We start from the raw sequence: 58,225 nt of genomic DNA, 5'->3' as shown, positions 1-58,225 counted from the left end.
TGAATGTGTAGCTGCAGTCATGTTTTAGATCCATAATTGAAACAAAATAATGTACATGTCTGCAGTGAGGATATCCATGTCAAAATTGAAATGCGGGGAAATTCCCTTTTTTTTACAGATATGTATGTACTGTATGTGTATGTCTACACATACCCTCGTTACCAAATCATACGGATGTTGGGGTAGTTTCTAATTAATTGGCATTACTTAATTATGTACCCTTGCAGGGAAATCATCTCTAAATGGGAAATAATTTACTTATCAAGCTATGAGATGATTGATGAGTCCACATGGCGCCTCCATGCTGTTGCCAACCACTCAGACTTTAATACACTTACTCAATGGAAAACACTGGCGTACGCTAGCCTGCATTTACACATGAATGGGAAATCACAACCCTCCCTATTCATTTGGGAGTAGGTACAACACGTACCAAACGTGCTTCAGGGAAGCTTATAAAGGTCTCTGAGGAAGGCAACACATACACACCACCCCCTCTGAAGCATCAACCACATATTTTACCTGTTAAGTTTCCCGAGGTGTGAAAGTTTTGTGACGCAATAATTTGTTCATCTCTTCCACACTCACTTTACATAATCCAAAATGTGTGTGCCATGTGTCCTTGCTATGGGGGCATAATGCTGCTGTCATAAGGTTGGGCCATTTGTGCATGCCTTTGACCTTCAATTCCAGACTACGGACTGTCACACGAGCAAGCTTGACGTTATCCCAGTGTCATACACACAGAGTAGAGGACTGAAGGCGTATTGATCTGCAGCTGCTACATGTGGACTGCTGGCAGAGAGTTGTGGTTATGTGCCTGTGTAGGAATGGCCTATCTGAAGGTAAAGAGTAGTTGAACAGTATATTTTGCTCTCACTGTCTTCACAAATTTAAAACTCCAATTAAAATAATAAGTTACAACAAAATCGCATCTTATTGCATGCAAACCCTCATTATGAATATAAGAACATAGTCAGTCAGTATAACCTGTAGCCATTCATCCTCCCTGTGTTCCAGTTGCAGTAGAAATGATTCAGTATTGATAGGGCTTTGCTGTTGGTAAACGGTGTATGCAATCACATTCACACACAGAGAGACGGTCTCCCAGTAGGGATCTGTATTTACACCAGTAAACATGGCCCCCGCCCACGTAGTGCCCTCCTTCAGCGTGTAGGCCTGCGGGTACATCTAGCTAGCGTTGTCTGTCTCCCTCCACAGCACTGCCTGCTCTGCCAGTACAGGATCCACAGACCTCCCTTCCGTTCTCTCTGCAGGCTACCCGTCTCTGTGGATGCTGCAGGTTGCATATACTCCACTATCTCCCCACAGACTATCCTCTCTATTATCTCTCTCTCTTCCAGCACTCACTTCATTCAGCTTTCGATCCACCTCCCACTCTCCATATATTTTCCTCTTTCCCTTGTCTTCCATATTTCCCATTTTCTCTCATATCACCTCTCTCTCCTAGACTCTATGGAGGCTACAGGGTACACCCACTCTTCACTCCCTCTCTCCCCCTCCCCCCTCACAGACCACAGGGTCTCCAGCATCAGCTCAGGCCAGTGTGAGTGACCACCTCCATGTCCGGGCCCAGGGGCACAGGAGGCTCTGGAGCCCTCTTTCACACATCACCACCATGTGACACACACACACACACACACACACCCTCCACTGGCACGTTTGTCACCATGACTCTGCACACCATTCTCCATGGTGACGTCATGCAGTATTCTGCAGCAGAGGTGCAGTAGAGAAACTCACAGATGTGTGAACTGGGAGCATTTGAGAGTCAAGGAGTTATAGAAATGCATTTAATCATAAGTCATCATTCATCACCAGGTCCAGAGCACCTACAAGGGGAGGTTTGTGGTTGAGCAGACACAAATGTGTTCAGTATAATATGAGTTCATGCATGAGGCAGGGGACAACGGCAATTCACAGGTGTGGGATACTGCACCTCTCTGCTCCAAACATTTGAATGGTTGTCTTGGCATACATGTGTTTCTGTGACCTGATAATGACCTTCTTTCTCATAGTGAGAATCATCTCCTCCCACACTGCCTGATGTGGCAGTGTTTGGACTATCACATAAACACTAGTGGATAACAGCATTCACCCAGCTCCCCAGTCCTGTGAGTGTGTTGCTGTGTGCCGCTGCAGGTCGGCGTGGTCCGCAGAGCGTGAGAGAGCAGCAGGATTTCTCAGCCCAAGTCACAGCTACAGTGAGGCCGCAAAAGTGGTTTACCACCCCAGCACAGCAGCACCGTCCCTAGGGTAGACATACAGATGAGCACAGCAGCACCGTCCCTAGGGTAGACATACAGATGAGCACAGCAGCACCGTCCCTAGGGTAGACATACAGATGAGCACAGCAGCACCGTCCCTAGGGTAGACATACAGATGATCACAGCAGCACCGTCCCTAAGGTAGACATACAGATGATCACAGCAGCATCGTCCCTAGAGTAGACATACAGATGATCACAGCAGCACCGTCCCTAGGGTAGACATACAGATGATCACAGCAGCACCGTCCCTAGGGTAGACATACAGATGATCACAGCAGCATCGTCCCTAGAGTAGACATACAGATGATCACAGCAGCACCGTCCCTAAGGTAGACATACAGATGATCACCGCAGCACCGTCCCTAAGGTAGACATACAGATGATCACAGCAGTCTCACTGTTTTGGCTAACGTGCGCAAGCACACATGGGAACATACAATTTCCAGTGCATCTTACTATAAAAGCTGCACTTATCTGTGATTTACAGGGGCATCTGGGTCTAATCCACCATCATTCATACCCACCACTTTTGATGTCTGGTTAGCAGAATTTCCATTTAGGCTATTTCTGATGTTTTTTTGTGCACTATGTCTATCTGTCTCATACAGTCCCATGAGTTTTCTCAGTTTATTACACACTCCTCTCACACCAGTCTCTCTCTGTCTCTCATTTTTTTTCTCTCAGTCTTTTGTATTTGGTGTGGGAGGATGTTTGTGAGTGAGTGTACTTAAAGTTGCTCAAGGCCAGTAGATAGACTATTACAAAATAATGAGTGGGTGGGCATGAACATACTGCAAGCATCTGTATGTGCTTGTTGACTGAATTGATTAGAAACCTTCACTCAAGTTGAAATGTGCTTGTATGCCCATAATTATTAGCACCCTTGATAAAGATGTGCAAAAAGGATTGTATAAAATAAAATTATACAAATACTGAGCTGTATTGTATGCCCCCCAAAATTGAAAGTGTTATTTTATAATAATGCAGAGAAAGAGATGTAGGGTAAGGATAAGGTTCAAAATTATTGGCACCTGTTTTCAGTACTCCAGCATCCTACCCTTGCGAGGATAAACACACCGAGCCCTTTTAAATGTTTTATGTAATTGGAGAACACATTGGGAGGGATCATAGACCATTCCTCCATACAGAATCTTTCAAGATCCTTGATATTCTTTGTCTGTGCTTATGGACTGCCCACTTCAATTTAAACCACAGGTTGTAAATGAGTTTCAAGTCCAGAGACTGAGATGGCCATTTCCAGTGTCAGCCTCCTGGCAGAGGCAACCAGGTTTTTGGCTAAAATGTCATGGTACTTGATAAAGTTTATGATACCACTGAAATTAAAAAGGGTCACAGGACCAGTGGAAGCAAAATAGCCCCATCAAAGATGCATCACCATATTTTAATGTAGTTGAGGTACTGTCTTGCATACGCTTCCGTTCTTCGACGCCAAACCTTCCACTGGTGTGCGTGGCCAAAGAGCTATTTTTGCAACTCCGTGAAGTTTATTCATGGATGCCAAGAGAAGCCAGGCTTCTCCCAAAAATGGATAATAAGAACATAAAAAGAAAATGTATACTTCATGTTTGTGTTTCATAAATTCCTTTCAATTTGCACAAGGATGAATGTACTGTATCTGATGCTGTATGGTCATAAAGAGTATGATATTGTTGCTGCCCGTAGTATTGAATGCAAGGGAAGCCAGCAAGCATTTGGCCTCCCTTGATGAAAAAAGAATAGCTAAACTGAGTGAGCTCAGCTGTGAATGGTCCTGGCACACCAAAAAAAGTGTCAAGGATGCCAGTTTGGATTTGGCTTCAGTCCAATCATATCACAAGCCAAACGTCATTATTGACAGAAAAAAACTTGAATTGTTGCATCTCGTTGTGTTGTTGTCCTCCAGTGGCTAGCTAGCTAAAATGAGCCCTTTCCTAAATTAGCCATGGATGGAAATAAGGGTTTGGACTTGTGATTTTACTTAATTATCTGTACTGGCCAATGATTATAATGGTGATTCTGATCCAACCATAAATTCATACATTGCCCCTGGCCTAAGAGAATGGAAGTTTAACATGTACAGTGAGGGGAAAAAAGTATTTGATCCCCTGCTGATTTTGTACGTTTGCCTACTGACAAAGAAATGATCAGTCTATAATTTTAATGGTAGGTTTATTTGAACAGTGAGAGACAGAATAACAAAAAAAACAAGAAAAACGCATGACAAAAATGTTATAAATTTATTTGCATTTTAATGAGGGAAATAAGTATTTGACCCCTCTGCAAAACATGACTTAGTACTTGGTGGCAAAGCCCTTGTTGGCAATCACCGATGTCAGATATTTCTTGTAGTTGGCCATCAGGTTTGCACACATCTCAGGAGGGATTTTGTCCCACTCCTCTTTGCAGATCTTCTCCAAGTCATTAAGGTTTCGAGGCTGACGTTTGGCAACTCTAACCTTCAGCTCCCTCCACAGATTTTCTATGGGATTAAGGTCTGGAGACTGACTAGGCCACTCCAGGACCTTAATGTGCTTTCTTCTTGAGCCACTCCTTTGTTGCCTTGGCCGTGTGTTTTGGGTCATTGTCATGCTGGAATACCCATCCACAACCCATTTTCAATGCCCTGGCTGAGGGAAGGAGGTTCTCACCCAAGATTTGACGGTACATGGCCCCGTCCATTGTCCCTTTGATGCGGTGAAGTTGTCTCCCCTTAGCAGAAAAACACCCCCAAAGCATAATGTTTCCACCTCCATGTTTGACGGTGGGGATGGTGTTCTTGGAGGTCATAGGCAGCATTCCTCCTCCTCCACACATGGCGAGTTGAGTTGAAGCCAAAGAGCTTCATTTTAGTCTCATCTGACCACAAAACTTTCACTCAGTTTTCCTCTGAATCATTAAGATGTTCATTGGCAAACTTCAGACGGGCATGTACAGTGGGGAGAACAAGTATTTGATACACTGCCGATTTTGCAGGTTTTCCTACTTACAAAGCATGTAGAGGTCTGTAATTTTTAGCATAGGTACACTTCAACTGTGAGAGACGGAATCGCAGCATCGCTGCCCATGAAAGGAAGATATGCTAGCGAGAAAGTATTTTAGTCATGCAGCCAAGGACAACAAAAACTAAGTGTGTACTGTATGACAGAGTCATAGACTGTTTAGGCAACATAAAAGAGGAGCGTTTCTCTACAAATAGGGTGAGGCAACATTTTTTTTGCACACACACATCACACACACAAATCAGTACCGTCTTGTTTTGCACACTTTGTATAAAATAATAAAATGCAGTACTACAGGATATTTCTTAACGTAGCTCTTTATTAGCTAGTTATAACTGGCATGTTCACATATCGCCAACCAGGATCAAACTGCCCATGACCTAACCATTTGGATGGTCTTAACCAATCATAGCACAGTATGATATGACGGTAAAATGCATCCAATTACAATTCAGTATGTTTACACATATGAATATTACATCCCCCTTCTTTTAAAACAAAATAAAAATGTTTACCTATTCTAAGGGTTTCTTTTCAATACATGCTCTGTAGTTTGAACTCAAGGTAAGTAACCATTTATATTGCATACTACACCAACTGAATCAACAGACTCTGAAACAATGATCCAACATACTGATACTTTTCAGACAAGGGATTCTCAGCAACTCAGCTTTCACTGCAGAAATAACATCTTAACATTTCAAACAAATACAATACCAAAGCATTTCAAGTGAACTTTCAATAACAAGTTTACAGTCTGGAACTCTTTTAGGGCAGCGATCCGTCTACACCCTTTGACATTTCACAGGACTAGGACAGCTCTGGGATTGACCTCTCTTCCTGACCTTGTGTGATATGATGCGGAGCATGCTTCTGTGTCAGTCAACAGTTCTTGTGGTGTTGCAGGTAAGTATGGTGTATGTTGTCCTGTGTGTTTAGTCCATCACGTTCTCTTACAGGGGAACAGTTCATCTCATCAGTGTGTTGTTTTTTTGTGTTCAGTAGGTGACGACAATTACGGCGGTACACCGCTCCTTCTGTGGTGCGGACGTGATATGAACGTTCAGTGTCGGCTGGATGACGACTGTTGTCTTCCAGAGGCCATGCTCCTGGATTCTAACTGACTCTCCGTCGATCAGTGGTGGAAGTGGTCTAGCTGACCTGTCTTAGTATCGCTTTTGTTGTTGTTGTTGTCTCTGTGCATGTTTTTCATGCACTTCCTTGTAGCTGACTACCTCAGGTTGCAGCTGCTGGTTGGTGCTGGGAAGGATTGAGCGAAGTCTGCGGTTCATCAATAGCTGGGCTGGTGATTTGATGTTGTCAACTGTAGTGTTGCGGTATTCAAGGAGACTGAGGTAGGGGTCTCTCTTGTCTGCTTTTGCTTTGTCCATGAGTGATTAAGCAATCTGCACAGATTTTTCAGCAAGGCCATTACTTTGAGGGTAATATGGGCTTGTGGTGACATGTGTAAACTCCCATGCTTTTGTGAAGGATTCAAACTCATTTGATTTGTAACAGGGCCCATTGTCAGATATTAAAGTCTCTACAATGCCATGCCTGGAAAAGGTTGCTTTCAACTCGTGTATCACAGCTGCAGATGTGGTGCTGTGAAGCTTGTCGAGTTCGAAGTATCTGCTGTAGTAGTCCACTGTTACGATGTAGTCCTCGTTGTTCCAGATGAACAGATCGGTTGCCACGACCTGCCAGGGTCGGTCTGGGATACAGCGAGGTAACATTGGCTCTTTGGTGTTTGAGGGGCGTCGTTCAAGACATATGGCGCATTTACCAACAATGTCCTTTATTTGTTTGCACATTCCGGGCCAAAACAAAATGTCCCGTGCTCTCTGTTTGCACTTTTCCATGCCCATGTGTCCAGCATGGATTTTTGTCAAAATCTCTTCTCTGAGACTGGTAGGAATAATGATTTTCTCTCCTTTGAAAATTATTCTGTTCTGTGATAGTTCGTCACGATGGTTCCAGAATTCTGAGACGCTCTGAGGGCATTTTCTCCTCTCCTCAGGCCATCCATCCTGTATGACTTTCCTCAGCTGTGTGAGTTGCGAGTCCTTATCTGTTTCTGCTTGGATCGCCTTCAGTTTTGTGTCACTAACTGGTAAGTTGCTGTACACAGTGTGCACTTGCATGTCCATGCCTTCACTGAGGCTGCTGTCCTTATAGGTAAGAAACTTCCTGGAGAGTGTGTCTGCGACAGGGATGTCTTTGCTTGGACGGTGAGGGATTGTGAAGTCGTATTTTTGTAGTTGAAGGATCATTCTTTGTAGCCTTGGCGGGGCTGTGGCTAGTGGTTTCCTCATAATTGACTCAAGGGGCTTGTGGTCGGATTCCACAATGACCTGTTGTCGATATATGTACTGATGGAAAGGTTTACATCCGAACAGAATGGCGTAGAGATCCTTTTCAATTTGAGCGTAGTTGATTTCACAGTCTGTGAGAAATTTGGAAGCGTAGCCGATGGGCTTTCCTTCTTGCAGTAGCACTGCACCTAGTCCATACTTCGACGCGTCCACTTGGAGTCTGAGCTCTTTGTTGGGGTCGTAGTAGGCAAGGATTGGTCCCGGTTCTCTTGTGATCAAGTCTTTCACATTCTGGAAAGCAATGTTGTGTTGCTTGTCCCAGAGAAACTCACTGGACTGCTTTAGCAGTTGACGCAGGGGTGCATTAACATTGGAGAGGCTGGGTGCGAACTTGGCTAAGTAGTTGACCATGCCAAGCACTGTTTCCAGCTCTGCACGGTTCTTTGGTGGCTCCATTTCTTTTCTTGATTCCAGTCGCTGTGAGAAGATGTCCGAAGTAGCTAACCTCTGTAGCGCTGACTGTGCTCTTCTCGGGGTTGAGCCGGACTCCTCTCTCGAGGGACCTTTGCAGCATCGCGCGGAGGTTTCGGTCGTGCTCCTCTTTGGTTCGATCATAGACAAGGATGTCCACAACTCCGTAGAGGCCATCGTACACTTCGTCAATCTTTCGCTGAAACTTGTCTTGGGCTGAGAGAATCCCAAAAGGCAGGCGACGGAACCTGTAGCGTCCAAACGGTGTGTTGAATGTTGTGAGTTTAGATTACTCTTCTGTGAGCTTGATAGCCCAGTAGCCTGATCTAGCGTCCATGACACTGATATAGTGTGCTCCCGCTAGCTTGTGTGTGATGCTATCTAGCGTCGGTAAAGGGTAATGGGGGCGTTTGATGGCCTTGTTCAAGTCTCTTGGGTCGAGACATACTCAGAGCTTGCCTGTGCGTGGTTTCTCCACCACCACTAACGCGTTTACCCAGTCAGTCGGTTCTGTAACCTTGGTGACTATGTCAGATTGCTCCATGCTCGCCAACTCTTTCTTCAGACGGGCACAGAGTGCAAGGGGAATCTTTCTCGGTGGGTAGACCACAGGGGTTGCGTCTGGGTCAAGGTGAATGGTACATTCTCCTGGGAATAATCCTATTCCTGTAAAAACATCAGCAAACTCCTCCAGTACATTGTCTGTCTCTACTGGTGCTGTCACTGGTAAAACTAGCTTGATGAGGTCCATGTCTAAACATGCTTTAATACCAAGCACTGCAGGTGCTCTAGTGTCAACAACATAAAAGTCCAACATCATGTCACTTTCCTTGTATTTGCATTTGAAAGTGCATGTGCCTTTTACTGGGAGCTGTTCACCACCATAACTAGTCAGTCTGCACGTGGTGGGCTGTAGCTCGCACTCAGATGTCAAGCTGTGGTACTTATTCAGAGGAATAATGTTTACTTGTGCACCAGTTTCTAGTTTGAACTTTAGCTCTGTGCCTTGTGTTCCTATCTCAATGTCAGCAAAGGCTTGCTCTGTCTCTGATATTTGACTTTTCTGTGTCACTGAATCAATAAACAGTTCATCAGCGTTTGACTCTTTGATTTGACATTTCATCTTCACTCATTGTGTGTACAGTTTTTCCACGGTAAGCTCTGCACACTTTTGCAAAGTGATTCCATTTTCCACATTTTGTACACGGTTTGCCTTTAGCTGGGCAATTTCCTTGTTCGCCATGCACTTTGTATCCACAATATCCACATGTTTTGAGGCAGTGTCGCTCTGTTTTGGAGTTGTGTCCAGCGTTACCTCAGACCCAACATTCAAAAGTTTCTCTCTCACTCGCGGTGAGTGTATTCCAACTACATTACGGTCCCTGACCATCTCATCCTTGAGATAATCAAAAGGGGGGTGAGTGTAATGGATGTGAAACGCTAGCTTAGTTAGCGGTGGTGCGCGCTATATAGTGTTTCAATCGGTGACGTCACTTGCTCTGAGACCTTGAAGTAGTGGTTCCCCTTGCTCTGCAAGGGCCGCGGCTTTTGTGGAGCGATGGGTAACGATGCTTCGTGGGTGACTGTTGTTGATGTGTGCAGAGGGTCCCTGGTTCGCGCCCGGGTATGGGCGAGGGGATGGTCTAAAGTTATACTGTTACACGTGGACATGGGAGGAGATTTTTATTTATTTATTTATTTTGAATTTTACCCCTTTTTCTCCCCAATTTCGTAGTATCCAATTGTTGTAGTAGTTACTATCTTGTCTCATCGCTACAACTCCCGTACGGGCTCGGGAGAGACGAAGGTTGAAAGTCATGCGTCCTCCGATACACAACCAACCAAGCCGCTGCTTCTTTAACACAGCGCACATCCAACCCGGAAGCCAGCCGCACCAATGCGCCGGAGGAAACACCGTGCACCTGGCCACCTTGGCTAGCGTACACTGCGCCCAGCCCGTCACAGGAGTCGCTGGTGCGCGATGAGACAAGGACACCCCTACCGACCAAGGAGACGCTAGGCCAATTGTGCGTCGCCCCACGGACCTCCCGGTTACGACAGAGCCTGGGCGCGAACCCAGGACTCTGATGGCACAGCTGGCGCTGCAGTACAGCGCCCTTAACCACTGCGCCACCCGGGAGGCCCTGGGAGGAGATTTGACGGAAAGGGTCCCTGGGCACAGGCTGGGGAATATCGCTGCCCCAAGGCAGAGCTGGAGACAGTGAAAGCTGAGCGGCGGCGATATGAGGAGGCTGCACGAGAAGCAGCCCCCCAATTTTTTGGGGGGGAGGCACACGGGGATTGTGGCAGAGTCAGGTTGGAGACCTGAGCCCACTCCTTGTGCTTACCGAAAGAAGCGCAGTACTGGTCAGGCACCGTGTTATGCGGTCAAGCGCACGGTGTCGCCAGTATGCGCTCACAGCCCGATGGGCTATAGGCCAACCACCCGCAGGTGCCAAGCGAGAGTAGGCATCCAGCCAGGGTGTGTTGTGCCAGCCCAGCGTGTTTGGTCTCCAGTACGCCGTTCGGCCCATGGTATCCTGCGCTGGCGCTGCGTGCTGTGTCTCCGGGGCGCTGGGAGGGTGCAGTACGTCCTATGCCTGCGCTCCACCCGTGCCGGGCGAATGTGGAGCCTAAGGGAGAGGTGTGAGTGGTATGCACCAGATCTCCAGTGCTCACCCACAGCCCGGTTCAACCTGTGCCTGCACTCTGGATGGTCCGGGCTAAAGTGGTCATCCAGCCTGGAGGAGTGGTGCCAAGGCTGCGCACCAGGGTACCAGTGCTCCCCCACGGCCCGGTCCATCCGGTGCCTCCTCCAAGCACCAGGCCTCCTGTAGGTCTCCCCAGCCTGGTGGGTCCTGTGGCAGCCCCACGCACCAGGCTGTCTCTCCGTTTCTTCCCTCCAGGTCCGCCCGTCTGTCCAGAGCGGCCAGAGCCGCCCGTCTGTCCAGAGCGGCCAGAGCCGCCCGTCTGTCAGGAGCTGCCAGAGCCGCCCGTCTGTCAGGAGCTGCCAGAGCCGTCCGTCAGTCAGGAGCTGCCGGAGCCGTCCGTCTGTCAGGAGCTGCCGGAGTCGTCCTTCACTCCGGTTCTGACGGAGGGGGGGGGGGGGGGGGGGGTGGGTACTGTCACGTTCTGACCCTAGTTCCTTTATTTTGTCTTTATGTTAGTATGGTCAGTGCGTGAGTTGGGGTGGGCAGTCTATGTTCATTTTTCTAGGTTGTGTTTGTGTTTGGCCTGGTATGGTTCTCAATCAGAGGCAGGTGTCGTTCGTTGTCTCTGATTGAGTATCATACTTAGGTAGCCTTTTCCCACCTGTGTTTTGTGGGTGAATATTTTCCGTTTTAGTGTTTGCACCATTCGGGACTGTTTCGTTTTTCGTTTTGATTCTCTTGTTCTTTTTGTATTTTGTATTCATTCTCATTAAAATACATTATGGATACGTACCACGCTGCGCATTGGTCCGATCTCTCCTACTCCTCCTCAGAAGAGGAAGAGGAAATCCGTTACACAACTAAAGTTTATTTAGTACTTTATCCGTGTACCCGGAAAGTAGAGGATTGCAGTAGACTAACCTAGAAGTAACAAAAGCATGGATTAATTTTTCTGCATCATTTTTGGACAGAAAGTTTCTGATTTTTGCAATGTTACATAGATGGTCCTTGAAACAGTCTTGATATGTTCGTCAAAAGAGAGATCGGGGTCCAGAGTAACGCCGAGGTCCTTCACAGTTTTATTTGAGACGGCTGTACAACCTTTAAGATTAATTGTCAGATTCAACAGAAGATCTCTTTGTTTCTTGGGACCTAGAACAAGCATCTCTGTTTTGTCCGAGTTTAAAAGTAGAACGTTTGCAGCCATCCACTTCCTTATGTCTGAAACACAGGCTTCTAGCGAGGGCAATTTTGGGGCTTCACCATGTTTCATTGAAATGTACAGCTCTGTGTGTCATCCGCATAGCAGTGAAAGTTAACATTATGTTTTCGAATGACATCCCCAAGAGGTATAATATATAGTGATAACAATAGTGTTCCTAAAACGGAACCTTGAGGAACACCGAAATTTACAGTTGATTTGTCAGAGGACAAACCATTCACAGAGACAAACTGATATATTTCCGACAGAAACTGGCCTGGTTACAGCTTGAGGACAGGAGACATGGTTTGTCGAGGAGTCCCCTGACTAAAAGACAGGCTGATACAGCTGGAGGACAGGAGAGATGGTTTGTCGAGGAGTCCCCTGACTAAAAGACAGGCTGATACAGCTGGAGGACAGGAGAGATGGTTTGTCGAGGAGTCCACTGACTAAAAGACAGGCTGATACAGCTGGAGGACAGGAGAGATGGTTTGTCGAGGAGTCCCCTGACTAAAAGACAGGCTGATACAGATGTCTGAACTGAGAGAGACCTTGCACTCAGCTTTAAAATGATACAAGACACATCTATTACTTTTCATAGTCTTTTGTTATTATTGAATGGTAGGGGGGCGGGGACTGTCTTACATGGGACACCATATGAAGGGATGACGACTAACATGTACCCTCAGACAAAATGCTGATAGCTACAGTATCTATATCAGATTTGAATGCCAATAGAAGATGAGAGACAAGTGTAGCCTATTTACAGTAGAAGATGTTTTGTCTTTGTAACACAAACACACCCATGGAATTTTGTTGTTGTTGATAAATGTATCTACACATGACCCTGATAAGTCAGAATTGTAATAATTATTTTGCGCAAAATGAGTGTACTGGGCCTTTTATTAGTTCTGTATGAGCGGACAGAAATAGCCGTCAGCAGCATGGGGAGAAAATGTTCTCTCATACCCCATTCATTGTAGTCCTTGTGATCTGTAGAGTTGCTATTTTCTTGATTTTTTTTCGTGTCAATTATCTCGTGACATTCCTGGATTACTCATCATATTACTAGTCAGATTTAATCAACAAATATGATAGTAAGTAGAAAAAGGGTTAAGGGTACAAGACTGTCCAAATCTGGATGTGTTGGCAAAATCACTACATACAGTATCCCATCAAGCCAAGCGGGGAAAGGCACATTGTCACAGTTCCAAGACCAGTCAGAAACGCCCAGCTAACCCTACGTCAAGGATGCCGGTGGATCTGAAAACTGAACTTAGATCTGCGTAAGCAATGATATCCTTCACCACCGTCATCTTCCGACAGATATTTCAAACCTATTCAACAAAACAATACATCATTTGGAAGTTTCTTTACAGCGAATTCCTTAGTTACGTGATTGTATTATTTGCAAAGGAGTTTTGAAGGTGCAGTATTTATGAAGTTTGACAATGAGGACGAAAACTAGCATAGTTCAGCTAGTTTAGCCATGGAAAACCGTGGAAAAGTTTGATTGAAAAATTCAGAGACTGAAACATATAAATCAGATGATTTATATTTAAGGACAGAAAATTAATATACAATCCTGAAATCAGCAGTACTGCCAATAGTAAAACAAAGCTTAAAATGATGTTTGAGTGAACCCTGAATATAGAACATTCGCTTCCAGACACGGTAGACACCTCACCACTTTATTGAGAAGCGTGTACATGAAGAGGAAAGGCCCAACCCCCCACTTGTACCATGTCATGAGGATACCTGGACCTCCTATTGAGATGTACCTTTTAAGTAAATCAGGTGAAAAAAGTAGAGTGTGAAATTTAAACTCTGTTAGGGATCAGTTGTAAATCCTCAGTCCATAAAACAGCAGAACAATATAGGAGATTTTAACAGATAAAAATATGATAATATTATAATGTAGGCTGAAATATGATTATGAACATGTATGTGGGCAACTACATTCCAATACTTTAAGTAGGAGTGGTGCTAGTACAGAAAAACAATATCACCCCTTCCATATTATCACTGGGTGGTTCCTTACATAATATAAATGTGTTCGCATTTGCTACATTTTGCATAGAGATTCTCCATCAGTGCACACTAAGTGCTGTCTCTAAGTGACAATAAAGGGAAAGTAAGTCAGCCAGCAGTAGAGGATGAAATTGGGTACAGTCTGTGTTCACCTGAATATGACACTCCTGCAATGCCTCAGGCTCAAATTTACTCTGTGATTAAACAGCATGGCTTAAGTATAAAATATCTGTGTGAAATGCCTGAAGGTAAAGCAAAAGTTATCTCCTCATTCTCAGCTTCAGAGCTTACTGGGGGGGGGGGGGGGGGGACGACGACTTACTGGGGGGGGGGGGACTTTTGAGATGATCCCTAAGCAGTTTATTGACCATCAGAGTAAGTTGTGAAGCTAAACAGTCAGTGAAGTGGAGCGGCAGCAACAGTGCATAATGAGTTCCACTGAACAGCAGCAGCCGTAGCGGCAGTATCTCTCCCCTTACACACACATTTACTCGCAGGGCTATCTCTCTCCCTTACACACACATTTATTCGCAGGGCTATCTCTCTCCCTTACACACACATTTACTCGCAGGGCTATCTCTCCCTTACACGCATGCTCCCGTAGTGAAAGAGCACACCGCCACCAGTCCAGGCTTTCACTGTGGCATCCTCCCCTAGACACAAAGCCCCGTGCCTACTGGGATCCAGGTTCTGGGTCTGGAACACAAAGAACAGAGAGAGTAGAGAGACTTCAGTTGCCTTTTTATCTGCAGAGGAAGAGGGAGTTAGTAGATGCTCTATAGATAGGGAGGTAGCGCGGGGGAGAGGGGGAACAAAGCGATTTGCAGTCAGGCTCAGCGGCTGATGCTACAAGCTGGAGGCTCACTGACTGCTATAGAAAGCTGGAGGCTCACTGACTGCTATAGAAAGCTGGAGGCTCACTGACTGCTATAGAAAGCTGGAGGCTCACTGACTGCTATAGAAAGCTGGAGGCTCATTGACTGCTATAGGAAGCTGGAGGCTCACTGACTGCTATAGGAAGCTGGAGTAACAACATCACAGTACAGCACACACTCTCCGGACGGACAGACCACGGAACCAGAGACGCACAGACACATACACGCTGAGTGAGGAACAGGTTTGCGAATGTGGATGGACCAGTCAAGTTCCAGTCCTGGGTAAGCCAACTTCCTCTGATACACAAGCTCCACACACAGGCATGCACCCAGTATAGACACCGAACAGAGAGAACTAAGAATGGATACTCCGACACTGACACCCACCTGTAATTAACTGAAGGCATACAAACATTATTTAATTAGGTTCTCAAACCACAGATTAGGTCATAGATACGTGAATGGATACTGTCTCTTCATCCTGTTTTGACTCCCTGCCTTGTGGACTTTTGTGTGGTTTCCTATCACATCAGTGTCATCCCAACCCTTCGGTTATTTCTCTGAGGCTCTGTTTGTTGTTTCTACATCAGCCTCAGGTCAAATTAGGTTTGGGGGTTATGGAGTCATAACAGATAATCAAATCCAATTTTATTGGTCACATACACATATTTAGCAGATGTTATTGCGGGTGTAGCGAAATGCTTGTGTTCCTAGCTCCAGCAGTGGAGTAGTATCTAACAATTAACAACAATACACACAAATCTAAAAGAATGGAATTAAGAAATACAGTGCGGCAAAGTATTTAGTCAGCCACCAATTGTGCAAGTTCTTCCACTTAAAACGATGAGAGAGGCCTTTAATTTTCATCATAGGTACACTTCAACTATGACAGACAAAATGAGAGAAAAAAATCCAGAAAATCACATTGTAGGGTTTTTAATGAATTTATTTGCAAATTATGGTGGAAAATAAGTATTTGGTCACCTACAAACAAGCAAGATTTCTGGCTCTCACAGACCTGTAACTTCTTCTTTAAGAGGCTCCTCTGTCCTCCACTCGTTACCTGTATTAATGGCACCTGTTTGAACTTGTTATCAGTATAAAAGACATCTGTCCACAACCTCAAACAGTCACACTCCAAACTCCACTATGGCCAAGACCAAAGAGCTGTCAAAGGACACCAGAAACAAAATTGTAGACCTGCACCAGGCTGGGAAGACTGAATCTGCAATAGGTAAGCAGCTTGGTTTGAAGAAATCAACTGTGGGAGCAATTATTAGGAAATGGAAGACATACAAGACCACTGATAATCTCCCTCGATCTGGGGCTCCACGCAAGATCTCACCCCGTGGTGTCAAAATGATCACAAGAACGGTGAGCAAAAATCCCAGAACCCCATGGGGGGACCTAGTGAATGACCTGCAGAGAGCTGGGACCAAAGTAACAAAGCCTACCATCAGTAACACACTACGCCGCCAGGGACTCAAATCCTGCAGTGCCAGACGTGTCCCCCTGCTTAAGCCAGTACATGTCCAGGCCCGTCTGAGTTTGCTAGAGAGCATTTGGATGATCCAGAAGAAGATTGGGAGAATGTCATATGGTCAGTTGAAACTAAAATATAACTTTTTGTTAAACTCAACTCGTCGTGTTTGGAGGACAAAGAATGCTGAGTTGCATCCAAAGAACACCATACCTACTGTGAAGCATCATGCTTTGGGGCTGTTTTTCTGCAAAGGGACCAGGACGACTGATCCGTGTAAAGGAAAGAATGAATAGGGCCATGTATCGTGAGATTTTGAGTGAAAACCTCCTTCCATCAGCAAGGGCATTGAAGATGAAACGTGGCTGGGTCTTTCAGCATGACAATGATCCCAAACACACCGCCCGGGCAACGAAGGAGTTGCTTGGTAAGAAGCATTTCAAGGTCCTGGAGTGGCCTAGCCAGTCTCCAGATCTCAACCCCATAGAAAATCTTTGGAGGGAGTTGAAAGTCCGTGTTGCCCAGCAACAGCCCCAAAACATCACTGCTCTAGAGGAGATCTGCATGGAGGAATGGGCCAAAATACCAGCAACAGTGTGTGAAAACCTTGTGAAGACTTACAGAAAACATTTGACCTCTGTCATTGCCAACATAGGGTAAATAACAAAGTATTGAGATAAACTTTTGTTATTGACCAAATACATATTTTCCACCATCATTTGCAAATAAATTCATTTAAAATCCTACAATGTGATTTTCTGGATTTTTTTTCTCTCATTTTGTCTGTCATAGTTGAAGTGTACCTATGATGAAAATTACAGGCCTCTCTCATCTTTTTAAGTGGGAGAACTTGCACAATTGGTGGCTGACTAAATACTTTTTTGCCCCACTGTACATAAATATTAGATCTAGCAATGTTGGAGCGGCATTGACTAAAATACAGTAGAATAGAATACAGTATATAGATATGAGATGAGAAAAGCAGTATGTCAACATTATGAAAGGGACTAGTGTTCCATTATTAAAGTGGCTAGTGATTCCAAGTCTATGTGTATAGGGCAGCAGCCTCTAAGGTGCAAGGTTGAGTAACCGGTTGGAAGCCGGCTAGTGATAGCAATAGATTGTCTAGCTCCTTTGAAAACAGACATCTGATCTTGTTATCTCTGTAGGTGGGTATTCTCTCCTTGTCCCTAAAACGTGTCTTCTCTATTTGCTTCCTCTGTGCCGCCCTGCTCGGCCTGTGTCTTTGCTCATCCTCACACAATTAGATCTTAATTACCAGGACATGGGCCTGAGAGAAGGTTGCACCCCAGGATCGATCCTGCAGGCGTATCACGGTGAGGGGGACGTGTTGTCTGACTGACTGTGGCTGCCACAGTCAGTCTAACTGGCTTAGTGGGACTGACTGACTGTGGAGCTCCTCTAGGGCTTCCAGCCTCCCTAGACACGCAGACCGAGAGAGAGAGAGAGACAGGCAGGCAGACAGACAGACAAGCGAAACAATAACTGCTGGTGGAATGCAGTTCAGTTCTCCTATCCAATTCACCTGCCTATATGCCTGGAGTTATTTCTGATGATGCCTGTCCTTATTGGTTTTCCTGATGTTTGTTACGTGAGAGATAAGATGAGATGCGATTATACTTGGTCTATTATGGGATATTGGATGGGATATTGGTTCTTCAGAAACAGAAGGGCACCAGTAGCTATTGGACTTATACAGCTCAGTCAATTGTGTTTAACAGCATCTAGCCACAGTATAACCCTGTCCATCCATAACGAAATGTCCTAATGAATGTTTATGGCATCCAGAATGCATCAGAGTGCAATGTATCCATTATGCCTGCGGTCCTTTGCCATCTCCTGCTGTTGCATATAAAGATGTAATGTCACATTTGAGCACAGTGGACATCTCCTCAGTACTGGCAGTGCCGAGCTTCATTGTGTTCCATCATGGCTTTACGAGGCCAGTAAAACCCATGCATCCCCTGTCATCAGGCTTAATGCACTGCTACTATCACAGTCTGCAGTAGAGAATGAGGGAACAAGTAGAGGTGTGGTGGAGGACAACCCAGGGGCTACTAGTGGCATGTCAGTGGCCACAGTGAAAATGTCCAGCTGGACAGTTCACTCTTGAAATATACCTCCCACTCACTCAGTTGCATAATGAAAGTTCAGAATGACCTGTCCTTGCCAAACTGCAGCGCTGTCCCTTGGCAACATCAATCGTACCTTAAGAACATCAAACCTGGATCACAGCTTATGAAAGTAATTGAAGAGACAGATTGACAACATTGAAAAGAGCCTGTCTTACACGTTTGTGCGAGGGCTTTCATTTACTACATTGCCTTGTTATGAAGGTGTACTATGTACAAGAGAGGTGTAGTGATTGGAATTAGCACCATTATGTAACTTGATTCAGTATTGTACTATGATGTCTACCTGCTGGTGACCAAAGCTAATAAGTAACATTATTCTGCAACAATAGGGAATATTCCTCAGTTCGATCAGAGGTGGACCTATCATCAATCTTATCATCATATCGCACCTATCCAATTGTCACCTCCACGAACCCTAATGCATTTCCTCTGTTTCCCCGGTCCCCTTGTTGAGCGGAGCCCTTGAACCCGCCGTGTAGTTACATTTGGCATCTGAGCTAATGAGTTTGCCTGTATCCCCTTTGTAGCACCCAGAGCATCTGCCAGCGCAGATACTAAAATAGCAGGGCAGAACAGAGGAGAGGCGGAAACAGGGATTTGTATTACTTTGTATGTCTTTTGGGTTTCGGCATGAAAGAGAGTGAACAAGTCATGTCTATACAAGGGTGCTGAGAGAAAACACTCATTAGTAGCGGTATACTGTACGTGCTGTAGCTGGTTATTATTTCTATATGCTATTTCTGTAGCATGGTCAATGTGATCTGCTACAGCCTGGAATATATATTGAGGAGTGAACAAGTCATTTTGTTCAGGTTTTTAGTTGTTGGTTTCCCATCACATTTCATATAAATTATTGAGCAACAATATATTTGTTATCGTTTTTCTAAAATGCACTCAGAAACACTTAGATCCTGTTATTTTCAGAAGGTCAACAAAATGGCAGAAGATAGAGATATGGTAGTGTAAGAGGCTAGCAGTTAAAAACATGAACCTTTAGGTGTAACTGAGTGTGGCCGCAGAGCCGCTAAATCACCTAGTGGGCAGTTTTACGAGGGGGGGGCTGTGAGTTTATATACTTGTCAGTCTCCACCTCATTTGATTTGATGTATTTTCTGGGCCTGGCAGCTCCACTTGAAATAGTGTGACTTTCTGGCCATAAAACAGATCTCTCTCCGGTATGGTACATGAGTGGGTTGTGGGGGCAGCAGGGTGAGTTCTACAGGCTCTATACTACAGTAGCTGTATCACTCATAGGCCATAGCGTCTCTGGCATTCCTGTTTTATCCCACCTATTTGCTTGGGCCTTTGGGGACGATGGTTCAGGTTCTCTCTCTCTGTGTGGACCTATTGTTTGGGTCAGCTCTTTAATTATGTAATTAGCTTAATAATCATCTAGTCATCGCACAAGCCACAAGCTGGTTGTACCAATGTGCCATAATGTGATTGATGTGAGTCCACAGGGTGTTTGATTACCCGGCCCAGGGTCTGCCCACCACTTGCCAGCAGGTGGCTTTAATTTGATTGATTTATAAGTGTTTGCCCAAAATAGCTGTTATATTGTATAACTGTTCCCACACACAGCCCCGGCCCAGGCTATAAGTCATAATAGAACCCTATTTATTGTGTAACCAGCCTTAAACAGATTGCTGCTCTGTGCAAATGGGAGTATTTAACGTTAGATGGATCCATCCGTTTTCACATGGAGCATTTAACGCACGTTAGTTAATAGTTTACAGGGCCGACTGAGCTTGGAACTGGCAACGTTCAGCAGGGGAGTGAGTGACAGGTGAAGATGGGTGATCAGTCACATTGTGCTGGAGCTCAGTCATCCACCCGCGCTTTCCTCAATCAGCCTCTCTGTCTATTGCAGGGGATCATGGTATCCGTTCAGAAGCATGCTACATTTTAGCTGTTCAGCATTAAATAATAATGTGTCAGTTCATCAAATCATGTTATGAGGAGGCAGAGGATACAGCAGCAGAAGGAGAGCAGAGCAGAGCAGACACTGCTATCCAGCAGCAGGGAGTCGAGTAAATTATATTTTATTTCTGAGAGCTGTGGCAAAGTGTGGCAGCGAGGGGAGCTAATGATGAAAACTGTAAACCCAGTTGTTTCCTTCATTATGCAGGGTTAATGTGTATGTGATGTGAAGAGCCGACGGCAAGAGGAAGAGAAGAAAGGCCTCCTCCTCCTCCTCTCCAAAAGCATCCCAGGAGTTGGAGTGTATTTTTAGGTCATTTGCTACTTTTTATTTTTTATTTTTTACATTTGCAGGGGAAGGGACCTATTCCATTTCTATCTGGATGTTTGGAACCAAGATATTGAATTTCTGTACATGTTGGTGACAGTTGATGGTGAGATCTTTCAGCTTCACTGCCAGAGCAAGTTTGATCAGAAATACAGTGCTGAGAATCCAGGCTTTGAACTACATGAAAGACATGGATAGGACTTTTCATTGTATTGAGGCCTGCACTGGAATCTATGATATGCTGTGCACACACTGCATATTTCTGTCAACTCACATGAGAATTTGACTTCACTGGCTGCTTATACATTAGCTTTATTGTCATTTAGTACACTCTTATCCAGAGCAACTTATAGGAGCAAATAGTTTTAAGTGCCTTGCTCAAGGGCACATGGGCATATTCTTCACCTAACCAGCTCGGGATATTCAAACCAGCAACCTTTTAATCCCTGGCCCAACACCCTTAACTGCTAGTTTAACTGCCGTATACAGACAGAGTGAGGGGAATACTTTGTTGGTGAGTATGTGTGTGTATGTGTCGCCTCTCTCAGAGCCTTGACGAGCAGGGCTGAGGAACATTTGGTATGCATTGTGGGTGTGTTTCTGGATGGCATTCACTATTCTCTCTATTTGACAGGTATACTCATCTCTCTGCACCGGATTGCCACACTCTTAAGGTTAAGAGGACGGAGCGCCTTTGGTTCATGAATTCATCATGGGAGTTGAAATGGATGCAGCGGCATCTATGCCTCTCTCCACTCCAGCATGCATCTGGCTGAAATGAATTATGCAGCTTTCTTAGAAATAAATACACAACCATCACAGATTCACAGATTGGCCAGTTGTATGGCAGTAAACTGTCAGAACCTATCTCCCTCTCCAATCCTCTATCTAGCATGTCTTTCCTGCCCCTCTCCCTGTCTCATCGCTCGTTCTCATCTCAGACCAATCAATCTCTCGTACTTCAGATGAGGAGCGGCCTTTCTTCGTTCATGGTGTGGTGAAGGCTGATTGGTGGATGTGTCTGGGTTAACATTGTCTAAGGGGCCTATTATCTGTGTGTCGGGAGTTTGTTGTTTGTGTGCTTGGCTGTGCTGTTTCTTTGAGACTAACTGCCTGCATGCGTTTATACAGCATGCTGTTTTATCCCAGCTCCAGTGAAGCCAGTGAATTCCTGTGTGGTGTCAGAAGAGATCTGTGTTTGATGTGCAGCACCCAATTACCCAGGGACCTCATTGTACAGAGCAGACCATGGCATGCTGCCTACCCAAGCCTTTGGGAAGCTATGAGGTGAATATGGGACCTCTATGTTAGCATCTGCCCAAATCCAGGGTCAGTAAAATTACAATTAATTCTGATTTCAATTGACAGATTTAGTGTGACTCAATTTTGTTGGTTATCATTACGCTAGACATGCTACAGACTGTCGCCATTGTAATTTGAGACTCTATTGTTGGCCTTTTGGTGGCATTTTCTATAAGGCAAATAATCAATAATTCATGATCTATATTGTAGATTCAAATGACATGTGATTGTAAAAACGTATGATACATCTCACTTAGTACTATTCCTGTTGGGAGGCCGGCCCAGCTTGCAGGGGTAGGAATCACATACTGGGATAGAGAGCAAGCAGCTGAGTCCTCCTTCCCCTCCTCTTAAGTCCCTCTTCATCCCTCTCTCCTTCCCTTTCTCCCATAAGCTCTAAAAAAAGAGCAGCTGAGTCCCCTGCTATCTTTCCCTCCTCTCCAATCCTTCCACATTCCTCCCCTCTCTTTTTTCATTCTAAGCTTTCATCAGGGAGAACTCAGAACCTCTGTCGTTTGCACGGTTCAGTGTGAACTCTCCCTGGAGCATTAGGCAGACTTTAGCAAGGCCACTGCACAGTGGGGTAGTATTTCTCTAACGCTGAGATTTACACCGGAGAGACAGGAGAGAGCACCTGTCAAATACCCATCCAATCACACACGTCTGCACTCTCCGCAGCGCCTCAACTTCGGCAAAACCCTTTTTTCTACTCTCTCTTCTTCCCTGGTTCTGTCAAATTGTATAATCCCTCATCACCTTCCCTTAAACCCTCTTTCTCCTTTACTCTGTTTCTTGTGATTAGTTTTTTTTTCAAATTCTTTCCTTCTTCAGGAAATGTTTTTTTTTTGTTCGCTTCCTCTCCATCAATTTGTAATTTCTGCCATATCATCCTGCAGACTTCTCTTTTTCCTTAACTGTAATTTAAATTATTCTCCCCTCCTTTTGACTTTCCTTCAACTGTTTACTCGTCATGGTCACTCGGTCTCTCCACACCTCTATTTTCTTCCCTCTCTCTCCCTCTGTAACAAGGGGCTAAATCAAATCGTTTTAGATTGATTTCTCTGTAGACGTGGCTCTGTAGTTTGTCCTGAAAAAAGTTTCTCCCAAGTGTTTGTGACACCTACTCAACTTGTCTGCTACACTGACTCTGAAGTTATGGCTAGCCCCAAGTCGTTATATTTTTTTATTGTGCGTTATGCCATTTGCCTCATGACTCCTGCATGCTTTGTTTACTATGAACTTGCTTGTTTACCCAACTGTGGGACAGACTATGTTCGTTCCCACAGTTGGGATGCTGACTCTCTATTGGTTAGATGGACTCCTGGCCTCCCATCCTATTCTAACCACCTCTCGCTGGTTTTGTATTCATGTTACCTGATGAAATCGCTGTACAATATGATCTTATTGCCATCTAATGCACATTCAAATGAGGACAGCTCTCCCTGTCCTCTGCCATGCCCTGATTGTATTACTGCTGCTGATATCTAGAAATGTGCATGTACACCCTGGCCCATCTACTGTTGCTGTTGCAGACTCTGATATCTGCTTCACTGATTTCTGCTCTTGTAAAAGCCTGGGTTTTCTGCACGTTAACACTAGAAGCTTATTACCTAAAATGGATCAATTGAAAGTGTGGGTTCACAGCTCCAATCCAGATGTGTTGGTCATTACTGAGACGTGGTTAAGAAAGAGTGTTTTGAACACTGATGTTAACCTTTCTGGCTAGAACCTTTTTTGTCAAGACAGATCTTCCAAAGGTGGTGGAGTGGCAATCTTTACCAAGGAACACCTTCCGTGCTTGGTTGCTAGGTGACCTAAACTGGGACATGCTTAAACCACCTGACCATGTCCTAAAGCAATGGGACTCCCTAAATCTTTCTCAGATTACTACCAATCCCACAAGGTATGACTCCAAACAACCAGAAAAGGCTGCTCTCCTTAATGTTATCCTCGCAAACATTCCTGATAGATATTAGTCAGGTGTTTTCTGTAATGATCTTAGGCTGTAAAACAGTGATCCCTATGTCTGTAATGGCTGCTCAGTGAAACAACCTGTCCTGATTCATAGACGCTTGCTAAAACACTTGAATGAGCAAGGCTTCCTTCATGAACTGGCCTCTGTAAACGGGTATAGAAGCAGCTTTATCCCCTCTGTCAATATTTTCAGTGGTTTTGTTAACAAACACGCCCCCATAAAGAAAATGAGAATTAAAAACAGGTTCAGCCCCTGGTTCGACCCTGATCTGACAGTTACTCCACCTCAAGAATTCCATTTGGCAAAAGGCTCGGCATACTCAGCCTGACTGGCTCTCGTTCAGGAAAATGAGAAATAAGTGTACTCCGGCTATGCGGAAGGTCAAAGTTAGTTACTTTAAGGAGCAGTTCTCTCTCTGGGTCTAATCCCAATAAGTTCTGGAAAATGGTTAAATACCTGGAGAATAAACCCTCCTCCTCACAACTGCCCATGTCCTTTAATGTTGATGATGTGGTTGTTATTGACAAGGAGCACATGGCTGAGCTCTTTAATCACCACTTCATTAAGTCAGAATTTCTATTTGACTCAGCCATCCCTCCTTGTCCGTCCAACATTTCCTTATCTCCCACCCCTTCTAATACGACTAGCCCCGATGCTCCTCCCTCTTTTTCCCCCGCCCCGCTACAAAGTATCTCCATGCAGGCGGTCACTTAGTCAGAGGTGCTAAAGGAGCTCTTTAAATTTGACCACAAAAACAATCTGGGCCAGAAGGTTTAGAACCTTTCTTCTTTAAGGTTGATGCCCCCTATCATCGCCAAGCCTGTCTCTGACCTTTTTAACCTGTCTCTCTTCTCTGGGGAGGTTCTCATTGCTTGGAAGGCAGTCCCGGTGCATCCTTTATTTAAAGCTAATTCTAACTGTTAAAGGTCCATTTCTATTTTGCCCTGTTTATCAAAAGTGTTGGAAAAACATGTCAATAATCGGCTTCACATGCCTCTCCCTAATGTCAATATGCCTTGTCTATTGCTGTTTTGGTTTGGGATTTTTGTCTTATTTCACTGTAGAGCCTACAGCCCTGCTCAATATGCCTTAGCTAGCCCTTTTGTTCCACCCCCACACATTCAGTGACAGCACCTGGCTTAAATGGTGCTTCTAGAGACAAAACCTCTCTCATCGTCACTCAATGCCTAGGCTTACCTCCACTGTACTCACATCCTACCATACCCTTGTCTGTACATTATGCCATGAATCTATTCTTCAGTGCCCAGAAACCTGCTCCTCTTACTCTCTGTTCCGAAAGCACTAGACGACCAGTTCTTTTAGCCTTTAGCCGTACTCTTATCCTACTCCTCCTCTGTTCCTCTGGTGATCTACAGGTTAACCCAGGCCCTGTAGCCCCCAGCATCACTCCCCAGGTGCTCTCATTTTATGCATGTTAACATTAGAAGCCTCCTCCCTAAGTTTGTTTTATTCACTGCTTTAGCACACTCCGCCAACCCGGATGTCCTAGCCGTGTCTGAATCCTAGCTTAGGAAGGACACCAAAAATGCTATAAATAACTATAACATTTTCTGACAAGATAGAACTGACAAAGGGGGCGGATTTGCAATCTACTGCAGAGATAGCCTGCAGAGTTCTGTCATACTATCCAGGTCTGTGCCCAAACAATTCAAGCTTCTTCTTTTAAAAGTCCATCTTTCCAGAAACAAGTCTCACACCGTTGCCGCTTGTTATAGACCCCCTTCAGCCCCCAGCTGTTCCCTGGATCCCATATGTGAATTGATCGCCCCCCATCTATCTTCAGTATTTGTACTGTTAGGTGACCTAAACTGGGACATGCTTAACACCCCGGCCGCCCTACAATCTAACCTAGATGCCCTCAATCTCACACAAATGATCAAGGAACCTACCAGGTACAACCTTTAATCCGTAACCATGTGGGAACCCTCTTAGATATCACCCTGACCAACTTGCCCTCTAAATACACCTCTGCTGTCTTCAACCAGGATATCAGCGATCACTGCCTCGGTCAAACGACCAACCCTCATCACTTTCAAACGCTCCCTAAAACACTTCAGCGAGCAGGCTTTTCTGATCGACCTGGCCCGGGTATCCTGGAAGGATATTGACCTCATCCCGTCAGTAGAGGATGCCTGGTTGCCCTTCAAAAGTGCTTTCCTCTCCATCTTAAATAAGCATGCCCCATTCAAAAAATGTAGAACTAAGAACAGATATAGCCCTTGGTTCACCCCATACTTGACTGCCCTTGACCAGCACAAAAACATCATGTGGCGTTCTGCATTAGCATCGAATAGCCCCTGCGACATGCAACTTTTCAGGGAAGTCAGGAACCAATATACTGATTCAGTTACGAATGCTAAGGCTAGCTTTTTCAAACAGAAATTTGCTACCTGTAGCACTAATTCCAAAAAGTTTTGGGACACTGTGAAGTCCATGGAGAATAAGAGCACCTCCTCCCAGCTTCCCACTGCACTGAGGATAGGAAACACTGTCACCACCGATAAATCTACGATAATCAATCTTTTTTTTTCTTTTACCCCCTTTTTCTCCCCAATTTCGTAGTATCCAATTATTAGTAGTTACTATCTTGTCTCATCGCTACAAGTCCCGTACGGGCTTGGGAGAGACGCAGGTTGAAAGCCATAAGTCCTCAGAAACACAACCCAACCAAGCCGCACAGCTTCTTAACACAGCGAGCATCCAACCTGGAAGCCGGCCGCACCAATGTGTCGGAGTAAACACTGTGCACCTGGCGACCTTTGTTAGTGTGCACTGCGCCCAGCCCGCCACAGGAGTCGCTGGTGCGCGATGAGACAACGATATCACTACCGGCCAAACCCTCCCTAACCCGGACGACGCTAGGCCAATTGTGCGTCGCCCCACGGACCTCCCAGTCGCGGCCGGCTGCAACAGAGCATGGGTCTCGACAGAGCCTGGGAACCCAGAGTCTCTGGTGGCACAGCTAGCGCTGCGATGCAGTGCCCTAGACCACTGCGCCACCTGGGAGGCCGATAATCGATCATTTCAATAAGCATTTTTCCACGGCTCGCCATGCTTTCCACCTGGTTACCCTTAACCCGTGCCAACATCTCAGCACCCCCTGCAGCACCCCCCCTCCCCTCTCCTTCACCCAAATCCAGACAGCTGATGTTCTAAAAGAGCTGCAAAATCTGGATCCCTACAAATCAGCTGGGCTAGACAATCTGGACCCTCTCGTTCTAAAATTATCGTCCGGAATTGTTGCAACCCCTATTACTAGCTTATTCAACCTCTCTTTCCTATCGTCTGAGATCCCCAAAGATTGTAAAGTTGCCGCGGTCATCCCCCTCTTCAAAGGGGGGGACACTCTAGACCCAAACTGTTACAGACTTATATCCATCCTGACCTGCCTTTCTAAAATCTTCGTTAATAAACAGATCACCGACCATTTCAAATCCCACTGTACCTTCTCCACTATGCAATCTGGTTTCCGAGCTGGTCATGAGTGCACCTCAGCCACGTTCAAGATCCTAAACGATATCATAACCGCCATCGATAAAAGACAGTACTGTGCAGCCGTCTTCATTGACCTGGCCAAGGCTTTCGACTCTGTCAATCACCGCATTCTTATCGGCAGACTCAATAGCCTTGGCTTCTCAAATAACTACTTCTCAGTGTTCAGTGTGTCAAATCGGAGGGCCTGTTGTCCAGAACTCTGGCAATCTCTATGGGAGTGCCACAGGGTTCAATTCTCGGGCCGACTCTTTTCTCTGTATATATCAATGATGTCGCTCTTGCTGCTGGTGATTCTCTTATCCACCTCTACGCAGACGACACTATTTTGTATACATCTGGCCCTTCTTTGGACACTGTGCTAACAAACATCCAAACGAGCTTCAACGCCATACTACACTCCTTCCGTTCGTCCAACTGCTTTTAAATGCTAGTAAAACTAAGTGCATGCTCTTCAACCGATTGCTGCCAACACCCTCCCACCCGACTAGCATCACTACTCTGGATGGTTCTGACCTAGAATATGTGAACAACTACAAATACCTAGGTGTCTGGTTAGACTGTAAACTCTCCTTCTAGACTCCCATTAAGCATCTCCAATCCAAAATTTAATCTAGAATCGGCTTCCTATTTCGCAACAAAGCCTCCTTCACTCATGCTGCCAATTGGGGCGGCAGGGTAGCCTAGTGGTTAGAGTGTTGGACTAGTAACTGGAAGGTTGAAAGTTCAAACCCCCCAGCTGCCAAGGTACAAAACTGTCGTTCTGCCCCTGAACAGGCAGTTAACCCACTGTTCCTAGGCCATCATTGAAAATAAGAATTTGTTCTTTTAACTGACTTTACCTAAATAAAGGTAAAATAAAGGTAAAAAAAAATAACAAAAAAACATACCCTTGTAAAACTGACTATCCTACCGATCCTTGACTTTGGCGATGTCATTTACAAAATAGTACTCAGAGCACGCGCTCCAGCAGGTATATTTCACTTGTTATTCCCAAAGTCAACACTTACTTTAGCCTTCTTTCCTTCCAGTTCTCTGCTCCCAATGACTGGAACGAATTGCAAAAATCACTGACGCTGGAGTCTTATATCTCCCTCTCTAACTTTAAGCATCAGCTGTTAGAGCAGCTTACTGATCACTGTACCTGTACACAGCCAATCTGTAAATAACACACCCAACTACCTCATCCCCATATTATTACTTACCCTCTTGCTCTTTTGCACCCTAGTATCTCTACTTACACATCATCATCTGCACTTCTATCACTCCAGTATTAATGCCAAATTGTAATTACTTTTGCCTCTTTATTGCCTTACCTCCCTACTCTTCCACATTTGCACACACTGTACATAGATCTTTCTTTTTTTATTTTGTGTTATTGACTGTACATTTGTTTATGTGTAACTCTGTGCTGTTGTTTTTGTCACACTGTTTAAAAAAAATCTTGGTCAGGTCGCAACTGCCTACCTGGTTGAAAAAAAGAGAAATAAATACAGATATACAAGTATAAATAATCAGCTTTCTTGATGTTTATAGTATTCTCTCTGGTATGCAATCTGGTTTCCGCTCAGGTTATAGATGTGTCACTGCAAGATCCTAAATGTTGTCACCATTGCCCTTGATTCTAAGCAATGTTGTGCTGCTATTTTTATTGACTTGGCCAAAGCTTTTGATACGGTAGACCATTTCATTCTTGTGGGCCGGCTAAGGAGTATTGGTGTCTCTGAGGTGTCTTTGGCCTGGTTTGCTAATTACCTCTCTCAAAGAGTGCAGTGAATGAAGTCAGAAAATCTCCTGTCTCAGCCACTGCTCAATCCTAGGCCCCACACTCTTCTCAATTTACATCAACTACATAGCTCAGGCAGTAGGAAGCTCTTTCATCCATTTATATGCAGATGATAGTCTTATACTCAGCTGGCCCCTCCCCGGAACGCTCTACAACAAAGCTTTCTTAGTGTCCAACAAGCTTTCTCTGCCCTTAACCTTGTCCTGAACACCTCCAAAACAAAGGTCATGTGGTTTGGTAAGAAGAATGCCCCTCTCCCAACAGGTGTGATTTCTACCTCTGACAGTTTAGAGCTTGAGGTAGTCACCTCATACTAGTACTTGGGAGTATGGATAGATGGTACACTGTCCTTCTCTCAGCACATATCAAAGCTGCAGGCTAAAGTTAAATCTAGACTTTGTTTCCTCTATCGTTAATTGCTCCTCTTTCACTCCAGCTGCCAAACTAACCCTGATTCAGATGACCATCCTACCCATGCTAGATTACGGAGACAAATTTATAGATTGGCAGGGGAAGGTGCTCTAGAGCGGCTAGACGTGCTTTACTATTCGGCCATCAGGCTTGCCACAAACGCACTTATAGGACACATCACTGCACTCTATACTCCTCTGTAAACTGCTCATCTGTATACCCGTCACAAGACCCACTGGTTGATGCTTATTTATAAAAACCTATTAGGCCTCACTCCCCCCTATCAGAGATACCTACTGCAGCCCTCATTCTCCACATACAACACCCGGCAGTCACATTCTGTTAAAGGTCCCCAAAGCACACACATCCCTGGGTCGCTCCTCTTTTCAGTTCGCTGCAGCTAGCGACTGGAACAAGCTGCAAAAACACTCAAACTGAACAGTTTTATCTCCATCTCTTCATTCAAAGACTCAATCATGGACACTCTTACTGACAGTTGTGGCTGCTTCGCGTGATGTATTGTTGTCTCTGTCTTCTTGCCCTTTGTGCTGTTGTATGTGCCCAATAATGTTTGTACCATGTTTTGTGCTGCTACAATGTTGTGCTGCTGCCATGTTTTGTTGCTACCATGCTGTGTTGTCATGTGTTGCTACCATGCTGTGTTGTCATGTGTTGCTGCCACGCTATGTTGTTGTCTTAGGTCTCTCTTTATGTAGTGTCGTGGTGTATGTTTTGGCCTATATTTAAATGTTTGATCCCAGCCCCCGTCCCCGCAGGAAGCCTTTTGCGTTTTGGTAGGCCGTCATTGTAAATAAGAATTTTGTTCTTCAATGACTTGCCTAGTTAAAAAAAGGTTAAATAGATAAAATAGTTCATTTGAATTCAAGCCCTTTTACCAGATGGGTTCTCCTCTGGAATATTGTCTCCCCTCGTTTGTGTATTTGGCTAAGAATGTTATAGATACAGTGCAATGGGCTAGTAATTATATCTGTAGATGTATCACCAGTTCATTTTCTATGATGTGATGAGAGACTTTCCTCCCTATGCGCCGTAAAGAAGATTGCCAATGTTTTCTGTGGCTCTTAATTGCATTAGCAATTAGTGTAATTAGCGTAATCTTGCCAAATAGCATTGGCATGAAAACCCTCATTATTTGGCTTTATCAAGAAATATACATTATTAACACTCAGAGAATAGCTCACTAAATAAATAAATTACCCAACAACATTACCTCATAGCAAAATGTAACATCAATGTTGGTCTGTGAAGTGGACCTTCTTTTTATGGTGAACAAACATAAATCAAAATACTATTTTCATTACAACTGTATCACAATAATTGTTTGTTGCACTGGACGTGTCAAACTTTATTGGTCACATACACATGTTTAGCAGATGTTATTGCGGGTGTAGCGAAATAGTTTTGTTTATAGCTCTAACAGTGCAGTAAAATCGAACAATTTCACAACAATACACACAATACACACAAATCGAAGTAAAATGAAGAATGTATAAATATATGGACGAGCAATGTCAGAGCGGCAGTCCAAACGTGCCCTCAGCTCCACCCAGTTCAAACAGTTTACATCACACACCAATCTCCCCGCAGACTCACAGTGCTACATGTCTCTTGTGATTAGGTCAGGTGAGTTCCCTCCCCGAGGGATACATTTTTTTTGCCTCCAACGTAATTCTCCCAAACTGTTCTGTCACTAAAACCTTGAGGTGGAGGCTGCAGACAGCATAGCAGGGAAACAATTTGGGATGTTTAACCTTTTGTTCCGGTGTTTAGACAGCTTTCTGTGTGGTCTCAATTTCCTAGAGAGCCTCCAAGGCTGCCAGCTGTACCCAACAGCCGTCTGTCTTGGAAGCGGTGAGTTTACCAGGGGTGTAGGAGGCAGAGTGGGCCGGGCGGCCAGAACACCACAGGATTAGACAGAGTACACTGAAGTAAACCATGCAAACATGCCCAGGCTGAAATATGGACAACATAGAACATAGGACTATCACAATAACAGTATATGATAATCATTCTCAGTATGCCTTAGATTTGTGTGTCAATTTTTTTGATTTGGTCAGTAATAGTAGTTGTTATTGTCTGAACTGCACTATTAAAAAAAAAAAAAAAAAAAAGGTTTCTATGGATCACATTATCTGAAGAGCAAAGACGAAGCAAAAAAATAAAAATGTTGTACGTCCATAAAATCCTCAATAAGGAATCATTGTTGTGCAAAAGATTAACAAACAAAAATCTAATGTATACTAAAATAGCCTTCTGTATCATGCTGTTGCCCTGTCTTTGAGCTAACAAGCATTAGGCTACTGCATGAGGGGAATCACGTGACCTATTCTGCTATATTTTTTGAGTCTTACTGCACCAGCAGCTCGTGAGAGACCTTTTCAGGTGTGTGAGGGCTGGAGTATCGGGTGTTCTCTATGTTGTAGGGGATGAGAGCCCAGGGTTAGCCCTAGTCTTAAAGCCACTCTGGTACAGTGGTGACCCATGGGGCCCCCTGAGGCCATGTCCACCTCCTGTTGGCCTTTACTCCCTCTCTCCCGTCCCTACTATTGCCCTTTACTCCTCCGCTCTGCCCTTCTGCCACCTACCCCTTCCTCCTTCTCTCACCCTCCGCCCACCCTCCTCACCCAAGGTCAGGGCTGCAGGTGGCCAGTCTGCTGCAGGACCACTGTGTCCCACAAACCAATCAAGATGTGCCATCATTGGACAAGATGTTGATTTCACATCACTCCGGTTTTCTTTAGAAAGTATGTTTTTGACATAGTTTGCTTGAAATTGTTTTGAATTGACCTTGATACCAATCAGACATATTGTCCTCTACGGAGACTAAACCTCTCTGCCAGTTGGAAATAGAGCAGTGAAATACCATTCACTTCAAAGGTACTTCGATTCTCTCAATTAATGGCTTTTGAATTCAGTAGAGATATATAAGAATCTATGTGGAAGGCTGTTGTGAGTGAGATCGTATTGTATATTGTTTATTTTGAAGTGTTACAGTATGTATTTCCCTTATGTGCCATGAGTTTGCACACACATTTCGCTAAACTCGCTAACCATGTTAACATCGTTAATATCTGCTAACCATGTGTATGTGACAAATAACATTTGATTTGATTATTGATTTGATTATGTGCCATGAGTTTGTGTTTTACAACTTCTGTGTTTAATTCGCTGGAGGAAACACCGTGCACCTGGCCACCTTGGCTAGCGTACACTGCGCCCAGCCCGCCACAGGAGTCGCTGGTGCGCGATGAGACAAGGACACCCCTACCGACCAAGCCCTCCCTAACCCGGGCGACGCTAGGCCAATTGTGCGTCGCCCCACGGACCTCCCGGTCGCGGCCGGTTACGACAGAGCCTGGGCGCGAACCCAGGACTCTGATGGCACAGCTCGTGTTCTGTCTTCTATAGATGAACGTACTTTGGTGCAAATAAATCCCAGAACAACAGCAAAGGACCTTGTGAAGATGCTGGAGGAAACAGGTACAAAGGCATCGATATCCACAGTAAAATTAGTCCTATATAGACATAACCTGAAAGGCCACTCAGCAAGGAAGAAGCCACTGCTCCAAAACCGCCATAAAAAAGCCAGACTATGGTTTGCAACTGCACATGGGGACAAAGATCGTACATTTGAGAAATGTCCTCTCGTCTGATGAAACAAAAATAGAACTGTTTGGCCATAATGACCATCGTTATGTTTCGAGGATAAAGGGGGAGGCTTACAACCCGAAGAACACCATCCCAACCGTGAAGCACGGGTGTGGCAGCATCATGTGGGGGTGCTTTGCTGCAGGAGGGACTGGTGCACTTCACAAAATAGATGGTATCATGAGGAAGGGAAATTATGTGGATATATTGAAGCAACATCTCAAGACATCAGTCAGGAAGTTAAAGCTTGGACGAGAATGGGTCTTCCAAATGGACAATGACCCCAAGCATACTTCCAAAGTTGTGGCAAAATGGCTTAAGGACAACATTGTTAAGGTATTGGAGTGGCCATCACAAAGCCTTGACCTTAATCCTATAGAAAATGTGTGAAGTGCACCAGTCCCTCCTGCAGCAAAGCACCCCCACAACATGATGCTGCCACCCCTGTGCTTCACTGTTGGGATGGTGTTCTTCGGCTCGCAAGCCTCCCCCTTTTTCCTCCAGACATAACGATGGTCTTTGTTTCATCAGACCAGAGGACATTTCTCCAAAAAGTACAATCTTTGTCACTGTTTGCAGTTGCAAACTGTAGTCTGGCTTTTTTATGGCGCTTTTGGAGCAGTGGCTTCTTCCTTGCTGAGCGGCCTTTCAGGTTATGTCTATATAGGACTAATTTTACTGTGGATATAGATACTTTTGTACCTGCCTCCTCCAGCATCTTCATAAGGTCCTTTGCTGTTGTTCTGGGATTTATTTGCACCAAAGTACGTTCATCTATGGAAGACAGAACACGTCTCCTTCCTGAGCGGTATGATGGCTGCGTGGTCCCATGGTGTTTATACTTGCATACTATTGTTTGAACAGATGAACGTGGTACCTTCAAGCATTTTGAAATTACTCCCAAGAATGAACCAGACTTGTGGAGGTCTACAATTTTTTTTTCTGAAGTCTTGGCTTATTTATTTTGATTTTCCCATGATGTCAAGCAGAGGCAATGAGTTTGAAGGTAGGCCTTGACATATATCCACAGGTACACCTCCAATTGACTCAAATTATGTCAATTAGCCTATCAGAAGCTTCTAAAGTCATGACATCATTTTCTGGAATTTTCCAAGCTGTTTAAAGGCACAGTCAACTTAGTGTATGTGAACTTCTGATCCACTGGAATTGTGATAGATTATTTCACTATGTCTGTAAACAATTGTTGGAAAAATGTATTGTGTCGCGCACAAAGTAGATGTCCTAACCAACTTGCCAAAACTATAGTTTGTTAACAGGACATTTGTGGAGTGGTTGAAAAACGAGTTTTAATGTCTCCAACCTAAGTGTATATAAACTTCAGACTTCTACTGTGTGTGTATGCATGCATGTATGTATGTACTGAACAAACATGCAACACTTGCAACTATTTTACCGAGGTACAGTTCATATAAGGAAATCAGTCAATTTTAATGAATTCATTAGGCCCTAATCTATGGATTTCACATGACTGGGAAGGGGCGCAGCCGTGGCTGGTCCTGGGAGTGAATAGGCCCACCCACTTGAGTGGGAGCTTGGGAGCCTGGCCCAGCCAATCAGAATGAATTTTTCCCCACAAAAGGGCTTTACTACAGATAGAAATACTCCTCAGTTTCATCAGCTCTCCGGGTGGCTGGTCTCAGATGATCCCGCTGGTGAATAAGATGGATGTGTAGGTCCTAGGCTGATGTGTTTACATGTGGTCTGCTTTTGTGAGGCCGGTTGGACATACTGGCAAATTCTCTTGCAGTATATTTAGTTGGTTGTTAGTTAGTTGGTCTTCTACATTATTGTGTTTCGATGTATTTCTAATACCTTTTGAAAACTTTTTTTCTGGTACAGCAAGATGTTGTCTAAGACCCCATTTCCATCTGTTTGACCAGAAATCAAAGCATTTTCTTATTCCAAATGTTTAGGATGGAAAGTGGTTGAAACGTGTGTGTATATATACCTTCATTTCTCCAACATATAGACTCTCTTCTCTTTCATTTGACATGCTCCTATGAATTTCACATGTTGGTTCTCATGGGTCCTTTCAGATGGAAATGCCCTATAGCTCTGTTCAACGTGGTATAAGAGCATTTCGCATTGTTATGGATGTAAATCTGAACCACTCCATTTAGTATGACATGTTACTTTTTGTGTGGTATGTTCATTTGTGGATGTCCATCATCCATTTTGTATGATATGTTATGAATTACAATTCGTATGATATGTTATGAATTTGCTAAATGTACTCATGTATTTAATGAATTTGTTAAACGTATGATGATACGAATACCAAATTTGTTGGGCCTTACATTGGCTAGGCGGCTAACTTTGGCTAGGTGGCTAACGTTAGGTATCTGGGTAACGTCAACTTCAAGGCAAGTGTGTCAAAATCATTCCATGGCGGGCCTAGTGTCTGCGAGTTTTTCGGGTTTTCCTTTCATTTAAGACCTAGACAACCAGGTGAGGGGAGTTATTTACTAATTAGTGACCTTAATTGATCAATCAAGTACAAGGGAGGAGTGAAAACCCGCTGACACTCGGCACTCCATGGAATGAGTAGGGGGTTATTGGTAAAGGTTAGGATTAAGGTTAGGGTTAGCTAAAGGGGTTAAGGTTAGGGTTGGGGAAAGGGTTAGCTAAAAGGATTAAGGTTAGGGTTAGCTAAAAGGGTTAAGGTTAGGGTTGGGGAAAGGGTTAGCTAACATGCTAAGTAGTCGCAAAGTACCCGAAAAGTAGTATGTAGTTGCAAAGTTGTTAATTAGCTAAAATGCTGAAGTTGTCCGTGATGAGATTTGAACACGCAGCTAGACGTTTGTGTTATGCGCCCACCCATCTACCTCAACCAACCACACTCCTTTAGTTTTTGCCTTAAGTAACCGTCTATCTTATGTAACCATACCCAAACGGAACACTGAACAAAAATATGAATGCAACATGCAAGAATTTCAAAGATTTTACTGAGTTACAGTTCAGTTGAAATAAATTCATTAGGTCCTAATCTATGGATTTCACATGACTGGGAATACAGATATGCATCTGTTGGTCACAGATACCTTAAAATAAAAGTAGGGGCGTAGATCAGAAAACCAGTCAGTTTGTCTACCATTTGCCTCATGCAGCGCGAGACATCTCCTTCACATAGAGTTGATCAGGCTGTTGATTGTGGCCTGTGGAAGGTTAAATGGCTGTGCGAAGTTTCTGGATATTGACAGGAACTGGAACAGTCGGTTATGACGCCGAACTGCAGTCAGGTCAAGAGCCTGGTGAAAACGACGAACATGCAAATGAGCTTCCCTAAGATGGTTTCTGACAGTTTGTGCAGAAATTATTCAGTTGTGCAATCTCACAGTTTCATTAGCTGTCCGGATGGCTTTTCTCAAACGATCCCGCAAATGAAGAAGCCAGATGTGGAGGTCTTGGGCTGGTGTGGTTACAGGTGGTCTGTAGTTGTGAGGCCGGTTGGACGAACTGCCAAATTCTCTAAAACTAAGTTGGGGGTGGCTTATAGTAGAGAAATTTAAATTACATTCTCTGGCAACAGCTCTGGTGGACATTCCTGCAGTCAGCATGCCAATTGCACGCAGGTGGTTGGATTATATTGGCAAAGGAGAAATGCTCACTAACAGGGATGTGATCTTTTCTTTCAGCTCAGGAAATATGGGACCAACACTTTACATGTTGAATTTATATTTTTGTTCAGTGTAATTTGAGTGTCCCGGATTTACGTTTACTATGCTACGTCTAGTCTATGAGACCAGTCTGCTCTGTTAGGTAGTCTTCTCCTACACAGCACGGATGGCTGAGCTTGATAAAGCTAATGGATGAGCAGCAGACATATTTCTACACTGTCTTGGCTGTCTCCTTGTCTCATTGTAACTACCTACCTCAGCATTCTCTCGATTCTCACTTCAACATCTAATTGGACCTTCTCTTCTGGAGATGTCATGGCCTATTAAACTTTCCCACTGCTTCTGAGTGATGAATGAGTTTGAATCCATTTGGCCGGGCAAGAGGAAAGGGATTACTGTCAATTTACACACAGCTCCCTCTGGCAGAGCACTTCCTCAAGGAGTTTGGATTTTGAATGCAGTATTGGATGGCCAGAAACACTAGCCTGCCAATCATCATAGACGTTTGAGAAATGTGCATGTAGCTACTAGCTCATGTCACTGACTCTCTGTTTGACTCCTCACCATCTGACTCACAGTTCTCACTTTACTGACAGAAGCTAAAGGAAGAACCATCCGTAACGTTCTCGGATGCTCATTGACTCCTGTAAATTGTGCTTAATTGCCCTGGTTGATATGCTTGCAGTGAAAGCAATAGACTGAAGGATGGAGAGTCAGAGAAACCCTAATGGAGGTGATGAGAAGGACACAGAACGCCTGTGGGTCCCATCCGGATTACACAGCCTGTTACGTGTCACTGCACTGTCTGTTGCGCCAATCAAAGCACAGGAAACACAGAGGCCGTGTTCTGTGGCGTTCTGGGATTCCAGAGACCCACCTTCATTAGCACAACATGGATGTGTTTGCAAATAAGGACTCTGCCTGTGACCTTGTGTGTTCTCTCTCTGCCTACAGACACTGACCTTTAGAGGGAACAGTCACAGTCACGCTGACTGCACAGGAGATGGAGGCATAGGGAAATACGTGTGTATGTGTGTCATAAGGGTGCGTACGAGTGTGAGTGACTATGCATCTGTGCATGAGTGTGAATGTGAGTGAGAGTGTTGATGGGACTGATAGTCTGTGAATGTGTGTAATCAAGTGTTAGAGTGGCCTCATATGCCCCATCTCTGCATCTACGCCAAGTGAATCCCACAGGCAATTCCCGACCCGGGTGAAGGGATGGATCTTGACAGGGCAGTGAGGCCAGCCAAGGAAGGGTGAATGCCAAGCAAGATGGCAGCTCACACTCACCTTCACTCTGTGGCAGCCACTTCACCATCCTGCCTCCAAGCAATCTATACAGTCCTGCAATGTACAGTGCACTCTGGCCCCCTGATAGAAATCAATGGACAGCCTTATGCAGTTATAAATATCCACTTCTTCATCCTCAATGTCATCATGTCTATTTCTGGCTAAAGATTTAGCTACCTGGAATAATGAGCAATTATTCTGCAAACGTAATAAGCGATGAAATATATTTTAGTTTATAATTTCTCGACAGGAAATGGAATGAAGGTATATCAGCGTGGTTGAACAGATGCCATGAATACTTAATCAATCAGAGCGCTTGACAAAAATCCACTTGCTATGATCATCAAGGGCCATGGAGTAATGGATGTTTCAAAGTCATTACATTTGGTACTTGATGAAAGTGCTTTTCAATGACAGAGTACTTTCCAAATGATGTTCTACTATAACTTAATAGCAATCCGAGGCTACAAGAGGAGATTATATTTTCTCTGCTTTAATACTGCAAGTTTCCCAGACAACCGTGACTTATATACAGTTGAAGTTGGAGGTTGACATACACTTTGATTGGAGTCATTAAATTTGGTTTTTCAACCAGTCCACAAATTTCTTGTTAACAAACTATAGTTTTGGCAAGCCGGTTAGGACATCTACTTTGTGCATGACACAAGTATATCCATCCTGCCCTGCCTATCTAAGGTCTTCGAAAGCCAAGTCAACAAACAGGTCACTGACCATCTCGAATCACACCGTACCTTCTCCGCTGTGCAATCTGGTTTCCGAGCCGGTCACGGGTGCACCTCAGCCACGCTCAAGGTACTAAACGATATCATAACGGCCATCGATAAAAGACAGTGTAGCTGTCTTCATCAACCTTGCCAAGGCTTTCGACTCTGTCAATCACCATATTCTTATCGGCAGACTCAGTAGCCTCGGTTTTTCTGATGACTGCCTTGCCTGGTTCACCAACTACTTTGCAGACAGAGTTCAGTGTGTCAAATCGGAGGGCATGCTGTCCGGTCCTCTGGCAGTCTCTATGGGGGTGCCACAGGGTTCAATTCTCGGGCCGACTCTTTTCTCTGTATATATCAATGATGTTGCTCTTGCTGCGGGCGATTCCCTGATCCACCCCTACGCAGACGACACCATTCTATATACTTCCGGCCCGTCCTTGGACACTGTGCTATCTAACCTCCAAACGAGCTTCAATGCCATACAACACTCCTTCCGTGGCCTCCAACTGCTCTTAAACGCTAGTAAAACCAAATGCATGCTTTTCAACCATTCGCTGCCTGCACCCGCACGCCTGACTAGTATCACCACCCTGGATGGTTCCGACCTTGAATATGTGGACATCTATAAGTACCTAGGTGTCTGGCTAGACTGTAAACTCTCCTTCCAGACTCATATCAAACATCTCCAATCGAAAATCAAATCTAGAGTCGGCTTTTTATTCCGCAACAAAGCCTCCTTCACTCATGCCGCCAAACTTACCCTAGTAAAACTGACTATCCTACCGATCCTCGACTTCGGCGACGTCATCTACAAAATAGCTTCCAACACTCTACTCAGCAAACTGGATGCAGTTTATCACAGTGCCATCCGTTTTGTCACTAAAGCACCTTATACCACCCACCACTGCGACCTGTATGCTCTAGTCAGCTGGCACTCGCTACATATTCGTCGCCAGACCCACTGGTTCCAGGTCATCTAGTCCATGCTAGGTAAAGTCCATGCTAGGTAAAGCTCCGCCTTATCTCAGTTCACTGGTCACGATGGCAACACCCACCCGTAGCACGCGCTCCAGTAGGTGTATCTCACTGATCATCCCTAAAGCCAACACCTCATTTGGCCGCCTTTCGTTCCAGTTCTCTGCTGCCTGTGACTGGAACGAATTGCAAAAATCGCTTAAGTTGGAGACTTTTATCTCCCTCAACAACTTCAAACATCTACTATCTGAGCAGCTAACCGGTCGCTGCAGCTGTACATAGTCTATCGGTAAATAGCCCACCCAATTTTACCTACCTCATCCCCATACTGTTTTTGTTTATTTACTTTTCTGCTCTTTTGCACACCAATATCTCTACCTGTACATGACCATCTGATCGTTTATCACTCCAGTGTTAATCTGCAAAATTGTAATTATTTGCCTACCTCCTCATGCCTTTTGCACACAATGTATGATGTTGTAACTTTAATGTGTTACAGAGTTAATGTTTAAGTTTATTCTTTGAGCTGTATCTAAAGATATTTCTTTAGATTTATTTGCATATGTAATTGTATTGGGTTGTGTTGAATTACGCTTTTTGACTGCAAGTCCCAGAATGCCTTGCGAGAGGAATGAAAGAGAACGCGTCAATTATGTGCAGGGGCAGTGATTGTGGCTGACTTTCCGACAGCATCTTACCTGCATTGCTCTGTACCAAAACAAAGTTGTTAAATGTAACGTGAACAAGTAATATTACTAAAAGAAGCTTTCGTATCAAACCTGACGTCCCGAGTCATTACTTTGAAGTTAGTTAATCTAAAATATATAGACTCTCTTTTTTTTCTACTGTGTTATTGACTTGTTAATTGTTTACTCCATGTGTAACTCTGTTGTCTGTTCACACTGCTATGCTTTATCTTGGCCAGGTCGCAGTTGCTAATGAGAACTTGTTCTCAACTTGCCTACCTGGTTAAATAAAGGTGAAATAAAAAAATAATTTCTCCAACAATTGTTTACAGACAGATTATTTCACTTAGAATTCACTGTATCACAATTCCTGTGGGTCAGAAGTTTACATACACTAAGTTGACTGTGCCTTTAAACAGCTTGGAAAATTCCAATAAATTATGTCAGGGCTTTAGAAGTTTCTGATAGGCTAATTGACATCATTTGAGTCAATTGGAGGTGTACCTGTGCATGTACCTTCAAACTCATTGCCTCTTTGCTTGACATCATGAGAAAATCAAAAGAAATAAGCCAAGACCTCATAAAAAAATTTGTAGACCTCCACAAGTCTGGTTCATTCTTGGGAGCAATTTCCAAACGCCATGTTCATCTGTTCAAACAATAGTACGCAAGTATAAACACCATGGAACCACCTAGCCGTCATACCGCTCAGGAAGGAGACGCATTCTGTCTCCTAGAGATGAACGTACTTTGGTGAGAAAAGTGCAAATCAATCCCAGAACAACAGCAAAGGACATTGTGAAGATGCTGGAGGAGACCGGTACAAAAGTATCTATATCCACAGTAAAAGGAGTCCTATATAGACATAACCTGAAAGGCCGCTCAACAAGGAAAAAGCCACTGCTCCAAAACCGCCATAAAAAAGCCAGACTATGGTTTGCAACTGCACATGGGGACAAAGATCGTACATTTTGGAGAAATTTTCTCTGGTCTGATGAAACAAAAATAGAACTGTTTGGCCATAATGACCATCGTTTCGTTTGGAGGAAAAAGGGGGAGGCTTGCAAGCCGAAGAACACCATCCCAACCGTGAAGCACGGGGGTGGCAGCATCATGTTGTGGGGGTGCTTTGCTGCAGGAGGGACTGGTGCACTACACAAAATTGAGGAAAGAAAAGGAAAGAAAATCATGTGGATATATTGAAGCAACATCTCAAGACATCAGTCAGGAAGTTAAAGCTTGGATGCGAATGGGACAATGACCCCAAGCATACTTCCAAAGTTGTGGCAAAATGGCCTAAGGATAACAAAGTCAAGGTATTGGAGTGGCCATCACAAAGCCCTGACCTCAATCCCATCGAAAATATGTGGGCAGAACTGAAAAAGCGTGTGCGAGCAAGGAGGCCTACAAACCCGACTCAGTTACACCTGCTCTGTCAGGAGGAATGGGCCAAAATTCACCCAACTTATTGTGGGAAGCTTATGGAAGGCTACCTGAAACATTTGACCCAAGTTAAACAATTTAAAGCCAATGCTACCAAATACTAATTGAGTGTATGTAAACTTCTGACCCACTGGGAATGTGATGACAGAAATAAAAGCTGAAATAAATCACTCTCTCTACTATTATTCTGACATTTTACATTCTAAAAATAAAGTGATGATCCTAACTGACCTAAGACAGGGAATTTTCACTTTTTACTAGAATTAAAAGTCAGGAATTGTGAAAAACTGAGTTTAAATGTATTTGGCTAAGGTGTATGTAAACTTCTGACTTCAACTGTAGCTACACACACACCTATATCCCCATTATTTTGTATAGTCTACTACTTGTTATTCCTCTGATGAAGATGTAGGGTTGCACTATCATCACGTAGTCCTCCCTCCATCTCTGTATCTGTGTTGATGTTGTGTAACAGGTCTGGGCCTGTCCCCAGAGAGGGTTGACAGACTCTTGGGGCTTTAAGGAGAGGATGTTTATTTTAGAGTCCTACTGCCTGCCCTGGCGCCCACATGCCTCGGGTGCCACACATGGCTGACTTATTTACTGTACCAAAGCCCAGTCCTCTGTCTCTATACGACCCTCTGTCACTGACTGCTATGCTACTCACCCCGCCTGCCTACACCCACATCTGGAGTGCACAGCCACAAGTGTCTCAACCCTCTGAATTTATAAATGGCCCAGAGCACCCTCTGACACTATGAAGGCAATTTACGAACACACCCTTTATTGCATGAGAGAAAATGTTTATTGTTTTGAGTCATTTTGGAGTGAAATGATGTGTGACTCAAAGATATGTCATGTAGCATTACGGTGATGGAGTTAGGATCATTGGAGAGTGACATTTACTGTAACTTAATGTTATTTTGAGCAACAACTATGGTGTTAGCTCAAATTGACTTTGCTTTGAGGGATAGATTGTTTTGGAAGTGTTTGTCAAGGACCTCACCTTATCCCAGTTTTTACCTCAGAGCGATATGCTGTCAATGCTGCCCATTCAAAATGTCAGCTTACCCTTTGCCACCCAACAATGAGGTAGGCCTAATGCAACTATACCCCTTTATAGTCAATGTAAACATAATCGTCTACACTATTCTGATTGTAAATAACATTGAAAAGACTGCTAAGAATATCCATATGACACTATGGTCTAACCTCAGTCCCTGGGTCTAACCTCAGTCCCAGGGTCTAACCTCAGTCCCAGGGTCTAACCTCAGTCCCAGGGTCTAACCTCAGTCCCAGGCCTTATTGGAAAGCCAACACCTGGTTGCTGGTGAAGGGGCTGGTCTGGACCATTGTCTTGTCTATGGATCTAGTATCCATACAGTATCCATATCCACCCATCTATAATCTGTTGTGTGTCAGCGGTGGGGGTCTATGGGGGTCTAATGAGCCAGGTAAGGTCACTGTCTCTGAGTCGAGGGTCATGACTGGAAAGTGACATTTTGTCAATTATTCAGCGGCTGTTTTGAGAACCCCTCCCCCACCGTTTCTTCATCATCAAATATGCATGTTGGACAAAGTCTTACCTCCGTCCTCTGTGTGCCATTTGGTTTCTCCATATGATTGAAAGTCATCCCTGATGTATTTTAATAGAAAGTTGCACCTCTATAAAGCCTGAAGACACATGAACATAATGAGATGACATCCATGAGTGAGCAGACATCAGTAACACTACTTTGCATATCGCCTGAGGACAAAAACACACTTACGTGTTTTTGTTATTTACCTCCACTTCCATCTTCCCCTGACCTGCCATGCCACCATACTGTCCACATTGGGCCCCCAGACCACCCCTGGCTTGCTGTCCTCCAGTGGTGGAAGGGTGTCCTTGCCTGCTGTGGGGGGCCCAGGGCCCAGGCTGGTTGTGCAGAAGTGATCTATCATGTGGCTACGAGGTGTCATTCTGGGGAATAGAGCCCACCTGGAGAATCAATCTTCAGGCTGGCCTGCTATGCCAGGTGCCCCAGGGCTTCGCCATGCTGGCTGGGTATTACCACAAACAGAAGGGGTAACCCAGACACGTCACTGTCGCTATAAAGCTGAAGCATCCATTTGGAATGTTTTCTCACCACCAAATATGCTAGTGAGAGGAAGTCCAGTCGCGGGTAGTGGGAGAGGATGGTCCTAAGTGTAACTGGGCCGACATTCTGCTAATTTTCTCATCAATTAAACATTTGATCTCAATACAAAAAACTAGAATCTATTACGAACACAGTGCACAAAGTTTCATAGACTTGAAGCTTTGCTAACTTTAAAAAAAATTGCGATGTGTCGGAGTGCAAGGTCGACTTGAGTTTGTGCACATGCGCACTTCCCAGAGGAGGCGTTCCCTAACGGAAATATGCAAATACATATCACAATGCATCAATATGATCTCTCTAGCTCGTGCTTGGCTTTGTTCTGCCCACTATGCTTAATTTGCTCCCACTGTAAACAACACAGGTGAACTATCTTGGGTTAGTTATAAATATCTTTGGTATTACTGCTACTGACGGTTCCTCATAGATGAGTGCTGTTTCAGACTGAGGAGGACATGCTTATGTAAAGTGTGAGTGTTCATGGTGGTGGAGCTGAAATCGATGCAAGTCCATCACTTGCAGTGGAAACACTGGAGAGATTAGATGATGATGTGCTGCCTGCTGAAGAGCGCAACACACACCCACACCTCTCCCTAGCTACCGCTAAGCAGCCTACACATTATCATCATCATCACTCCGGCAACTTCCTGGATTATACACACCAAGTCAATTCAACCCAGTGGCACAGTTGCTGATGTACGAGAGAGATATTCAGAGAAATAACTTTGTTTCAGGGATTGAACTACATTGATCCCATTAAACCCTGTTATGTTAGGTGTGAGATATTGAGTGGGCCGAATTTTTTTTCTGAAATAATTTCCTGTTATTTTTTCGGAACACCTACTGTAGTCAAGGATGAGAGTCCATAGTAACATAAACAACTACCTCAGTTCTCCTGTGGAGAGGTTTGATGCTGCATGCATTACATTACATTATATTACAGTGGACTCACTGACCCATGGTGAGTAATGTGCTTGATTTGGCAGAGCTTCCGCAGTGCCCCCTCTCTCTCGGATCCTCTCTTAATATCTGTCATGTTTCAAAATGTGGAGGCTTCACACTCCATAACTATGAATTGGTATCAGAAAGAAAGGACGGACAGACATTTTTTGGATAACAGCTCATCTAATCAGCACATTTGCTTAATTTGCCGTCCATTTTGTCCACTAATAGCCATTACGCAAACACAGGTGAACAAGGAGAAGCAAAGAACCGAGGCTGAGGTGGGAACGGTGTTGGGGGCAACATCACAGTCACAGTGGGCCCTGCCCCTGCGCTACACAACCCACTCTATATTCTAAATCTGTCTCTGTTGCTAACCTGTGCTCGGTACTTTGGAGCTGAGAAGTCACACTTTGCTGGAGTCTCTCTGGGTGTTTCCAGTGGCTGCTGGGTAATTGGGCTCCGGTCAGAGAAGTGATGAGTTCAGGGTCACTGTGTCCACCCACTCCACTGTCTGTCTGTCTGTGTTTATCTGGCTGGCAGTGTATAGTATGGTCCCTGTAGGAGAAATGGGAGAACTATCGGTCTTGGCCGTGTGCCCCCTATGAGTGCAATGATTTCATATATTATTCATTCGTTTTTACATCTGCCCACGTTTGGAGGATTGACATATGATATTAGACTCCCATTGTTCATACCAGTGCAGCTTAAATGTGATGAATTTGAAAACTTCAAAGGTTCTGGTCACAGAGCAAAACGTATGTTCTTGGACCATGTAAATACAAACAGAAAGATATGCTAACAAGACAAGTACACCATAATCTTATTTTGCTGTAAAGGACCTCATTCATTTATTAATTCACAAGTACACATAGTGTATGGGCTTCCCAAGACGAGGCAGTAACATTTAAATGGCAATTGGTATGTGTTGCGTGGACAGTTGGAGAAGTTCTAGTCAGTCCATTAATCACGTCCCAAGACAGCACTAGCAACTCCCCCTCACTCTAACAATTGACACCTGCTCTGTAAGACACACTTGCTGGAACCAGCCCTGACGGACACACCAGCTGACTCTCCCAGCTCAGTCCTCCTGTGTTGGAGATAATTGTCCTATAAGAACCCACACTCACCACCTGCTACAGAAAAACAGTGCAGGGTCGGTCCATGTGCTGGTCGGTGGGGGCTTGTTAGTGCCACCAGATATGGAGTCAAAAGAGGTATGATCATGTGACCTGTGAGTTTATTTAATCTTGACTTTTGGGAGGGGTGCTCTGTGGAGGGGCTCTATAGGTGGGAGTATTCTTACTCAGCTGAAATGACAATAACATATTTGAGAAGTGGATTATTTTGAACCAGGGTTGAGTCCGAGCGCTTTGTTGGGATGACTTGGTTTGGGCAGCGATGTGCCTCTAAGTCCTGTTGCCGAGGGAAAAAAATCAAAGGACCTCCGAGCCTGCCAAAAATGATTTAGCCTGGCAAGATAGCATTTGCAAACTGCTGCCCTAAATATGTCCTACTATACTCATTGTTTTGTTCACATGCTTTTGAGGATTACTGTAATCTGAAACTATTTCCTGTGTCTCTGCAAAGCTATAGTCTACTGTACAAACACATTTATCCCTTTAAACCGATCAGAATAAATGATCCGTTTTAGGCTGACAGGTTGACTAATGGGTATACTTATTCTCTACGTCTTGAGATAATTTGAAATTAGAGCGTGTAAATCTTAGGAACATGAAAAGAATGATTAAGAAATCGGAAACAGCAGCTTGTGGGAGTTGAAAATCATCAGACATGTTTTGTTTCCCCTCGAGTGTCACTGGTCCTCTCTGATCTTCTCCCTGTGGTGGGTGTGATGGTGTGTGCATATGATACTGTGTCAAAGGTGAGGAGACTAACTCAGTGTTAGAGTTCACTGAATTCTCACTAATAACCCCCCCCCCCCCCAAAGGATATTACATTACACTGGAACTGTAGAAACATTTCAGTCTATAATTGATTCATACATTTATAGCACTGTGTGTTGAGTGCATATTTCATGGGTGTTGCTGTGTTTGAACACACTCAGGCATACATCTGCTACTCGGTTCATGATTTCACTGTGTTCATTTATGGCCTGTAGTAAGTAGAGTATCTGTGTGCTCAGGTGACACACAGCACATTGCTCTGGGACTTCCTCATGCATGAACTAATGGGATTGACAGGTCTCATGGGTTTTTAATACATCCCCCCCCCCCCTTAAGCCCAACATTCAATTAATATTATGTTATGGAACACGTTATCAAATCAAATATTATTTGTCACATGCGCCAAATACAACAGGTGTAGGTAGACCTTACAGTGAAATGCTTACTTACAAGCCCTTAACCAACAATGCAGTTGTAAGAAAGTACCTACAAAAAAGTAAGAGATAAGAATAACAAATGATTAAAGAGCAGCAGTAAATAACAATAGTTATTCCTGGGATGTTTCATGTCACAGGTATTGTCCTGGTAAATTGGAGAAAAGGATGTATTTAGGAAAGGATTAACGCTCTGATGCATATGGTCTGTTAGAGACAACGTGGAGATGTAATGGAAGTATTATAGTGCTGTGCGCTGGGTCATAGCCTTGTATGATGTATGATCTTGCCTGCGAGCTACACTAAGGAGTCATTTTCACTCCCGGATTGAACACTAGATCTTCTGCCCAGCGGTGTGGTTGATGTTGGAGCATGACAAACAGGGTACAATAGGTCGGTGAGACAGACTCATGTTTAGATCACGCCAGTTTCTCACCTACTCATAATGAGTAAATTAACTTCTCATTATCTTCTGGGGTCGTGCCTCGAAACAGAATAATAATTTACTGGAAACTTAGGCCAGGTTTCCCATGGTGTGTAATCCTCTGAGACTCGGGCTCAGAGCACTAGCTAATTAAAGAGGTAATTAAAGTCTGTAATAGTAATTTTACTCATTTACAGTGTCTGATCACAGCTGTTGGAGGGAATAGAGATGCACTCATTTGTATCTGTCTCTCTCTCCCCTCTCTCCTTCTCTCTCCCTATCGACAGGTGTCTGGTGCACTGATCCAGCCACAGTGGTGCGGAGGTAGAGCGGGGGCATGGCGGCCGGTCCAGGCATGGGGTGGCCTGGCCTGCTCCTGCTGCTGATGACTACTGTGGCCTCCACTCAGAGCCAAGGCTGTCCCCAGCGCTGTGAGTGCATGGCCAAGCTCAAGTCTGTGGCCTGCCAAGGCAAGCGCCTGTCTGCCCTCCCCGACAGCATCTCTTCGGACACACGCCTGCTGGACATGAGTGGGAACATGCTTCGCTGGGTGGAGCATGGCGACCTCCTCTCCTACCCTCGGCTGGAGGAGCTAGACCTGAGTGAGAACATCATCAGTGTCCTGGAGCCCAACGCCTTCTCTAGCTTGCAGAACCTGAGGGTGCTGTCGCTGAGGGGGAACCAGCTCAAACTGGTCCCCATGGGCGCCTTCTCACGCCTCACCAACCTCACCACACTAGACCTGAGTGGGAACAAGATCGTCATCCTGTTGGACTTCACTTTCCAGGATCTAAAGAGCCTGAGGAACCTGGAGGTTGGCGACAACGACCTGGTCTACATCTCCAACAAGGCATTCCTGGGCCTGGTGGGTCTGAGGCAGCTCACCATTGAGAGGTGCAACCTGACCTCCATCTCCAGCCAGTCTCTCTCCTACCTCCGCAGCCTGGTCACTCTGCGCCTGCGCTACCTCAGCATCTCCTCCCTGGATGACCAGAACTTCCGTAAGCTGGGCGGGCTGCGGGGTCTGGAGATTGACCATTGGCCCTTCCTGGAACACATCTCCCCCCACAGCCTCCAGGGCCTCAACCTGTCTTGGCTGTCCATAACCAACACTAACATCACCTCTGTGCCCACAGCCGCCCTACGCAGCCTGGCCCACCTCACCAGCCTCAATCTCTCCTACAATCCCATCTCAGTGCTGGAGTCCTGGGCCCTTAGGGACCTGGTCCGGCTGAAGGAGCTACACCTGGTCAACACCAACCTGATGACGGTGCAGCCGTACGCCCTTGGTGGCCTTCGGCAGATCAGCCTGCTTAACCTGTCCACTAACGCCCTGGTAACCCTGGAGGAGGGCGCCTTCCAGTCTGTCAACACCCTGGAGACGCTGCGTGTAGATGGGAACCCTCTGTCCTGTGACTGCCGCCTGCTTTGGATTCTCCAGCGCAGGAAGACCCTCAACTTTGATGGGAAGTCCCCAGTGTGTGCGGGACCCATGGAGGTGCAGGGCAGGGCCCTCAGCGCCTTCTCAGACTCTGCCCTCTTTGACCACTTTACCTGCCAGAAGCCCAAGATACGCAACAGGAAGCTGCAGCCTGTGACTGCCAGGGAGGGACAGGTAGTGTCCTTTGTGTGCCGGGCGGAGGGAGAGCCCACACCTATCATCTTCTGGGTATCTCCCCAGCGCCGTCGGATCACTACCAAGAGCACTGGACGTGTCATCGTCCTACCTGAGGGAACGCTGGAGATCCGCTACGCCCAGGTGACCGACAGCGGCACCTACATCTGCATCGCCAGCAATGCCGGGGGTAACGCCACCTACTTTGCCACGCTGACCGTGAGCGCGCTGCCTCTGGACGCAGCGCTCATGGCCAACCGCACATACTACACAGGTGACCTCAACGAGACCAATCTGAACGACACCAAGGTCTTCCTCAAGTTCACCTTGGACCTCAAGACGATCCTGATATCCACAGCCATGGGGTGTTGCTTGTTCCTTGGGGTGGTGGTCTTCTGTTTCCTGATGCTGTTCGCATGGAGCCGGGGCCGGGGGCAGCACAAGAATAACTTCTCAGTAGAGTACTCCTTCAGAAAGGTAGATGGCCCTGCTGCCAGTGGCGGACAGGGAGGGGCCCGTAAGTTCAACATGAAGATGATTTGAGACAGAAAATGGGCCGCTCTGTTAACTTGTAGACTTAAACGGGGACAGAATAACTTTGGACTTTTTGACACTGATCCCTGTCAGTTCAGAAATCAACTCACTAGGTTCATCCAAGACAGATTACTAAGACTTATTTTTTTTAATCTGTAAATGGCTGTATCAACAACAAAAAAGTAAATTGATTTGGTACAGTCCGATTTTTCTCAATTGCTATTTGTGTATTGGTCTGTCTTCTGCAGAAGAGTCTGGATGATAGTTAAAGATGTCCCAAAATCCTATTGACATGACCCCTGCACAGCTCCACTTGGTCTCTCTGCAGTGCACCCTCCATCCTCACTCATGAATACATAATCACAGGGTGCTCTCTGAATGCCAATACTCGTTTAAACAGATGATATTATTTGTTTTCCCATAGGAGGACTGGTAATTTATATAGTTTGAATCTATTCTCCCACTATAGCGGATTTGAGATCCAGCTACCACAATACCACACATACAGTAGATAGCTGACATTGATTCTCAACAGTAGTCTATATTGTATACTACACTGCCAAGCTATAACCATGGGCGCCGTACAGAAGGACTTCTAATGCAAACTACATTACAGGATACTTCCAACCTCGTCTGTCATTCAAAAGCATGAAATGCTGCTACACATCGTTACATTTTTTTTAATGGATTTGTTATGTAAAGTACCACGAATGAAACCTTGTGTACCATATAGAAACCTTGTGTACAGGTGAGTGATCACTCACAAAACCATACACAATTTCCTATGGGTTCAGGTATCCTCGTTCTGGTGTATTCAGTAAATAGCATACACCTGCCCTCAGACTGCACCCCCTCTGACATGTGAAAAGGTGTACAAAATGTTTTGTATATACTGTATGGTTTTTGTTGGGTGTACAGATTTGTTGTCTCAATTTCTGAATATCTTGCTATATAATCTTTCTTAATTCGTCGTTGTCTCATGGCTTCATCCACAGACTGTTCATACTGTATCGATTGGTTAGACATATACATCAGATGTCATACATTTGAATCTTTCAAAGCTATTGTGGTTGTTCATACTGTGGATGATTTTATGTGGATTATTCTAAGTCTAATTATTCTAACTGGTAATAGCCAGTAATTTCATTCATAGCAAACACATATTGCCTGGCGAAGAGATTCGCCCTTTCTGTGCTCTCCAAACAACTTATGAAGGACAAGCGTGCAGTGTATCAGATCAGTTTGCTATTTTGTGGAAGCAGTGGGAAGCCTGGTGACCAGCAGGGACAGTGCTTCTCATCAGGACCCAAGTCTCAGATATGCAGGAAAATGCTAATGTAAGAGAGACCTTGGATGCTAGAAGAGAGGTCACAATGGAACAGAGCCAGGATGTGCTAGAGGGCCTTCATTGCCCAAATCACAAGGCTGACATCATTTGCTTTCTGCAGATAAATTAGAATAGGATCAGAAACTAAGAGAAGATTACTCTGTTCTTAAAATATTTGTAAAATGTGAATTTGATTATAACAGCAGTACATTGTATTTTTTGGAAGAGCAGTTATTGCTAAGGATTTGTAAACTTGCTAATGGCAAAAATGATCTAATCATCATCCCTCTGCACTTTGTGCAGGTGCCTGGCACATAATTATTATTCTTGAGCCGCAGCACAGGAGAAATTGCATTTAAATTCCCAAAATACACTGAGTGAACAAAACAGGAACACCTGCCTAATATTGAGTTGCTCCTTCATCTACACTGATTGAAGTGGGTTTAACAACTGACATCAATAAGGGATCATAGCTTTCACCTGGATTCACCTGGTCAGTTTATGTACATGGTGTATATCCTAATATCTTATTTGGATTTAGGGTGCTAACCATGGTTTGGAACAATTACAATTTAATTTAAAATTCCAATTAAAATATTGAATTCACTCATAAAGTGGAGGATTTAGAGTGAATTCAACTTGAATTTCAAAATGTTCAAATTATGGAATTGAAATTTAATTGAAATTGGACTGTTTGGACAATTTGAAATCGAATTGACTTAGAATTGTAAAAATATTAATTATTTGAAATTTTATTTAATTGAAATTACATTTCCCAGTTAATGAAATTGATGCACTTTGTATAGAAATGTCATGTTGTATTTCTATATTCCCAGTATAGCTAGGCTGTATGAACAGTGACATGATCAGCGATTTGGGGATCCCGAGTGGCACAGCGGTCTAAGGCACTGCATCACAGTGCTTGAGGCATCACTACAGACACCATTCGATTCCAGGCTGTATCACAACCAGCCATGTTTGGGAGTCCCATAGGGCGGTGCACAATTGGCCCAGCGTAGTCCAGGTTTGGCCGGTGTAGGCCGTCATTGTAAATAGGAATTTGTTCTTAACTGACTTACCTAGTTAAATGAAGGTACATTTAAAAAATATATTATTCTAGTTTCTATCTACATCTGCCTCTCTTTCAAGCTTTGGTTTGGCTGTCATTGGCGCCACAGATTGTTCCCTCACTCAATGCACCCCTGCCAACAGTCCCAAATAGCTTACCTTTGCTGCCCTCTGCTGGAAAGCATAGGAATCTACAGCATTGTCACAGAAGTTCCAGACATTTTGTATCAAATCAAATGTATTTAAATCAAATCAAATGTATTTACATAGCCCTTCTTACATCAGCTGATATATCAAAGTGCTGTACAGAAACCCAGCCTAAAACCCCGAACAGCAAGCAATGCAGGTGTAGAAGCACACTGTTTTATATATTATATATATATATATATTATATATATATATATACAGTACCAATAACTGTGTGTTATATCATAGCTTTGATGTCTTCACTATTATTCTATAATGTAGAAAATAGTAAAAATAAAAATAAACCTGGAATGAGTAGGTGTGTTCAAATTAATTTTTGACTGGTACTATCTATCTATATATATATATATATATATATATATATATATATATATATATATATATATATAAACTCAGCAAAAAAAGATACGTCCTCTCACTGTCAACTGCGTTTATTTTCAGAAAACTTAACATGTGTAAATATTTGTATGAACATAAGATTCAACAACTGAGACAAACTGAGCAAGTTCCACATACATGTGTCTAACAGAAATGGAATAATGTGTCCCTGAACAAAGGAGGGTCAAAATCAAATGTAACAATCAGTATCTGGTGTGGCCACCAGCTGCATTAAGTACTGCAGTGCATCTCTTCCTCATGGACTGCACCAGATTTGCCAGTTCTTGTTGTGAGATACCCCACTCTTCCACCAAGGCACCTGCAAGTTCCTGGACATTTCTGGGGGGAGTAGCCCTAGCCCTCACCCTCCGATCCAACAGGTCCCAGACGTGCTCAATGGGATTGAGATCCGGGCTCTTCGCTGACAATAGCAGAACACTGACATTTCTGTCTTGCAGGAAATCATGCACAGAACGAGCAGTATGGCTGGTGGCATTGTAATGCTGGAGGGTCATGTCAGGAAGAGCCTGCAGGAAGGGTACTACATGAGGGAGGAGAATGTCTTCCCTGTAACGCACAGCGTTGAGATTGCCTGCAATGACAACAAGCTCAGTCCGATGATGCTGTGACACACAGCCCCAGACCACACAACCCTCCACCTCCAAATCGATCCCACTCCAGAGTACAGGTCTCGGTGTAACACTCATTCCTTCGACAGTAAACGTGAATTCAACCTTCACTTCTGGTGAGACAAAACTGTGACTCGTCAGTGAAGAGTACTTTTTGCCAGTCCTGTCTGGTCCAGCGACGGTGGGTTTGTGCCCATTGGCGACGTTCTTGCCAGTGATGTCTGGTGAGGACTTGCCTTACTGTAGGCCTACAAGCCCTCAGTCCAGCCTCTCTCAGCCTATTGCGGACAGTCTGAACACTGATGGAGGGATTGTGCGTTCTTGGTGTAACTCGGGCAGTTGTTGTTGCCATCCTGTACCTGTCCCGCAAGTGTGATGTTCGGATGTACCGATCCTGTGCAGGTGTTGTTACATGTGGTCTTCCACTGCAAGGACAATCAGCTCTCTGTCCTGTCACCCTGTAGCGCTGTCTTACTCGGAACCCAAACCAAACAAAACGAGGCAACGGTATGCTTTAGAAACATGCGGTCGGTTGGGCTGCTTGGAGTGTTTATCCGACTGGATAAAAAATACATATATAATATGTCCCCCCCACTTCTAAAACCAAAGTTGCACCCCTGGATTACCAACATATTCAAATAATGACATTTTCATCAAAAACTTTATTTTTATTAATTTATTCACACTATTTCATCCCGATACAAATCTAAGGTTGCTACCCAAGCCGCTGGTCGTTTGTTCGTATCCGTTCGGTTGCCAGAGTCGTGACCCAGTTATTAAAATTATTTTTGTTCTGTATCTACACTATCATTCAAAAGTTTGGGGTCACTTAGAAATGTCCTTGTTGTTAAAAGAAAAGCAAAATAATGTGTCTTAAAATAACATCAAATGGATCAGAAATACAGTGTAGACATTGTTAATGTTGTAAATGACTATTGTAGCTGGAAACGGCTGATTTATGGAATATCTACATAGGCGTACAGAGGCCCATTATCAGCAACCATCAGTCCTGTGTTCCAATGGCACGTTGTGTTAGCTAATCCAAGTTTATCATTATAAAAGGCTAATTGATCATTAGAAAACCCTTTTGTAATTATGTTAGCACAGCTGAAAACTGATGTGCTGATTAAAGAAGCAATACAATTGGCCTTCTTTAGACTAGTTGAGTATCTGGAGCATCAGCATTTGTGGGTTCGATTACAGGCTCAAAATGGCTAGAAACAAATAAGTTTCTTCTGAAACTTGTCAGTCTCTTCTTGTTCTGACAAATGAAGGCTATTCCATGCGAGAAATTGTCAAGAAACTGAAGATCTCGTAAAACGCTGTGTACTACTCCCTTCACAAAACAGCGCAAACTGGCCCTAACCAGAATAGAAAGAGGAGTGTGCGGCCCCGGTGCACAGCTGAGCAAGAGGAGAACTACATTAGAGTGTCTAGTTTGAGAAACAAACGCCTCACAAGTCCTCAACTGGCAGCTTCGTTAAACAGCACACGCAAAACACCAGTCTCAACGTCAGCAGTGAAGAGGCGACTCCGGAATGCTGGCCTTCTAGGCAGAGTTCCTCTGTCCAGTGTCTGTGTTATTTTGCCCATCTTAATCTTTTCTTTTTATTGGCCTGTCTGAGATATGGCTTTTTCTTTGCAACTCCAGCATCCTGGAGTCGCCTATTCACTGTTGACATTGAGACTGATGTTTTGCGGGTACTATTTAATGAAGCTGCCAGTTGAGGACTTGTGAGGCATCTGTTTCTTAAGGGTACATCAGGTGAAAATGTTTACATTTTAGTAAATGGGGGGGGGGGGGGGGGGTCAAGTGCAAGTGCTGGTTAAATGTTTTGTATTGTTATTATTTTTTATATATTTTTGGGAGGGAGAGGGGTCGAGGTGAGGAGGATTTGTAAGATACTGTTTGAAGAGGTAGGGTTTCAGGGGAACTCTGCTGTCCTAGCTTCAGGGGAAGCTGGTTCCACCATTGGGGTGCCAGGACAGAGAAGAGCTTGAACTGTGCTGAGCGGGAGCTTCCCTCTCATCAGGGTGCCAGGGCCAAGAGACCTGAGGTGGCAGAACAGAGTGTTCGGGTTAGGGTGTAGCGTTTTAGTATAGCCTGAAGGTAGGGAGGGGCAGTTCCTCTTGCTGTTCCGTAGGTAAGCACCATGGTCTTGAAGTGGATGCAAGCTTCAACTGGAAGCCAGTGGAGTGTGCGGAGGAGCAGGTGACATGAGAGAACTTGGGAAGGTTGAAAACCAGGTGGGCTGCTGAGTTCTAGATAAGTTGCAGGGGTTTGATGGCACAAGAGGGGAGCCTGGCCAACAGCGAGTTGCAGTAGTCCAGACCGGAGAGGACAAGTGCCTGGATTAGGACCTGCACTGCTTCCTGTGTGAGGGAGGGTCATACCTTACGGATGTTGTAGAGCATGGACCTGCAGGAGCAGGTCACTGCTTTGTTGTTTGCAGCAAACGACAGAGTGTAGTCCAGGGTCACAACAAGGTTCTTTGCACTCTAGGAGGGCGACACTATAGAGAGGTTTTTGAGCAGTCAGGCCTTTGTAAATAAGAATTTGTTCTTAACTAACTTGCCTAGTTAAATAAAGGTAAAATAAAAATATATCAATAAATGACTATTCAACAAAACAGTACAAAATTATCAAGTTTCTTTCCAGCAAATGTTTAGTTATATGATTGTATAACTAGAAAAGGACTTTTGAAGTTGGGGGTGCAGTACGTTTGGCAATGAAGACAACTAGCATAGTTCAGCTAGCCAGCTTGTTTAGCCAAGGAAAACAGAGGAAAACGAGTTTGGGCCTAGTGCGCATGTCAGGCTAATTCAGGAGACAGATTGTAGTTTAAAGCTTTAAATGATGTATGAGTGAACCTTGAGTACAGAAAATGAATGGTGAGTTCGCTTCTGGACACAGGAGACTCCTCCTCCTCATCACTCTATTAAGTCTTCACATAGGAATGAATAGTGTCACGTGATCGATGGCTTTTTCCATTCATATATACAGTCATTGATAGAGTGCCACAGTGTTGTTATCATAATACCCATAAAACCTAGGTCCTTTTTACTGTGACATCTTTTTCATAGGGGTCATCAAAGTTCATTGCAATATAGCTATATTTAAATTCTAAAGATAAAGAATGTGAGAATAGGTGAAGTTAGATGAAGTTAACACTTTTTTTATTCATAGTCTCTAATGAAATACAAAGAAAAACATATCAAGCTCACTTATGCTGCAATTGTATTTGCTTGCAACTGAGTTGCTTCTTGATTGCTTCGTGAAACACCCCCTGCAACTAATAAGCAACTCACCTGCAACTTGGTTGCATCCAGTTTGAACTTTTCAACTTTGTGCAACCAGTTGCAAGCAACAACCAATCAAAACAAATGCTTTTTTCACATGATCCCCTCAATGGTTCGAACCTCCGGCCCAGTTGTCATTGTCAACAACACAGCTGTCAGTGCTGTGAGAACCATTATCAAGATGGACCAAAGAGACATTATCCAAACGGGAGCTGTATAAATATATACTGGCATCAGGGCTAGTAAAGGTTAATGTACATGGTTTGGACGTAAAACATATATAAAAGTAAAACATATAAAAAACATAAGTAAAACATATAAGTGAACCCAGAACTCTCTCTGACCAGTTTCAACTGAAATTGTTCAACACGAGCTGACTAGCTAGCAAGTTTGTTGCTAGCTTGGTTAGCTCGTTGCTAGCTAGCTAGCTTGATAAAACAGTGCTGTCTATTTCATTTTGTCTAGCTAACTATATTGCACAGCCAGCATTTTGTGTAAATCGATCCTGATAAACAAATATTTTATGAAATCCAGGGGTGCAACTTTCACTGGGAATAGGGGGGTCATGTCCCCCCCACATTCTGAAATTGTATTTTTGTCCCTCCTAGTGTTGTAATTGCAATGTGATACAAAAATTGACAACAGTGTGCTTTAGGATCATGCGGATGCCTCCGATCGGTTGGGTAGGCTGTTTGGAGTGTTCAGCTGGAAGGCTGTGTGAAGGCAAACCTTCTGGAAGGCTGGCTGGACCAGCACGGGAGAGTTGAGCATAGTTTAGTATGTATGTGTTGAGCTCTTTCACTGATTTGTAAAAGCAAGCAGAGCAGAAACTGGCTACTCTTTAGTTGACTGGCAAGGTAACTGCTGTTTAACGTAACAGAAAAAAAAATGACACTAGTATTTACTCGCAGTGCTGAGCTAGTATTGTAACTGACATGTAACATATTATTCAATTTTTGTTTTAAAAAAAACTGTGTGTGGTAGATCAGCTATAATTTTGCAGACATGCAACATTAGCTAATGTTTCGTAGCCTAGTGGTTAGAGCGTTGGGCCAGTAGCCAAAAGGTTGCTGGATCGAATCCCTGAGCTGACAAGGTAAAAACTTTCTTGTGCTGCCCCTCAGGTGCTGAAGATGTGGATGAATAAGGCAACCCCCTTTCACCACTCTGATTCAGAATCAAA

The 58,225-nt window shown here is 44.4% G+C and overlaps 1 protein-coding gene across 1 annotated transcript; it reads left to right on the top strand.

Annotated features, from left to right (window-relative positions):
• The first annotated feature begins 14,918 nt into the window (after positions 1-14,918).
• On the top strand, positions 14,919-51,104 carry LOC139410155 (leucine rich repeat and Ig domain containing 3a). Its single transcript, XM_071155602.1, has 2 exons — positions 14,919-15,115; positions 48,272-51,104. Exon 2 carries the CDS (start codon positions 48,322-48,324, stop codon positions 50,140-50,142), a length of 1,821 nt encoding a protein of 606 aa, XP_071011703.1. The 5' UTR covers positions 14,919-15,115; positions 48,272-48,321; the 3' UTR covers positions 50,143-51,104.
• Positions 51,105-58,225: the final 7,121 nt, after the last annotated feature.

Source organism: Oncorhynchus clarkii, chromosome 5 (assembly GCF_045791955.1).
Source record: "Oncorhynchus clarkii lewisi isolate Uvic-CL-2024 chromosome 5, UVic_Ocla_1.0, whole genome shotgun sequence".
Taxonomy (NCBI): domain Eukaryota; kingdom Metazoa; phylum Chordata; class Actinopteri; order Salmoniformes; family Salmonidae; genus Oncorhynchus; species Oncorhynchus clarkii.
This window is presented reverse-complemented; position numbering and strand designations above follow the sequence as displayed.

Coding starts and splice junctions, on each gene's coding strand:
- LOC139410155 (XM_071155602.1), top strand. CDS start 48,322: ATGGCGGCCGGTCCAGGCATGGGGTGGCCTGGCCTGCTCCTGCTGCTG.